Source organism: Myotis brandtii, unplaced genomic scaffold (genome assembly GCF_000412655.1).
Source record: "Myotis brandtii unplaced genomic scaffold, ASM41265v1 scaffold441, whole genome shotgun sequence".
Lineage (NCBI taxonomy): Eukaryota > Metazoa > Chordata > Mammalia > Chiroptera > Vespertilionidae > Myotis > Myotis brandtii.
The window spans coordinates 3,511,247-3,583,335 of record NW_005366873.1 but is presented as its reverse complement, the minus strand read 5'-3'; the positions used below and the strand labels follow the sequence as shown (position 1 = coordinate 3,583,335).

The window sequence follows — 72,089 nt, the reverse complement described above, 5'->3', positions numbered from 1 at the left end:
TCATGCAAAAAAACACAGTCTGTTCTTTGTATGTTTGTTTATCTAATATTTATTTATTAGAAATGCAACAGGCACTATGCTTAAAAAGCAGGACAAATATTCCACTTAATTTCTGCAACTATCCTGGGGGAATATTATCCTTAGTTTCCTGAAAGTTATATTATAATATATATAGACTAGAGGCCTGATGCACTAAAATTTGTGCAAGAGTAGGCCTTCCTTCCCCTGGCTGCTGGCACCAGCTTTGCTCTGGCACCCAGGACCTGCGCTTCCCTCCAGCAGCCAGCAGGCACCCAGGATCCAGGTGGCTTCCGTCTGGCCCCGCTTCATCAGGAAGGACATCCGGTCTAATTAGCATATTACCTTTTTATTATTATAGAAGATAGTGGGCTGCTGACAGATCTAAGCCTCCAACCAAGTCCACTTGAGTCCAAAGTAACAGCATGTTTTTAACTACTAGTTAAAATGTCAGTTTGTATAAGACACAAACTCAGATCATGAACACAATCATTACTTAATGTTTGGCAAGTAGTGATGATTATAGTGTTGGAATATAAAAAATATAATTGTTATGAGGTATGAATGTGTGTTTTCTGGAGGATTGCTGTTGATTCTTAGATAGTGGATTAAGGAGGGAAAATGAATCAAGAAAGGCTTTATCAATTTTTGATAGTAAATTTGATCTTTGGAAAATATTTTGAAGGAGAGTATACTAGTAAAGAGAAAGGGCATGGAAAAAGAAACCTGTCCTAAGAGTTCATGAAGGAGAAGGTCACATAGGCAGTGCCATCAAGAATATTTATCTTGCATCCAAATAGCTCACTGTGTTGCCAAAAATGTACAAGCCCACCATTTGAGAGCTATTTATTTTGGGCATGAATGGTTTTCGTCTTTATGCTATCAAGAACAGTGTCCTAGCAAGCATCGGAATTCTTGGGAGGGGCAATACACTAAGCAATTATTTCTCAGCTGTGAAATTAGTCAGGGTTCTGGCAGAAGAGATGGCATGGTGGCACAGTCAATTGTGAACTATTACAAATTTGTGAAAAAAATGAGGAGGAAGCAACAAGGGTTGGTTAAGAACCCTTGGGTTAGTAACAGGGATGTCTCCACCTCTCCTCCTCCCTATCCCAAGGGGGGACCACTTCTGGATCCCTGAAACATCCACAGCTGCAACTCAGTCTGCAGATATTGGAGAAGGGTTGGGTGCTCTTTGAAAGAGAAGCCCAGCACACCAGAGCAAGAGAAGAGAACACATATACATACACTAACCTCCCTTTCCTCATCTCCATTGGTGAAGCAGGTCAAAGAACTACCTGCCCAGGGCACAGAGCAGGATGGGGAAAGACAGAGGGAGGATTTGGAAAGGCAAGTGGAGAATGGCTAGCACAAAGACTTACAGTGGTAAGGTGGACCAGAAGCAATTCGTCACTAGTCACATTGAAAGCAATGAAACTTACAAATAATTTTATTTTGTAAGTTATAGCAGATAGATTCAACGTTATCTCTGCAATAGCTTTCTCTTGCTCACCTGCATTTAGAGTTTCTTTTATGTCTGTGAGAGAAAAGAGTAAAGTTACAGCTAGCTATGGGGCTGAGAATTATCCATAACCCTTCACATTCTCAGAAGAGTGTGTCTAATAAGTAAGATGCATCCATACTGCGTGTTGTGCGGAGAAAAGGTGGAGTATCATTGCTTTGGGTCAACTAGACAGCCTTAAGACAGGAAATAGTAATTAATCTGATCCCGTCCTGGCCACTGGTGATGAAGGAATGGAGGGAGGGTGATGTAGCAGGAAAGAGTATGTGATCAGAACACTGGGCAAGGGATAGGGGAAGGAGGAAGGGACCAAAATAAAAATGTAGCAATGTTAATAGTTTCCCTAGAGCTGACCGTCTTCCCTGACCCAGGAACTTGAAGACAGTAATAATGGCAGAGGATGCAGGAAAGAGTATGTGATCAGAACACTGGGCAAGGGGTAGGGGAAGGAGGAAGGGACCAAAATAAAAATGTAACAATGTTAATAGTTTCCCTAGAGCTGACCTTCTTCCCTGACCCAGGAACTTGAAGACAGTTATAATGGCAGAGGATACGCGCGCACGCGTGCGCGCACACACACACACACACACACACACACACAGGCATACACAGGTATACAGAGCTATACTCGATAGTATGCCTAATGAAACTTCAAAACTGAACTGAAGTGCACTGTGGTAAATTAAATAAAGCAAACATACCTTGGCAAGACTTAAGAAAAACTCTAGATTTTTCCCAGAAATAAGCAGTTTCATAAGAAGAGAAGTGAAAAACAAACAAACAAAACAAAACAAAAATACCATCTAAGGCCATCTCAGATACATGGAAAGTTCACTAAAGTTTTTGTAAGAAGCTGTTACCAAAATGCTAAAAGTCCTCTCTGAATTCCAATGATCTACTTTTCATTCCAAGTTGTTACTGACTGGTGCAGCATGTCCATTACCCATGTTGAGCAATGTCTTATACATACATAAAGAATTAGTATCCAGTATTTGAATTCAGCAAGCTGTTTCCAGTAAGTAATTTGAAACGCTGAGAAATGCCAAAAACGTAATTACTAACCCAAATAGTCTTTTGTATCTGCATAAATAAAAATGGAGACCAAACTCTGGTTAATAGAGATCATTTCTGATTGTTCTCATATTTTTAATGTTGTGACATGGACGGTAACAGTCGCTTTTTGTCATCATATTGTCACTGTTATTTGAAACACTCTGGGAGGAGAGACGGTGGTTGACTAGAAATGTATTAACAAAGTAGACAGTCTTTCTCTAAAAATATGTGACCCGAGGGCTGGCTGAAGGGGGTCAATTGGGGAAAAAGGGGGACATATGTAATACTTTCAACAATAATTATTAAAAAAATAAATAAAAATATGTCACCTAAAACTTGGGGAACACACTGGAAATTTTGAAAGACTCTTTCTCTGCCTTTTCTTGGATTTTCATTCTAATGGCAGTGCTTCTGTCCATAGAAAAGAGATTTAGAGTGTTCATTAGGACTCACAGAGGTGGGGAGGGACATGGATTCTTGCTATAGCTCCTGCTGCAACTGACAATGTGATCACAACCAATTCTAGTCAACACATTCTCTCCAATTGCCCCAGGGTGGGAGTAATTTTGTCCCCTTCAGACAACTTGCAAAGTTCTTGAAAGACCTAGGACAACTGAACTGTACTTTAAAATTCTAGGAACCACTGAAAGGGGTGGGTCAAAGGAGTCAGGTTCGACAAACACAGTGTGAGCTTCAAGTCATGGGCATGAGACTCAGCCATGGCCAATGCATTGTTTACTAGGAGCCATTGGTAAAGGTTTTCTCCTCCAAATACAAAGTGACGTACCACACACACTTGAGAATGATTACAATGAGAAGGACTGACAATACCAGAAAGTATGAGTGGCAACTGGGCCTCCTCCACATTGCTTTGGAAAATACTTTGTCAGTTTCATATGAAATATGAATATCTGTTCATCATGGATATTGACCTATACATTTTTTTTCTTATATCCTTGTCTGATTTTGGTATCAGGATAATGCTGGCCTTGTAAAATGAGTTTAGGAGTATTCCTTCCTTTTCACTTTTTAAAAATTATTTAAGAAGTATTGGCATTAGTTTTTCTTTAAATGTTTAAATGTCCTTATCCGTGAAACCATCTGGCCTTGGGCTTTTCTTTGTTCAGAAGTTTTTAATTACTGATTCAATCTCCTTATTCATTTTTATTCTGTTCAGATTTTTTATTTCTTTGTGATTCAGTCTTGATAGGTTATATGTTTTTAAGAATTTATCTTTTTCTTATAGGTTATCCAATTTGTTGGTGTATTACTATTCATAGTAGTAGTCACCTATGATCCACTGTATCTCTGTTGTAATGTTTCCTCTTTAATTTTGGATTTTATTAATTAGAGTCTTCTCTTTCATTTTCTTAGTTAGTCTAGCTAAGGATTTCTCAAGTTTATATTTTTAAAAACCCAGCTCTTAGTTTTATTGATTCTTTCTATTGTTTTTCTGGTCTCTATTTCATTTTTTTCTTCTCTGATCTTTGTTATTTCCTTCCATCTGCTAATTTGGGGGTTAGTTCGTTCTTCTTCTAATTCCTTTGGGTATAAACTTAGGTTGTTCATTTGAGATCTTTTTAATTACTCTGTTTATTGCTATAAATTTCCTTTTAGATGCTTTTTCAGCATCCCATTAGTTTTATTTATTTATTTTTAAGTATTTATTGTTGAAAGTATTACATATATCTCCCTTTTTCCAAGCACCTCATTAGTTTTAGTATGTTGTGTTTCCTTTTCCATTTGCTTCAAGATATTTCTTTTTATTTCCCTTTTGTTTCTTCTTTGACCCATTGGTTGATCAGCTGTGTGCTGCTTAATTTCCACATGTTCATGAATTTTCTAACTTTCCTCCTATTGATTTCCAGTTTCATAGACTATTGTGGTTAGAAAAGATACTTGGTATGATTCCAATCTTTTTAAATTTGTTTCGTGACTATGGTGATCTATCCTGGAAAGTATTTTATGTGCACTTGAGAAGAACATGTATTATTCTGCTGATGGATGAAATGTTCTGTATGTGTCTGTTAGGTCCATTTAGCATAAAGTATGGTTCAAGTCCAACATTTCCTTATTGGTTTTCTGTCTGAATGATCTATTCATTGTCAAAAGTGGAGTTTTGACATCCCCTATTACTTTATTTTTGCATATTTCCCCTTCAGATCTGTTAGTATTTGCTTGATATATTTAGGTGTTCTGCTGTTGGGTCCATTTCTATTTATGATTGTTACATATTCTTGATGAATTGATTCCTTTATTGTGATAGAATGATTTTCTTTCCTTCTTGTTACAGTTTTTAACTTAAAGCCTCTTTTGTTTGCTACAAGTATAGCTTCCATTGCTCTCTTTTGGTTTCCATGTGCATGAAATATCTTTTTAAAAATTTTTTTCTTTATGATTAAGGTATTACATATGTGTCCTTATCCCCCCATTGCCCCCCCCCCCCCGCCATGAAATATCTTTTTCCTATTCCTGTATTTGGAGGCTTCTGTGTTTTTAAAGTTTAAATGAGTATCTTGCAGGCAGCATATAGTTGTGTCATTTTTTCAATCCATTATCCACTCTGTCTTTTGATAGGAAAACTGAAAACATTTATATTTAGAGTAATCATTGTTAGGTAAGGACTTACTAATGCCATCTTATGAATTGTTTTCAAGCTGTTTTGTAGTTCCGTTATTCTTTCTTTATGTCTTGCTGCCTTTCTTTATGAATTAATGATTTATAAAAGTTGCATATTTTTATTCTCTTCTCTTTATCTTTTGTGAATCTACTATAGGTTTTTGCTTTGTGGTTACCATGCGACTTATATAAAACATCCTATAGATATAATAGTTTATTTTATGCTGATAGCAACTTAACTTTGATTGCATAAAAAAACTCTACCCTTTCACTTCCCTCTTTTATGTTTTTGATAATACAATTTACCTCTTTTTATAGTGTGTATGAAATATTTTGTTTTATAAGTCATTTTTAATCGGATATTCTGTAGGTCAAGAAGAAGATGACTATACATCAGAGACCAAATGCACAACCTAAAATATTTACTATCTGGTCACTTACAGAAAAATATTTGCCAACTCTTGTGCTATTCTATTCATGCAGCCCAAAGCATCCTTACTCAAACACAGTTTGATCAGTGCATAAAATTAATTTTTGGCACACCTCTACATGCACATTATGGAAATATTTGTCAGGCAGACAGTTGAACTTAATAGGTCCTCTGAATGAAGTATAATGCTTTCAAACATCTCTGGTAAGAGAAAGGAGTGGAGCAAAAGGGCAAGTTGGCACTAAAGAAGATTATGCAATTAATAGGACAGGTGAGAACATTGCTTCATGCATATCTAATCAATATTGGTCAGAGAGGAAATAGTCCAATCACGTCCAGCACTAAAGGGTAACCAAGAGGATTGTGAGATAACTGTGATTACTTTTAGAAACACTGTTGTGGCATTGTGATTACTGCTAGATATCCCAGTATTTTCATTGTTTCACACATGATGCCTAAATCTCACACAGACATATTGAGAACAGTCACTCTGGTCTCTCTCTCTCCTATCTCTGTTCTTCCACTCTATTCCTTTCTGAATATGATGCCAAATCATTACCTTTGTCAGCTAATCTTAACCCTTGATTATTTCTTCTTGTATAAAATCTAAAACTTGCCAAGATTCCATAGTTTATCATCATCTGTACCAATATTATCAAAATACTCTTCACCATGTGCCACAGAGTACACTGGAATTTATATTCATTATCTTATTTGTACATTATAAGGGGGTACTATTATCAGACCAGAGATCCTTAATGTTGACATTATTGACATTGTGTGGCTAGTTCTTCATTGTGAAGAGCTGTCTTGTGCATTACAGGATGGTTAGTGGCATCCTAGCCTCTGCTGACAGATGCCAGTAGCCCCCTCTCCTTTAGTTTTCACAATCTAAAATGTCTTCAGACATCGCCAAATGTCCCTCAAGATGATAGGCCTCCTTATCACACCCAGCTGAGCAGCGTAGCATTAGACACATTTTACTGATAAGGGAACTAAAGTTTGGAGAATTACTAGCCCAGAGTTCCTTTTTAGGTAAGGGACAAAGCCAATATTTCAATTTTGGTTTGCCTGTCTTCAAAACTCTGAATTAATATCCTCTATTGCCTATTCAGACAGAATTCCTGCTCTTCCCCACCTATATCACTTGCTCTAGCAGCTTATCTCCTCCCATCTGAAGGAGATACCTGTACACTGATCTCTCATTCACCTCTTACGCATTTCCTTACCTTACATCTTTACAAACCCATCCTTTATCTCTCTGCCAATTGTCACATATTATGCTGTCCCGGATTAATGCACAAACCAGTTTTATGCAACCCTGCTCGAGAATGGATGTTATCCTTAAATATATTAGGAGAGTAGAACCCCAGGGGAAAAAACTGGATTCCTTAGAGACCTCAGAGTCATTTGCTTCCATTTTATATTTAAAGAAAAAAGGCTATTCCACTTCTCACCCTCCTCCAAAGATGAATAATAAGTTAAACCAGTTACAGAAAATTGAAGAGTTAGGGCTACAGGGATTTGGAAATGACCTTCCTGAACCATCTCAGTTTACATTTGCAAAGGCTGAGGCCTCTGGAGGAGAGAGAGAAACTCAAGATTAGACAGCCAGGTGGTGGAAAGCTGCACCTCTGTATTTCCAGTCTAGGGCTCTTTCTACTTCAATCTTCTCTTTCCAGAAAAGAGCACAGTCAAAGCTGTAAAACTGGGCTTCAGAAGCGGTTAGAATTATTGTTGAATTATACTTAGAAGTATATTTAATTGTTCCATTTTTGAATAAATATTACAAATGAAATTCATTATTTTTAAAATTACTCTTCAAAATGACAAAGTTCATTAATCTCCCTGCCATTTCTTTTAGCATTTTCTATGTTTGAGCACTTATGTGCTGAACTTGTTCTCTGACTTAATTCCTACAATGTGAAGGAGGTGCAATGATTATTGTATCAGCTAGGAAGCAGGAACCACTTTTGGACTTTTCGGCATAAGAAATTTGATTGGGGAAATTGGTTAAACCACAGTGTCAGAGCTGAAGGAAAAAAGGGTGGGGGCAGTGAGACAACTGGGAGATTAGTAACAGCAGAAAGCTGTTGCCATATCTGGGGCTGGAGGCACAATAAGATGTAGTGTCATCAAAGTTCAAAAGTGGGGCAAGAGACACAACAGGAAGTGAAGGGAGAGGTGGGAAAAGTACTTCTCTAGCTTCCACCTTCTAGCCTTTCACCAGTGGGTCCCATTGACTGCTCCTACTGAGGAAACAGAGAGCAAAGGAGCCTGGGAAATATGACTCCCTCAAATACATATCAGAGCAGAGGAAGGACAGAGAATATGTAGATTTGAGGACAAACAGATATTGACCTACACAATTATCTTTGTTTTATCAACTTCTTTGACTTTGTGCTTTCCATTCAATAGGTCCCTCCTAGACAGAGGCAACTGGAAGGCAGATTGTGTAAAAGGAAGGATAAGGAAGTCGCTGTTTTAGGTTCCCTTCTCTTTATCTAGAAGAGAAGAAGAGCTTTGAGCCAAGGCAATAGAAACAAGCCAACACTTATCACCTAGTGACTTCACTTTGGTGGAATCCACCAGACAACAAGTTAAAAAGTATGAAACACATTAGGCATAAGGCTCACGTATTTCCCCAAAGGAAACACTGTCAAGTCATGTAAACAATAAAGGCATAAATAAAGGCATATTATAGACTGAGTTGTGCTCTCCAGAAATTCATAAATTGAAGACTTAACCTCAATGGGATGGTATTTGGAGATAGGACCTTTTAAGGAGGTGATTAAGGTTAAATGAGGACCTAAGGGTGGGGCCCTAATCTAATATGACTGGTGTCCTTAGGAGAAGATGAAGAGACACCAGGGATGTGCATACACAGAGAGAAGCCTATGTGAGGACACAGCAAAGAGGTGGCCATCTGCAAGCCAAGGAGGGAAGCCTCAGGGTAAACAAACTTGCCAACACCTTGATCTTAGACTTGCAGCCTCCAGAACTATGAGAAAATAAATTTCTGTTGTTTAAGCAACCTGATCTGTGGCATTTTGTTTTGCAGACCTAGAATACTAACACAAGGCACAGCACAGTATGTTCAGTAAGTCAGTGCTCATTGTCGCTTTCAAAGATAGTATCAGGAGGTAACTTCTGTGAGCCTCCTAGTCTCTGAAATTATTTATCAGACAACCAGGTCCTTTCCATAGTCAGAAGTGAGGCTTAAACATACGCTTTATAGGGAGAAAAATATAGCAATGACTCAAACTGATATAAGTGATTTTCTTGAGAGAAGTGGGGGTAATGACAATGAGGCAACTAGGTATGCAGAAAAGAAGGAATGTTGTATGGTGGCTCGAGGACATTAATGGCACTAAAGATAAACTTTTCCAAGTTTTCAAATTTACCATGTTTGCTGGCTGAAGTCATGGTTAAGAATTTTTTTTCTCTCTTTATAGCTGTGATTTTCAGAACAGTTTTAATACCATATATGGAAGCAGGTCAGCAGGCTATTTTCTGGATATGTTTCTTTCTCCAGACCATGTCGCATAGAAAATTATTAAAATAGCCTAATTTGGGAACATTTACTTTATCTTAAAAATCCTTGAACTAGCAGGACACAAGAAACTCCTGTCAGTATAATTATGAGTATATTCTTTTACTGAAGATGCTAAAAATGTAGTCCAAATAAGTCCGAATTGCTCAGATAGGCCATTCCAGTGGAGGGATCCTGAGAGCTGCTGTGTGATTGCTTTTGAACAAAACAATTTTAAGAAGTAAATTGACATTCTGCTATTGGCATTGCCATCGGGTCCTCCCGGGGTTTGAGCAGCAATTCGAGATCTGCTTGGGATTAGCTGTTTCATATTTTCTCTTGGAGACCTGTCCAAGTCCTAGGCTTGAGTGAACTCCAGAAACATGCTCTTCCCTGGAGAACTGGGGGAGGACAAGCATCAGGGGGCTATCTGGGGAGGAGAAGCAGAGCTTGCTAGTGAAGCTAATCTCAGGAAGAAACAGAGGAGCGAATTGTGACACCACTGAGTTGCCACTAGGGTGAAGAGAGATAGATGTACGAAACTACCAGGTTACTTCCGCCTCCAGAAACCACACTGGGGCAAGTTTCTGAGGCAGTTTGTTAGTATCTTCTGAAGCCTTGTTATTCTAAGAAGGGTCTCAGATGGGCAGAACTGACACATCTGGGAGCTCATCAGAAATGCAGGCCTCCAGACCCACCTAATCAGAATCTGCATTTCAACAAGATCACCAGATGACTTCTACCTTGAGGAATTATGAGAAGTGCATCTGAAAGGGATGGAAACATTTGCCATGGCTGGGGGTACACTCAAGGTCTTCATTTCCCTAGTGGTACTTGAAGAGATCACCACTTAAAAAAACATTTTGCTAGGGTAGCATTTTGCTAGGGACTGAATGTGTCTCCCTAGACTCCCAAATTCTTATATTGAAGCCATAACCCCTATGTGACTATATTTGCAGATAGGATCTTTAAAAAAGTAATGAAGGTTAAATGAGGTCATAAAGGTAGGGTCTTAATTTGATAGTATTGATGGCCTTTTATGATGAGAAAGCGAGGATCTTTCTATCTCTCTCTGCACATATACCAAGGAAAGGCCATGTGAAGACACAGTGAAAAGGTGTCTGTCTTCAAGCCAGGAAGAGAGTCCTCACCAGAACCCAACCTGCTGGTACCCTGACCTTGGGCTTTCAGCCACGTGAACTGTGAGAAAATAAATTTCTGATGTTAAGCCTTCACAGCCTGTGGTATTTTGCTAGGGTAGCCTGAGCAAATTAAGATACATTTATCCCAAGAGAACAGATTGTTGGACTCTAGATCCTTGATAAGAAAGGGAATGCTGCTGAATTCAAAGCTTGTCTGCAAACATTGGATTTGTTGATTTTCTGTCAATGATCAGTTGCACTAGTAACAGCTTCTGAGAAACCACCCATCTCAGTCAATCTGAGCATGTACTGCCCATGCTCTTTATTAAATGTAGTAACACACACACACACTGAGAGGAGGGAGGATGTATCAACACGCACATTGGGGATAAGGTCACAACATAAACACCGGCCCACTTAGGGTAACAAATCATCCAATTTGCCCAGGACTGAGGGGTTTCATGTGACTTGAGAATTGCAGTGCGACACCCAGACAATATCAGTGACAAACCAGGACAAGTTGATCACTCTACATGGGTTAAGTTTCACCTGTTGGAAAACATGTAATGAGGAAGTAGATCATTTATGGAAAGGTAAATAGAGCCCTGGTTTGGAGCTCTGGTCTATTCTTACCATTGTGTGCATGGGTAAGTCACTGCACTTCTCTATGCCTCAGTTCCGCTTTCTGTGATATGAGAGACTTGGTTCTGTCATTTGAATAGGTAAGGTCCAATTATATAAGTCCACAGGTAATCTAAGAAGAGGAACAAGGCTATTGGCTAAGCGTAAGGATATAACTATGTGTACGGTACTGCCTTCATGAAGCTTACTGTGTATTGCAAGTAAGAGATGATAAACAAGAGCCTAGGCAATGAGTGCTGGGAAGGAAATAAGCAAGTGTTGTAATATACAATAGTGAGGCATCTTCTAAGAAGAATGACGACATTGCTTTAGCTGAGACTGGAAGAACCAGACATGAAAAGAAGGAAAGGTAGAGGGAACAGCCTGCATGTGAAAGCCTGTGATTATAAAGAGATTATAAAGCTAAAGGAATAAAAAGGACTTTAGTATGAATGGAGCAGAGTGAGTCATAAGATAGTGAAAAGAAATGAGGCTGGAGAGCTAGGCAGGGGCTAGATCATGCCAGGTTTACAGGCCATATAGGGAGTTAACGTTTTATTTTAAGTGCTAAGAGAGGCTAGCAAAGGATTTAAAACCATGCCGGAGTTACAAGAGCAGGCTAGCCTTATTTACTAAATTATTTTTGTATATTTATAGACAGTTACATGCCATAACAATATAACAGCAGGTACATGATGCTCCTATTCCATAGGTTTGGTTTTAATTAACTGAGAAGAGCCTCCGGAGGTTTGATGCAAGTTCAGGATCTATACTTCCATCTCACCATTTTGAACTTTAGTGTCTACTTCAGCGTGACTTTCATGACAAATGACAAGATTAATCTGAGCCTCAAATTACTCAAACCTACTCCATAGGGAGTGAAATGTTACTTGGAACACAGCCTTACAATTAAGATCTAATTATTACTGATGCTTAGATGAATGTTCTTACTGGCTATATCTTCAAGAAAGTAAAACACAGATTGCTTTCCCCCGTTTTCCAGTGCCAAATAGCATTTTAATAAACAAGGAGATATTACCCCTAATGTTGGACCTTGACAGGAGTTTGAATTAATATAGGAAGGCTTACAAATTAGATCTGCATTGCTTTAAGTTTATCCCCCACCTATTGTAAAAGCATTTGAGACAGCTTCAAAAATTAAACACTGTACAAACTAGAGCGATAAAGGGAGGGAAAAGAGGGTGCAAATCTCTATCCCTCAGGAAGGTATACCTGTCTGATAGATGAACTCAAACACTGAATTCTGCCCTTGACTTTCCTGGAAACTGAGAAAAGAAGAGAAATGGTAATTTGCAATGATATTTACTATCTGATAACAAGAAAACATCAGATTCACTCTACAAAGACAAACTTTATCTTTGAATTCCACGGAAAAAAATTATCCTGGAGATGTGACGTTGGGTATCTATGGACAATACATTTGAGGAAAATTTTGAAGGAAAGAAGACAGTAATGCAGTTCAAAAATAAATGTTTCTTGGGCTAGCAATCTATGGAAGTTAAGAGTGGTATAAATTCACAAAGGCATTTTTGTAAGAAGCTGAGGTATTGTGTTCCAGGTACTTTGCTTTATGACAGGGCCTTTACTCAGAGAACCTAGAAGAAAGAAGACATTTCTTAACATGTCCATTTAGACCCTTTCTTGCAAATTACAGCTCCTTTAAGCAAGCCTTTGGTAGGTATTGAGTTGCAGTCATTTGGGAAAAGTGCAAATCTCAGAAAACACAGATAGTCAAGACTATCAGCCCCAATGTACTTTCTAAATGGCCAGTCATCAGAGAGGCTGAGTTGGCCTGCTGGGATGGGAGGGTTAAGATGTGAACTTGTTGTCTTGTCCAGAACACATCCTACTTCATCACAGCTTTCCTGGACAAAGATCATATCTTTTTCTTGGAAAAGAGCTCTGAATGTTCTTAAGAACTCCTATAAATTTTTGTGTGTGTGTGAGCCCCGATTTCAATTCTCTGGCCCTTGAACAAATGCAGTGTGGACAGATGGAAAGAGAAGCATGGCATCGTATGGGGGATATAATTTCCTGGGGATGTCTGTCTGACTTTACAATTCCTATCATAGTTACTTAAGTGAAATCTGTATAGTACATCTATTGTGTTGCCTTTTATACAGTTTTAGTCATTGTGTTCTAATTGTTTTTATGACTTTGCTAAGTTCAAGATATAGGTAATGCTAATTTCTTCTTTGCATTAGAATTGCTTACTATTGAACATTAAGATTCATTAAATATTAATTTATTCTTCATATTATAACCAGATACATGTGTGTATAACCATTTTATACCTTTATTCCATTGCTCATTTCTGACAAATAGATTAGATATTTGATGAATTAATGAATGGATTTTAACACAGCTGGAGAAGGGAATAATTTCTTTTGATGCTATGTTTTATAAAGGTCTGTGAGAATTTATTCCTTGGGGCCATTAAAAATAATATATATTTTTATTCTGCTATTTAATGTATGGTTTCTAATCCTTTTAGCCGGGTCATTCTTAGATAAATTAATGTAACATCAGTGACATTTTATGGAGCGACGAAGTCAACTACATTAAGGTACCTGGCCTTTATGAGAGGACTCATTCCTGGACAAACTCAATCTCCTTGGGCATGGATGATTTACATGTGGAATCCACTGGGCCCATTAGTAGCCTCCACCAGTGCGTCAAAGATGAACAGGCCATAGTCCCTGCCCTCTAAGAGCCCACAGTGGGGGAGGCTGAGCACAATCTCTATATTTACTAGGTACTTAATGCATATTTACTGAATAAATGAATGACTGAATGATGAGAAAGGTTTACATACATCTATAAAATAGGGCTGAATATAAATATGACTGCCTATAAAAGGCATCATATTCAATGAGGGAAGGAAAATAGGGTAGTGATTATTGTCTTTATCACCACTCTCAGACTTAAAGTTGGTACCAGACTCTGCCACACTGGCCAAAGTGGTGGGCAAATGAGCCAGGTTGGGCCAATTATAATTCTACCTTACTTTAGCCACTGGGATTAAAAACCTTGAGGATAAAGGACACCTTGTTCAAGCTAGGCCAATCAGGTAATCTGTTCTAAGAATTAGAAACTTGGAGACAAGATGCAGAAGGTGTAAGTCTATCATCTAGAAAATAGCCTCTTGATAGGTCTATGGGCTCCTTTTGTTTGGATCTCTGAGCTTATTTGTTACATAGCCTTCCCACCTCTTGTTTGTCCAGTCCCAAATTAATACTCAGGGAACTTTCTGTTTTTGTTTTTTATATTAATCCTCACCTGAGGATATTTTTTTCCCCATTGATCTTTTAGAGAGAGTAGAAGAGAGGGAAAGACAGAGAGAAAAATAAATTTGAGAGAAACACATCAATTGGTTGCCTTCTGCACGTGCCCTGACCAGGGCCTGGGCCAGGGAGAAGCTTGCAACCAAAGTATGTGCCCTTGACCAGAATCAAACCCAGGACTCTTTGGTCTGCAGGCTGACACTCTATCCACGGAGCCAAACCGGCTAGGGCTCTCATGGTACTTTCATGGTCATTGATGAACATGTATAGAATGGCAAAGTAATTTGAGTCACCTGACACACCCATTCCCAGCTGAACAAGGTCCTTGCACTTTTTGCTTTCATACCATAAACAGGTGTCCTTTCTGTGATCTATATAGTGAAAGCTATTTTGCATTGCTGTGCTTTTTGTTGGTGATTTCACTGTTTGAAATGGGCCATAAGCTTAGTGCTGAAGTGCTGTCCAGTTTTCCAAGACAAGAAGACTGTGATATGCCTGCCTTAAAGAGAAGATGCATGCCTTAGGTAAGCTTTACTCAGGCATGAATTATAGTGCTATTGGATATAAATTCAATGCTCATAAATCAATAATGTATATTAAATAAGGAACCTTTAACACCGTGAAAAAAGGTTGTGTACAGATGGGTGGATAAACGTGTCGTGACCAGAGGATCTCAGGATCCTAAACCTGTATTTCCCTTAGGAGAATGGCTCAGTATTTGCTAATTCAGTGTTCACAGGAACTTTACAGACTATAACTTGAGCGACCAAAGATAATAAACTTTACTTGAGTTAAGTCTATAAACAAAAGTCAATTATTGAAAATTTTAAAGCCAGAAATATGCATTCAAAATGGTGCAATGAGAGGATTACTTATGTGGCAAGTGTGCAGGGCTGTTTGAGCTGGGAGAGATGAATAGCAGGGAAATCAAAGAGAATGTTCTAGTTACCTTCTGGTAGAATGGAAGCTAAGAACTTTCTTAATGGCTATGTTACCAGAAAAGAAGGCATAGAGGTAATATGTTTTGAAGGAAGAAGATATAGGAAATGTGTGACTATGGGACAAAGCTGAAAAACAAATTAAAGGAAATATTGAAATGTTGAGTTTGGTGGGAAAATGTACGGTGGTACAGAAAAATCCGTCAGGCAAGAATTTGGTCAAGGGAGGAAGATGATGAATTCAGTTTTAAATGTCCTGAGTTTGAGTCTCTGTTGGTATGCCAATAAATAGTGTATACTTAGTCAACAGTATTTATATTGTTGATAAAATTGGAAGTAGGAGAAACGTGATGAGGTAGAGAAAGAATAGGGGAAAGCGAAGAATATCTTAGTAACCAGCCAGAAAAACTGGCACTCAGTTGTACCTTTCAAGCCCCAAATGGCTGAGTTTCTGATAGCCCGAATTCCAGGCACTGTATCCCCTAGTGTGCAAATGAAGGGTATGGCATGGTAAAATGCCTAGAGATCTGAGTTTCTAACCTTCAGCAATCAACTCTTGTGATTTCAACTCATTATGGAATTGAAGCCTTGTACCCTAAGCCCACCCAGGTGCCTGGCCGGCCGGAGTCAGGAGAGGTTCTAGTATCAGTGACAATCTGTGTCTAGAACCAGCTCTTGCCAGAAGTACTCAGACAGAAACTCTTCTCTACTTCATCCAGAGGCTCAGACCTTGTTTCTTGGAGCTGGAGCTCAGATGCAAGACGGAGCCTGGAGACTAGAGGTCCTACTGCTGCTGCTGTTGCTTCCTCAGAGTGGAGGTGGGATTGTGCCTCCTGCTCTCAGCCTGTGTCTATGCGGACAAGCTCTCTCCCAACTCCGAAGTCTGGCCATTAGAAAAAAGAAAGTCCCCCCTTCTTCCAGTCCTGTGGGTTGCCTAATTCCCTGACCCAAAGTAACTATCTTCTTAGTACAGTTGACCTCTCTTTCCATTTATTTAGTCTTATCCTCATGGACTCATCAATTGAAAAATCACAGGACAGCTTGGGATTGGTTGATTTTTTAACATCTTGATAATTTGATAAAATCCAGTCACATAGTTCAAGTCCTGTGACTCTCTATTGTACACCCATAATCTGTAGATTGTTTTGGATGATTTGGTACCCTGAGAACCCTGGAGAAAATGCTTTCTCTGCTTTCAACCTTGTCAGTGGCCATCTATTCTCAAGTTCTGTCCAGTGGTCATAGAGGTGAGCTCACACAAAAAGAAATGCCAGCATCAGTTGGTGGGATTGGGGGATCAATGTCTATACATTCCTGCAGTATTTCCTCACTCACCTGGCTAAGGTGAAAAGAGAACTCATGTTACCAGGGGTGAATGACTGAGGAAGAATGCAGGGTTAAGTCCCAAGGTCACATTCAAACTTCCTAGTTTCACAGTATCAAAAAAGAAATAAAAAAGACAGGTGCAGAAGAGTCTCTCAGAAGGATTATTTTTTCTTTCATTACTTGCTTTGCTTCCTCTGAAATGCCCTCAATGTCTTTCCAAAGTAAAGATAGAAGAGAAAAAAAATTCCCTCTCTCTCTTTCTGACATATTATAGCCGATTTTAGGATTCTCCTAAGACTCACTGAGGTGAATTTCCTTTGGTAGCATACGAAGAGCCTTTCAGAAAAGGCACTTACAGATATTACAATGAAATCAGACACCTTTGCAACTGATTTATCAAAACCCTTGAAGGACCATTTCAAATCAAGGCAGGTGGCAAAGGCAAAAAATGTTGAACAAAGGGTGTACATGTGTACATCTGGAGGCAGACCTCTATTGCATTTTCTTTTTTTAAAAAAAAGAAAAGAAAACCAGTGAGAGAGAAATAGGAAGCACACAAGGAACCATTTTGTTCCTTTTTAAAATGTCTCTTTACTGGTTCTGAGCATAAACCAATACAATTTCTAAAGAGCCCATTCAAAGCCAAGTGGAGGTAAACAAAGGCATAAAGGTACTCATTGCTTTCAGCATCTCATAAGGGTGCAGGCAGAATTCCCTTCTGAATTTAAGGTAATTATAGAAAGTATCTTTCCTGTTCCTTTAAGTAGGCTCAGTAAAAAATAACCTGTGAAATCATGGCTTTTGACAGTTAACCAAAACGAGCATCATCTTGGAATAAGTGCAGGCATCAATGAAAGCATAAACAACACACATTGTACTTTATATTAAAATCTTTTCTGGTAAACAGAAAGGAAGGGGGCTGTAGCTCAAGAGAACAAAGGTAGCCCAAGAGAACAAAGGTACCTGGATGCCTTCCACTAGGACATCCAGTCCTAGGGAAGAACTGAGCTGTGGCAGTCAATTCAATGAATGCAGTGAGTCAGCTCCTGGGAAAGAGAATCAAATGAGAACAGAGGGCTCAGAAAGGTGGAGATAGTTTTCTGGGGAAATGGGGCCACATGACAACTGAAGCCATGGTCTACTCATCACCCAATTCCATGGGAAATATCTCAAGGTAAAAATGGAAACTGGCCCAGCCGGTGGGTTGAGTATTGACCCATGAACCAAGAGGTCCCTGGTTGAATTTCCTGTTAGGACACATGCCCAGGTCGTAGGCTCAATCCCCAGGAGGGGGCATGCAGGAGGCAGCCGATTGATGTTTCTCTCTCATAGATGTTTCTATCTCTCTATCCCTCTCCCTTCCTCTCTCTCTCTCTCTCTCTCTCTCAGATCAATAAAACATTATTTTTAAATGGAGACTGAATCCTAGTGTGTTCAAGATGGTAGGGACACCCAGAGTTCATCTAGTTTAACCTCCCAGTTATATGGTCCAGAAAACCGAGGCTCTGAGATAGGTAATAGTAAAAGCTAAAATAAGGAACTTATTATGTTCCAGGTACTTTTCTCACCACTCTACATATGATAATATGTAATTTGATAACGTAATAACTCATTTAATCCTTACAACCTCATACAAGTTAGTGCTATAATTTATTAACTGTTTTTGAGACAAAATCAATTAAATAATGTCTTAGTTGCTCAGACTGCTATAACAAAATACCATAGTCTGGATGGCTTAAAAATAACATAAATTTATTTCTTATAATTCTGTGGGCTGGAATATCCAAGATCAAGGCACCTGCAGATTTGATGTCTGGTGAGAACCCACTTCCTGGTTCATAGAAGTTCATCTTCTTGCTTTGTCCTCATGTGGAAGCATGAGGGAGCACTTTGAGGTCTCTATTATGAGAGCTCTAATTCCATTCATGAGTTTTCCACCCTCATAACCTAATCACCCCCTGAAGGTTCCCTGCCCCACCCCCCATGCCAGTACTATCACATTGAGAGTTAGGATTTCAATGAATAAATTGTAAAGGACACAAACATTCAGTTCTTATCAAGTAACTTTACCTAATGTCCCATAAACAGTACGTGGCAGACCCCTTTGGTGATGATATTGAGCTTACCACCTAAATTTCTGAGATTTGTCTCTTTATCTGCCCATCAGAGATGACAATGCCTTCCTGTTGTGAACTTTGAAAATCACCTCTAATAGTGCTTGGAATATATTACACATTTTGTGTTAAGTGGGGTTGGGGTTGTTTGTGGAAGGAGGGAAGGGAAGGAGGCCCAAGCTCTATGTAGTCAGGGTTTTTGTTGTTGTTGTTCTGTGATTGATCTGGAATAAAAATTGGCATGTCAGTTGAGAGAAAAGCAGGGAAGTTGAGAAAGGTAAAATCTGCAGAGACATGAAAGAGAGCCTATATAAGTTAGGATTCTCCAGAGAAACAGACTATATATATATATATGATTTAATGAGAAATTGGCTCCTACAATTATGAAGGCTGACAAGTCCCAAGATCTGCAGATCTGCAGTTGGTGAGCTGGAGACCCAGGAGAGCCAATGGTGTAGGCTCAGCACAAGGCCAATAGGCTTGATACTCAAGAAGAGCTAACATTTTGGTTTGAGTGTAAAGGCAGGAAAAAACAGATGTCTCAACTTGAAGTACTTTAGGCAGGAGGAACATGTGAGGTTCAGCCTTTTTGTTCTATTTAGGTCTTCAACTGATTGGGTAGGGTTCAGCCACATTAGGAAGGGCAATCTACTTTACTTAGTCTACTAACTCCATTATTAACCTTGTCCAGAAACACCCTCACTGACACACCCAGAATAATATTTCACCAAAAAAATATCTGGATACCCTGTGGCCAAGTCAAGTTGACACAGAGCTGTCATTCAAATATTTATTCATTCAACAAAAGTTTACTGAGCATGTACTATGTGACAGGCACTGCTAAAATCATGGAGAATATGTAAGTAAACAAAACAGTTAAAAATGTTGGTGTTTAATTCTAAGGGGAAAAAAGAAGATAAATATATTAAATATGTAAATTATATAATATGTTAGAAGGCAATAAAAACAATAGGAAATATAGAGCAAGAGAAAATGATTGGAAATGTTGATGAGGGGAGGACAAAGGCTTACTATTTTAAATGGTATAGTCAGGGAAGGTTCCATGAAGAATGTAATATTTTATCAAACACTTGAGGAAAGTGAGGGGGTGATTGATATGGATATCTGGGGAAGAGTATTCCAGGTAGAAGGAATAGCAACATTCCCCAAGTAGGTTTCTATGAATAGTTAAGTATGTTTGCTGAAAAGTTAGGAAGGCAAATGTGCCTGGAGCAGAGAGTGTGAGGGGGAAAGTAATAGGAGATAAATTAGAGTCTATCATGGCTATTTGGTCCACAGAGCCAAAATATTCATAAGGAAGTGGTGACTTAGTCTGGGTGACATGACCTAGACCTGGAGTTTAATGGTGTACCAATGGCAGTTTTCACAAAGGCTTTCCCACTGTTAATGAGTTATTGTCAAGTAGCCAAAATATCATCCTACCTATGTCAAACACTTATTAAGCTTCCTCCATGTATCTGATTCTGTAATGGATGTGGTGAAGTATAAGACGTGTCTCAGATTCAATTAACTTGGATAATAAAACATTTAAAAACTTTATTAGTTAAAAATCATGCAAATCAATACCTGAATTAATTGCCAATTAGAACTGATACTTATAATTGCAAAGAAGAAGATATTGCTAACAAGTACAAAGCAATTTGAAGGCAACTGAGATCCCTCTGAGTGTTAGTGATCTAAAAGAGGAAAGCTTTGATGGCTATACAGTAATTAGATAGGCAGAGAGGAAGGAGAATGGCATTCTGGAAGTACACTAATGTGGCTGGGACTTGTGTTTATAAGGTAAGAATAAAAATATGGCTAGAATAATATGATGAAGTCAAATCAAATCATTAAAGGCATAAGTTATACCCCAGGATGTAAGAAATAGAGTCACTGAATGTTTTGGGACAAGATACTACAAAATTGTCATTGATCTTCATGAAACTACCATGGCAGTAGTGTGTTGATTGAGTTGTTAAATGGAGGTAAGAGGGCAGGTGAAGGGTTAAAGGGCAGAGAAGGAGAGATGACAGAAAAATCTAAAGGTACCAGCCTAGGATTTCACCTGCAGTCGAAGAATGTCAAGTACTGGGTGTTACTATAATCAGTCTCTCTGGATTCCTGAGAAAAGGCAGGTTCCCGGATAAGAAAATGTAAATGATGAACTTTCAGTGTCCTGATTTCTGTTCCTTTAGGCTCTCTTCAGTTCCTCCAACCAGTTTGTTCATCTAGAGTCCCAATTTGAATCTTCTTACAGCTCAGGGATCATTCTATTAGATTAAGGCCTCTCTTTCAAGGAGATTTAAAAAATATATATTTTTTATTGATTTCAGAGAGGAAGAGAGAGATAGAAACATCAATGATGAGAGAGAATCATTGATTGGCTGCCTCCTGCATGCCCCACACTGGGGATCAAGCCTGCAACCCAGGCATGCGCCCTGACTGGGAATCAAACCTTGACCTCCTGGTTCATAGGTTGACGCTTAACCACTGAGTCATGCTGGTCAGGCTCAGGGAGATTTTTAATTTCTATACTAGACTGAGGGGAAAATTCAACAAACCTTACCCAAAATAAATTAAATGGGAACAAAATTTCACGTCCTAGTGATGTACTGCTTCTTTTCCCCTCTTCAAATTCCTTCATTTTGGTTATCAAACATCTATAGCACTTTTTGTAGAAAAAAAAATTGGCTTGGATGGGGACTAGATTATCCCTAAACATATGCAGTTTGATATATCTAATGAAGCATTTCTCTCAATGAAGTTAAAGGGCTCAGATTAAACTCTCATCAAGGGTGGGGAGGAAAGAAGCTGTTACAAAAACAAGGCCATGAGAAACACTTTTGGATTGGCAGAGTAGGGAACTCCAAAAATTTGCTCCCCAGTAAAGCAGTAAGAACACTGACAAGGATGATTACCATCAATTTTTTTTTCAAAACTCTGGAAATTATTAAAATACTTGCAAAAAGCCAAGGAATGTTTATTCAAGAAAAATAAGTGGATCTTATTAAGAACAGTGAGCTTTGTGACATTTAAACTTACCCTATTCCCATCTCTCTCTTTCCAGTTCTATGTTAGTCTTGGAAACCAACAGCCTTGCAACCACAGAAAAGGGCAGATCAGGTTTGGAGCACCTCATAAAGTTCTACCTCACAGCACTGTCATTACTTGACCTGTCTGGCGGCTCCTCAGAATAATTCCATTTTCTGGACTAACCTTTATTTGACTTGACTCTGAGGTCACTCAATGAAGAAAGACTTATCCTGAGGGGGTGTGTCAAAAATAATCAGTGGCAACTATTTAACACTACAACTGCCTGACACAGCAATATCAGTTGGGGTAAACAAGAGGTGGGCCAAAAAACTTAAAAAGAGTAAGATGTCTTGAGGGGTGATTTGAAAAGCTTCAACATATTCCTGGGGATCCTGAAGTTAATGTCATAGGCAGGCTGTGTGGGTACCCAGGAAAGACCTGAGAAAATCCTAACTTCTCATTTCTGGCTGGTCTTGAGTCCCTGTGTAAGTGAAGGCTAAGGTACAGATGTAAACCGCCAGAGTATGAAAACACATCTCCACACACACACACACACACACACACACACACACACACACACCTTCTCAAAAAAGGATGGGAGGCATTTGGTTAAAGGCACTTAAGGAAATCTCTGTCAAATCATTATCTGGCCACTAAGCTAACCAAGCAGAGCCTTTCATGGCTATGCATGACAAAGAAAACAGACTTTAAAGAAATAGTCCATGGATGTTATTAAACATCAAAAACATCAGTAAGAACAACAATAACAACAATGGGAAAGGAGAAAATATAATTTCTAGAGTTGGCACATTATATTATTTAAAATGCCCAATTTTCAACAAAAAAATTGAGATATGCAAAGAAACATAAAAGTATTACCCAACACAGAAACAAAAGCAGTCAATAGAAACTATCCTTGAGAAAGACCAGATTTTAGACTTAATTGACAAAGACTTTAAATCATGTATTATAAATAGGTTCATAGAGCTAAAGAAAGACATATAAAGACTCAAAGGAAAGTTAAGAATGATGTCTGATCAAATAGAGAATGTCAATAATGTATTTGTTTTCTACTGATTTGGTAACAAATCACCACAAACTTAAGTGGCCTCAAACAAGACAAACTTTGTCTAATAGCTCTGGAAGTCAGAAGTCTAAAATTGGCCAATGGAGCTTTAAAGGTTCCTTCTAGACAGAGGCAGTTGGGGGAGAATCTGTTTCCTTGACTTTTCTAGCTTCTAAGGGCTGCACACATTCTTTGGTTCATGGTTCGGTATCATCCTTCTTTTCTTTCCATTCACATCTCCATTTCTGATTTTAACCCTCCTGCTTTCTCTTTATGAAGACTTGTGACTACATTGAGCCACTTGGATAATCAAGGATATTCTTGCTAGTTTAAGATCCTTAACTTAATCACACCTGTAAAGTCTCTTTTACCATATACCGTAACATATTCATAGGTTTCATGGAATATAATATCAACATCTTTTGGGGGAGAGGGCATTATTCTGCCTATCACAAGTAAAGAAATAAAATGACAAGAGAAAAATCAAATAGAAAGTCTGGAGTTGAAAAGTATAACAACTGAAATAAAAAATTGGCTAGAGAGACTCAACAGCAAATTTGAGTAGACATAATTAAAAATTGGCAAACGTGAAGATAGGTCCATTGAGATCATACAATCTAAAGAACAAAATGAAAATGATTAAAAAAACTTAACAGAGCCTCAGAGATCTGTAGGATAACATCAAGTGTACCAACTCATACATAATGGGAGTCAGAGGAGAGGAGAGTTAAAGGGGCAGAAGGGATATTTGATCAAAAATAAGTTCACAGCCTGTCGGCTCAGTGGTTGAGCATCGACCAATGCACATGCTTGGGTTGCAAGCTCAATCCCCAGTGTGGGGTGTACAGGAGGCAGCTTATCAATGCTTCTCTCTCATCATTGATGTTTCTATCTCTCTCTTCTTCTCCCTTCCTCTCTGAAATCAATAAAAACATAAAAAACAAAAAGATAAGTTCACATAGTTCCTCAATGGGATCCCAGCATTACAGAATCCTTTAGGGCTATACTGCAATGCAGTGGAGAGGTAACACAATAGAGTAGTAAAAAACTGAGCTCTGGGTTCAAATCTCAATTATATACTACAAAATGGAATTAATAAGTATCCTTGCCTTATAGGGATGTCCTGTAAGGATTAAATTAGATAACTCAAGTAGGAACTAAGCAGAGTATATATTACATGGTAATTTTCAATACTGACTTTCTAAAAATATATCTTCCAATTTATATTATTTGCTATGTTCTGGGCATCACGAAAAGTACTTTATACCCTGACTCTTTTCAGTTCTTATAACAATCCAATGAATTATGTATTATTATTCTTATTTTCAGATAAGAAATTCAAATTTCAAAGACATTGAACAATTTGCTCAAGGTCACACGTTAATAAGTGTCAGAGCCATGACTTGAACCCAAGACTGAGGCCACCATTGGTTCCCCAAATCACTAGACTCAACTGCTGCCCTGGTAGAACCACATTCTATGAAGTGTAGAAGTGTCAGATCTCTCTGAGTTCTTGTGAAACAAAAGTTAAAGACTGTCTGAAAAATTAAAGTCATCAGAAATTTGCAATATTGAGTTTTCTGGTTTTAGAGCAATTATAACAATGCATGAGGCATTTCATAGTTTAGACATACAAGCAACTAGAATTATGGGTATTAGAAGTTATGGGGAGGTGCTATAGACTGAATGATGTCCCCCAAATTCATATGTTGATGCTCTCACCCCTACTGTGACTATATTTGGAGATAGGACCTTTAGAAGGTAATTAAGGTTACATGAGGTTACATAGGTGGTGCCTTAATTCAATAGGGTTAGTGCCTTTATCAGAAGTAGAAAAGTCACCAGAGCTCTCTCTCTCTCTGTACCATGTGAGGACACAGTGAATAGGCGGCCATCTGCAAGGCAGGAAGAGAGCTCTCATCAGAACCTGACCACATATCTTGGCACCCTGATCTCAGACTTCAGCGTCCAGAACTGTAAGAAAATTAATTTCCACTGTTTAATCCACTCAGTCTATGATGATATTTTGTTATGGGAACTGAGCTAATACAAGAGGAAAAGGTGAGAAATGAGGAGGTTAAGGCATCAGATGCTTCTTATATGCACATACACTTTCACATAATTGGAGTTAGCATAGAAATGTTAGCAAAGAACTTGAGTCATCAAGCATCTGTATGTAATGTCTGTGTAAGTGTGACTCAACTCAAATGGAGTTTCTGGTTAAACAGAACTCCCAGGCTTTTTAGAAAATGAAGGGATTGAGTGCAGTGACTTAATCCTTCAGTCTGAGACTGCTGACAATCATGGCCTGCCAGCGTCAGAATTGTCTGGAGCAGAGATTTTGGGTGGGGCCACTGGGAAGACTGACTAGATTGGGAGAGAGGATTCCAATGGCAGAACCTGCCAGGCTTGGTATTTCTGAGTAATTTGTAGACAATGGGACATTTGGGGAAATTTGGATTTGGGTAGAAAATTATTAAATACATACAGAGCAGTGTGTGGGACACTCTATATAAACCTAAAGATTTGATGTAGGCCAAGTTTGGAGGGGATCTCTAAAGCCCAGGCTTAGCAGGTGAGCGTCTGGATTAGGAATGGATGATTTTAAGAGAAGGGCAAACCTGCAGCACGAACTTAATCCATAGGATGCATAAGAGGAACAATGCACAGATTTTAGCCACATTTATCAAGATGTGAGAAACGACAAACAATTTATAACACATGGAAGAATTTATGTCTTTCTGTGATTTACAATTTGCAAACAACAAAATTGCATCTCACTGCTTGCCTGGCTTTGATCTACGTGGCAATGACTAAGCAAATGTTTTGGCCACACTTTAAGGAGAGGAAATTCATCTTCATTCATTCATTCATTCATTCATTCATTCAATACTTGTTGAGTACCTACTTTGGGCCAGGAACTATGTTAGGTGCTGGTGATACAATGACAAGCAAGATAGACATGATTTCTCATAAAGCTTACAGTACAGTGATAATCTTTTAACCTCTTCCACTAAGTCATCCTGTGAACATATTTCCTTCTTGGTAACATCCACTGCTCTGCAAAACCACATCCCAAGAAGTTTCCTCACAAGCTCTGCGCAGACACCTTCATAACCAATGCAAACAGGAACTTCTTCCTTATGTCTACTCGGTAATGTGCAACGTTTATGGATGACAGCCTAGAACTCTAACCTACGCTTGCAGAATTGCAAGCATTTGGTGTTTCTGTGGTCATTCTCCTTAGGTTTCCGGAGAAGAAAAAGTAAACAGTACAGTTCCAGTGCTTTCTGAAGCCTTGAGGTCTCTAAAATCAGTTTTCCAAACTTTTGTTTTTAATTAAAATTTATGCTGAATTGAATGAGTTAACTTTTGGAAAGCTACTAACAGTGTGCCTGCTATGGAGCAGACAGTAATGACAGGTAACGTAGCATCATTTTACTGAAAATAGAGCTAGTTATCTTTCAGCTGAAAAATAGAGCTAGTTATGCCAGCATTCCCACCTCTTTGCTGATACAGAGAAAATCTCTCAGAATTATACAGGCAAAGAAAATTGGAGACACCATCTACATATGAACATTGACTCATGCGTTTGCTTATATATGTTCTCATACTTGAGTCAGGGTAGCTGGTGTACAGAGCAGAGCAGGAATAAACATGTTTGCATCTGATTAGCATACCTGAGGTCCTCCTGTGGCCTGGGAAAGCCAGAAAATTAGCCCATGAACGAACCCCCTACTCATGTCTGACCATTCAGGTACTCAGCAGTCTGAAACTACTTCCCTCTAGGAGCCAATTCTTAAACCAAAGCTTTCTCTTCCAGTTCTAGGCAAAAGAGCAAGGTTTATGGGCAAAATGGTGGCTGCTGACTGTCAACACTTGAGTCACCTCCTCGGCCAAAGTGGGTGGCCTTTGAACAGATTCCAGAAAAACAAACTGGGAGATGTTATGGAAAGAACACTAGACTTGAGATTGGGGTCCTAATCGTAGCTGTTCCTTATTAGCTACGTGACCTCAAACTGATACTTCAGCTTCCAGTTTCATCCTCTGTGTGCTGGGAATCTCTGCCTTCCCCCCTCCCAAGGCCACGGTCACGTTTTCTCATGAATAGTTTCTAACATGTAAAAGAAGAGAGAATAGAATAGTGAAAAACAATAAAATATGTCCTGATTCAACAATTTCCTAGATTTCGCCACACTAGCTTCCTATACCACCCTCTGGGTTTTTGTTTTGTTTTGGTTTGGTTTTGCTAAATAGTTTAAAGCAAAACTCAGATCTCATGTCATTTTACCCCTTTATTCTTTAATATGCATTTCTAAAAATATATGCATTATATAACTTCAATATGCATTTCTAAAAAATATATGCATTATGTAACTTCAATTCCGTTATCAACTCTAAGAAAATAACAATAGTTCTTTGAGTTCTCTTATGATCCATTGTATTTATACTTACTGACTACATAAAAAAGTCTGTTTTTACAGTTGATTTGTTCAAAACAGTATTCAAATAAGGCCTACCTATTGTATTTGGTTATGTCTCTTAGAATCTTTTAATCCAGAGCAGTGCCACCTCTATCATTTTATTCTATTGTATTCCTGAAGGATATGATTCAGATAATTTCGCATTCTCAATGATCCTGCTTGTTTCTTTTTTTAAAAAAATATTTTTATTGGTTTCAGAGAGGAAGGGAGGGGAAGAGAGAGAGAAAAAATCATCAGTGATGAGAGAGAATCATCGATTGGCTGCCTCCTGAAGGCCCCACACTGGGGACTGAGCCGCAACCCAGACATGTGCCCTGACTGGGAATCGAACCATGACCTCTCCTGGCTCATAGGTCAATTCTCAACCACTGAGCCATGCCGGCTGGGCAATTCTGCTTGTTTCTTCATGGGAGCATTTAATTTGTTTCTCTATACACCATATTTCTTGTAAACAAAAATGTAGCTCTAAGAGGTCAATTATATTCAGGTTTGACCTTTTATTTTCACAAACACCTCGTGGGTGGTGCAATATATTTCATCATGCCTCAGGTGGTAAGAATTTTGGGTTTTGTCACTAGGAGTAATGCTTAAACTGAGCAGTGGGTTGAGGGGGTAAAAGCCTGATGCTCATTTGCAAAATTCCTCATACATTTTTAAATGTTTTTATTATATGATAATCTTTAGCTAAGTCAATCATTTCATTAGAAATTGCAAAATGTTGGTTTCTTAATTCTGTCAAATCTTCAATCCTTCCACACTTATTAACTGGAGTTCTTTAAAAGAACCACTTCTCTTCATTACTTAGGGATAGTTGGTGACATTGAAATACTACGTAACCAGAAAAGGCAGAGGGAATGTTTAATTATTACCCCTTACTTGTCAATTTTCAGAACGAGGAGTTACTTCCAATGCTGACCAATTAAGCTTTTTGCATTTTGGGGGTGGGGGTGATGGGTGGGGGAAGGACTATGATTTTTTAAAAATATATTTTATTGATTTTTTACAGAGAGGAAGGGAGAGAGATAGAGAGTTAGAAACATCAATGAGAGAGAAGCATCGATCAGCTGCCTCCTGCACACCCTCTACTGGGGATGTGCCTGCAACCAAGGTACATGCCCTTGACTGGAATCGAACCTGGGACCCTTCAGTCCCCAGCCCAACACTCTATCCAGTGAGCCAAACCGGCTAGGGCTGATTTTTTAACTATCATGAAAACCTATAGATCTTTATAAATTCATTGAGGTTTTTATCCATTAAAATTTGCTTGGGCCTGATTTCCAGTTGGGGCACAAGCCCAGGTTGCTGGCTCAATCCCCAGTAGGGAGCATGCAGGAGGCAGCCCATCAATGATTCTCTCTCATCATTGATGTTTCTATTTCTCTCCATGAAATCAACAAAAACATTAAAAACTTTTTCGTTTGGTTCTCAAATTGCCCCATCTTTGGTTAGCAATAAACCCTTTAAGCTGGTCTCTGTGTCCTTTTGATGTGACTTCATTAGTCTTTGTTGCATCTTTGCTCCCAGGGTATGAAAACATGGCCCAGTGAGTACATTTCCTGCTTCGGATCTGGAATCAGCCATTGCTCCCTGGAGTCCAGATTCCTTTTCCTGGGACACAGTCAGTTTTCACAAGGTGGGATCATGAATATAAAAATGTAAACACTGAAGCACCTGGATCCTTATTAAATGTCCACTGCGAATATTCCTTAGGATGACGATGGAGTCTAGTTCACTGCTGCATCTCTAGGGCTTAGAACAGATCCTGAGATCCAATAACTTTCTGTTACATAAATGGAATTGCTCATTCTAAGATGACTTTCCTGTCTCTCTCATTCCTGAATCAGAATTACTTTTTATATATTTCATTGTAGTTTATATGTCTGCTAGAGGCCCAATGCACAAAATTTGTGCAAGAGTAGGCCTTCCTTCCTCCAGCTGCTGGCACCAGCTTCCCTCTGGCACCTGGGACCCAGGCTTCCCTCACAGCCCCAGCTTCATCTGGAAGGTCGTCCGGAAGGACGTCCAGTCTAATTAGCATATTACACTTTTATTATTATAGACTAGTTTGCATTACTGGGCACCCTGGCACATATAAGCACACATTACATGTTGTTGAATCGATAAACAAATGAACACATGATATTATGACACTTTTCGTTTTACAAATCCATCAGTGGTTCTCATTGCCCTTGATGACCTTTTAAACTCCTTAAAGTGGTATACAAGGCCCTGTGTCCTCTGGCCCTACCCATAAATCTTTTCAGCTCCATCTTCTCTGCTCTTTTTCATGCCCAACCCAGCTCCAGTCCCTCAGACTTTCAGTTCTTTGAAGGTACCTCATTCTATCCTGCCTTTGAACCTTCACGTAGACTCTTTCCTCTGTCAGACATGGTTCTCTTCCTTCACTTCTTCCTTATCCATTCTTTCCATTTAATTTCAACTCACGTTTGAATCCCCTTTTAAAATAATCTCTCCTAAAATGCCTTGCGTGGCTTCCCCCAGACTCCCTTACTATATGTTCCCACAGTATTTGTTACTTAATATTTAGTACATACTAGTACTAGGTCATGAGTTGTTTAATGTCTATGTTCTCTCCTAGGCTGCAAGCTCCATCAGGCCGTGTAGCGTAGCACTCTGCCCCAGTCCCTCAGTAAGTGCCCAATCAGTACTGGCAAAACCCATGGGTTTTAGTAACTGATAAGCTCCTGGAATATAGGAACCATTCTATTTCCACCATTATCTACAATCATTTGGATTATTCGAAGAGATTCAGGAAATGTTGGCTGAGTGGCTACATACTGTTTCTGACAAGGCATTCAGCGATCCTAACTATGCAGAGAAAAAATATTTTCTGGCACAGTCCACCACTCCTTTCCAAATTTTCTGAGTCTCAGATGTTGTTTTTCTGGAACACATCTGTATCTTCACCTTCTCAACATAATCTCTAAGCAACTCTAGTATCAAAGAGCCAGCAGCTAAAAGGGTAATCTATGAAGACTGCCACCTTTACGGCTGCTTGCACAGCCCTCTTATACATGTTAAGTACCAGTATTTTTGTCCATATGACTATGCTCTCTGGCAGTGAGAAAGGCGTGTACAAGTTGGGGAAGAACTGTGCTCCATTCAGGATAACTTAGCTTTTAGAAATCAATGCACTATTCCCTGAGTCCCTTTCAGCAGCTGCTTAGTAACAGAACAACTCCATATTCAATTGCAGCCACAGCCAGGAGAGGAAAAGCTAGTGACACCTACTGGATACAAGTTAGACTGCTTTGTTGACATACGAAAGAGCAAATATGATCCCCATGAATGGCATGCATTTTGAACAATATTGTCAACCTTATTGTGAACTTTCATTTCAGAAAGATCCATTCCATTCCATTAGGACAGTGTGCTCAAGGGTGGATCAATTGCAAAGTAGGGAATAAAGATGCTTAAAAAAACTAGCATAGCAGATATCTTAACATTTAGCCTATTGCTGTGGAGAATTTCATATCCAGAAAGTAGAGTTCATTGCCAGTGGGGATAAGGTGGGGCGAGGCAGAGTAGGGAAGATGCATTTCTTTGGTGCATCCATTGGTATCTGAGCAGCTACTCATTTGCAAACAGTTTCAGGCCAAGAAAGACTTTTCACAGTGGTTAAAACCTCGGACTTTGGAATCAAACAGATCTAGACTCAAACTCCAGCTTTATTACTTATTAGCTACATAACCATGGACAAGTTCCTTAATTTCAGTTATCCTTAGTTTCCTGTAGAGTGGAATAATAGATAGTACCTACCTTACAGGATTTTTGTGAGGTACAAGGTAAAAATATATGTAAAACACGTATTTCATCAACCCATTCCAAGTGGGCTTACTAAGGTAAATATTGAACATAAATACCTCTCTAAAAATATTAAAAAGCTATTTAGATATGATTTTACCAGTTAATTATGTAAAGATGCAAAAGACTCAGCTCAGATTCTCAAAGAGATTGCAGACTAGCTGGGGAAACCAATGCATAAATACCTAACTAGAATGCAACTTGATTGCTATTCCAATAGCTCTAGAAAACAGAGATGGGAACAATGCAGTGTGTTTGGGGTAGGGAGAAGCAAGAATGATAATTGGGCTGGCCTTGCGAGATGAAAACAATGACAATCAAGATGGACAATAGAGATGGAAGAGCAGGTTATGAGTATGGAGGCATGAACATGAAGAGTTTGTTCAGGAGACATGGAGTTGCCTGTTGCAAGTGAGGAAACTTTGGGTAGGATGAAGCTCAGTGCATTCAAGGACCTAAAAGAAGGCATAGTGGCTCAAGCCTAGTTGGCAAGAGCAAGAGGAAGACAGATGCTCTGTAAGAAGGGTCCTTGAATGTTCTATGATACAAGTAATGCACATTGACTGTTTTGTCTGCCCAGTGTCCATTTTTTTTATTTTTCTAAAAATTGACAACCTGGTTTTCCTAGGGGAATAATCCGTCCTGAACTTTCTGTCTATGTGATTTGGGTGGTGACTAACTTCATACTCACATTCATTTTCAAGGGTAGTCATGTGATGTAGGCCTGGAAAATGAGCATACTGCATCTGCCTCACCACGGTGATTGTTTCAGAGATTGGTGATGCCACCTAAGTTAATCCAATCAGAGTGAACTCCAGGGCCTACAAAGACTACACACTGCATTTGATAGCTATAAAGATGTGCAAGTCTGAGCTGCCAGGGGTCACCACATGTCCAGTAATGAAGACAACAGGAATTAAGGAAAGTGGAGATATGGACAGAGAAGGACTAAGCACTGGTTATGAAATTTGGACTCCTGGATCCAGCCATATCTGATGGACTTTTTCAACTCCTGGACTTTCCAATAGATGTATATTTTTTGTTAGGCCACATTGGTTGGCTTGCTATTATTCTTCAACCAACAGATTCCTGATGAACAAAATACCTACCTACCTATTACAATTAAGTCATAACATTTGGAAACTATTAATACATTTCTCAGAAAAATCAGGGATTTCTCTAGTTCACCAATCCATGTTTTCCAGATATGAACTTTGTAATCCTGCAGGGGGAGAAAACAGCAGACTCAACAGATAAGTATGAAAGTTATTATAACTTATTTGCAGCTGCATTGCCAGTATTTAAGTCAATAGTACATGTCATTTTTAGACAGTCAAGATCAGAAAACTATATGTGTTTTAAAGACCATTACAGGGCCTCTGCCTTTTTTTGGCCATATTTTCACAGCTCAAGTCCTACCGAATGTACAAGAAGGAGAAAAGAGAGATGAAAGAAGCCTTTGCGACTAACTGCTCTAATTCCAGCCCCAGCAAAGCATTACTTTTGGAAATCGGTGTGCTCTTTTATTGAGCCTGACAGCCAGCCAGCTATCACGAAAGAGCCATTGCTCTGGACAAGGCCATAGCACAGGGCTGCTGTGCTCTCTCTCTGAAGCCCCGTCTGGAACCACACGCTGCTCAGCAGGACATTCATCTGCATGGGATGCACAGAGGCTTCAGAGAAATCAACTGTTCATGAAAGATGCACTCAGGCACAAGAGCTCACATTTTCCCTATCATCATCATCATCATCATCATCATCATCATCATCATCATCATCATCACATAATCGCAAAGGTTCAAACATTACCTCAGTCACCCCATCTAAGAAGTGGACCACATTTTAAGGGGGTTAAGGGAGGAGGTCAACTCCAGAGGAGCTCATCATCAATCACAAATCCTGAGAATTGAAACATCCCCCCAAAAATAAAGACACCACACTCAACCACAGTGCCCCACACATCTCTAACACACACATTCATCTGTCCTTTTGAGTCTTTATTCTGATTGTACAGCAGATAACACACTATCTTTTCCTGGCCGAGCACAGGTTTAAGATGTTTTCTTTGTCTTACAGAATCTTATAACAAAAAAGTGGTTTTATTGGGGCATTATTTCTCTTAAATCAAATGTGAGAAAAACATCACAATGTTTTCTCTAAACGTGGATGGATGTTTCAGGACCCAGGACAACTCCATGCAGATACCATACATATTCTTGATTAACTGCCAAATCTAATATCATCCAGTGTTTAGGTCAAAGAGATGCTCATTTCCCTGCAAGCCTGCAGAAACTAAGGAAGATAAATCTAATAGTGTGTGGGTGTGTTTTTGAGTGCATGATCCCATGTTATTTGCTGTTATTGCATGCTATATATTTTTTCTTCATAGCTCTTCCACAACTCTAATTTAAGAATGTGTTTCACAGTGCTCTTATTTCCTGGTTGCCTCTAACAATTGACTAGAAGCTTCATGGGAAATGGGATAAAGTTTGACTTATTCATTCTTTGACCTCCCTGTGCCCATCACAGACCTGGGAGCATAGAAGGTACTTGTTAAATATTTGCTAAATAAATGACGAGAGAAAGAAATAGTGAGAAGAATAGAGGAGAATCCCCTTTCAAAAAATGTTGAGATTAGAAAGTTAAATGTATTACAAATTTTTGTATGTACATATATCAGGTGCATTTTATAAAACCAACCTCATCCTGAAGAAAGAAGACAAGTGAAGGCTATGGGCCCATAGAGAAGGGATCATGGTTACAGGGAAAGCAAATGTTGACTGAATTCTACCCATCCTGGGACAAGAATAGAGCTCAACTTGAAAGGAATATACTCCTCATCCAGAAAGATTGGTTAAAACATACATGAATAAAAGAAGCTTAAAGCACATGATTTTTTTCAGTAACCCCCTGAGCTGTCAGGAAGTTGGCACCCACATGGATGCAGCAGAATAATATAGGTCCTCTGGAAACTGACTCAGACTGTGATCTTTGCACCTCCTGCATGACAGTCAATTTGGGGATTTTATTAAAATGTAGAATCCTAGATCCTACATTAGGCCTATTGAACAAGAATTTATAGGCTGGATACTAGAGGGTATTTTTTATTTTTAGGAACTTCCTGGTTGATTCTTTCAGACCTTAAATTTTGGTAAACTTTGCCAACTCAAGAAGGGTAACCTGCCATAATATCATGACTTAACAAAAGTCGCCCCTTAAAATGCTATATTTGAATAAATTTGAATGAAGTATGATTTGAAAATTTGCCAATGATTTTGACAAAATATCAACTATTTTTCTCAACTTCTTTGGTGTTTTCAAATTAAGTGTTGGCTTCTTTTGCCATTTTCATTTTGTATAAAAATGGTTCCCATAACTGGGATAAACAGAGTTTGGAGTGAAAGAAGAAAAGAGTGAATGATGCAAGAGAGATGGATGGGGAATATACCTTCCATGGTTATTTTAAGAATATTTGTTCATACTAACAACAGTGGGCACTGATCATATTTAAGCAGAGACAAGAAAGAGTCCACTTTCTAGCATTTTTGAAAGCTCTTTCTGGGACATGAAATTGGAATGGGGGGGGGGAAGAAATGATAATACAGAGGAGAAATGATAATAGTTGGCAGCTTCCTGGAGAGCTGTAGGTGAGAGAAGATGGTGAGTTTGGGTTAGCTTATTGATAGTAGAAATGTAGTCATATACAACTTCAACAGATATGAGAGGTAGAAGTCACAAACTTTAGTGATTGATTGGATGTAGCAGAGGAAGAAGCAATAGGGATGACTTCCAGGCTTTTGACAATTGGATGGTGATGGTATTTACTTAAATAGGAAAGCCTGAAGAAAGATAACCAAGTTGGTGGGGAGATCACAAGCAATCTTTTATTTCAACCAAGCTTCCCAGGCTTACACCCTTCCTGAGAAAGCTCTGACTTGAACCACTAAACCCATTCAGCTCTGCCCCTCTTTTGCTTCATTACGAAATCTGGGTGAAGAGACTGGAACCCTTCTAATCCATGAAGAGAGTAATCATCAGATCTTAGTGACCAAGATGGGAATGAGCTGGCTCCTCAAAGAGCCCTTCAAATCAACTCACCATCTCCCTGCTGATTAAACTCAAAGAGAGTTTTCAAAAATAAGAGTTGATTCCTATAAGAAAAGGCTCCAAGGTTTTGGCCTGGTTTTCTTCATGTTAATTATTAATTTAAAGTAAGAGAGTCAAGCCCTAGCAGGTTTGGCTCAGTGGATAGAGCACCGGCCTGCAGACTGAAAGGTCCCAGGTTCGATTCTGGTCAAGGGCATGCACATTAGTTGCAGCACATCCACAGTGGGCGGTGTGCAGGAGGCAGCTGATCGATGTTTCCCTCTCATCGATGTTTCTAACTCTCTATCCTTCTCCCTTCCTCTCTGTAAAAAATCAATAAAATATATTTTTTAAAAAATAAAGTGAGAGAGTCAATATCAAGTATCTCTGTGCAAAGGATAAAGACAAGGAAATGGTTTGAGGGTGGGAAGGCCATAGGTCTTAAGATCAGAAAACTCATGTCTGGTCTGAATTCTGCCTCTTACTAGCTGTGTAACCTTTCTCATCTCTGGACTGTAGTCTGGACTACATCTCTGGAAATAGATATCTCTAAACTTATTGTTAGAATGAATAAAGGAGCAGGATTATTTGTTTGTTTGATAGCTACTTGTTTTAATATGAGTAGATCAGAATCATTGAGATAATGCATTGCATGATCAGATAATCCAGGATTCTCACACTGTATTTCACCACCTTGCACAAGTACTCTAACCTCCTGATCATCATTTGTTTTATAATGTAGGTATTGGCAGAGTGGGGTGGGGGGGGGATGCATGTCTTAAGGCTGTTTTAAGGATTAAATAAGATCCTACACATAGAGTTTAACTCACATCATAACTTTATAGAAATTGTCAGAATTGAGTTATAATTTTATACAAGTCCCCAAAGATGTAACAAAAGATAAACTCTTTTAAAGCCAGGAGCCCTGTTGTTTCATGTGCCACAGGTACTGCTTAAGAATACAGAGACTAGCCCAGCCTGTGCAGCTCAGTGGTTGAGCATCGATCTATGAACCAGGAGGTCAGGTTTAATTCCTCGTCAGGGCACATGCCCAGTTGCAGGGTCGATCCCCAGTGGGGAATGTGCAGAAGGCAGCCAATCAATGATTCTCTCTCATCATTGATGTTTTTATCTCTCTCTCCCTCTCCCTCCTCTCTGAAAACAATAAAAATCTATTTAAAAAAACACAGAGCATAGGATAAGCATACATGGGAGGTGTGTGTGTGTGTGTGGAGGGGGGTGGTGGTGGTCATCTTTATATCCCTTTCTTGTTTTTTACTGCTTAAGCAAGTTAACATATTGAAAACACAAGTAAATTTTTACAAATTTAAAAGAAATATCACATGGGAATGAAAGAAGAGATCTTTCCTGAGTAGGGCCCCTTTCAGATGTTGTTAGGAGGAAGAAGATGAAAATGTTCTGTTTTTTTTCCCACACTCCCCAGAACCTGCTCTCTATTCCATAAGTTGGTCAGGTTGTGGACTCTTAACAACTGCCTGGGAAGTCAGCCTTATTTCATACAGCAGGCATTAAACTCTCCCTGCTGACTCGGCATCATGAGAAACATTCAGTATAAACTGCTCCCCCCGCCCCGTCCCCAAACCCTGCTCATAGCACCGCAGAATTTGAATGTCTCAGTTAAAAAAACATTTAGTCTTAACAGTGTAGGAAAAATGCATTATTTCTACATCGGATAACTGAAGGGTGGTAGGCAATGATAAAATATATCCTTTAAAACATTTCTCTTTTAGAAGACAAATAGAAGAAATCCAAATTTTGACATCTGAAAAGGTTTCCATTTTTTTTTTCCAGCATCAAGTCTCAACTGGCTTCTTGAAGAAATATGACAGAAACAATTGCTTTGGAGGACAGTGAAATTATACTTAATATAGCAATGAGAGTACATCTCTCCTCTGCAGTGTTTTTTCTAATCAGTCTTAAGTAACAGTGAAGAGATATTTGTCAGAGCATAATTTACTCTTCACACGAAGAAGAAGAAAAAAGACTAGAATAATTTACTATGTTTGCATCGCCAACCCAAACATTAAACAGGAGGGAAACCAATTTTTTCATATCATATGAGTTGGTGATTTATAGGAAAAAGAGAATAACAAATTTATCTTCTTGTGGGACATAAAAATATCTAAGAGAAAAGTACAGAAAGAGCAACAAGCCCCAATAAAATACTTTTGACTTAAAAACCTTCCTTTTTTGGTACCTGGAAAAAGTAAGACACTCCCCTAATCCCAGTCAAACATAATGAACGTTGATTCTTGAAAGGGTTATAGCCTCAATTTGAGTTGGAATGTTCCCTCCTGCTGGAAGTGTTCTGTATCAGACCCTCTTTCCACTAAACACTTTTTAAATTTAATTACTTCTTTACACACAAAAGAAATTAAAGCTCAGTTCAAAAAATGCTGAGCTGATGTGGAATCTTGGCATGGAGCTAACATTTTGCTCAAAGTTTCTCCAGTTCATCTTGACTGAAAAAAAGATGTTAGCGTTCCCCCCACTAAGGCCCATATGAAATGAGGAGCTCATGACCTAAAATTCATTTGTTCTGGAACATTCTAATCTAATTTCAGCCATGAATGCCTTCCTCGGATGCTGTTTTTTGGCTAGTGTATCACTCATATACAGGAAATCCCCAGTTAAAAGATAGGTTGTATTCCAGAAGTCCATGTGTCAACCCTCTGGCTCTCGGCTTATCTTTCCTTATAGGTACAATATTTAAACAGTGGTTGGTTGATTCTAAGGCTCAGAGTGTTGTTCAGCTCCAATATAGGTTATGGGTGTGTGTTGTTGTTTTTTTGTAGATTTTGAAAGAAGAATGCTTCCTGAGATTTTTTTTAAGACCAAACCTTTTAAATAGTGCAGCTGCTTTGGGAAATAGTCTGGCAATTACTCAAATGATTAAACCTAGAGTGACCATATGATCCAGCAATTCCACTCTCAGAGATATGTCCAAGAGAAATGAAAACATATGTTTACACACAAAAATTGGTACACAAATGCTTACAACATCATCAGGTATAATATTCCGAAGTAGAAACACCCCAAATATCTAGTAAAGGATGAACAGATAAACAAAATCTATAATGTTCATAAAATAAAATAGTATTAAGAATAAAGAAGAATGAAGCATTCGTGATGCTACAACTTGGATGAACCTTCAAAATTTTACACTAAGTGCAAGAAGCCAGTCACAAAAGTCCACCCCACCCAAAACCTATTATAGGTCTGAACTTACGATAAATTTGGAATTTATAATAGTTAAGAAACACATTAACGCTGATGTGCTGCTAAACCCCAGATCTGCTTTACTTATTAATCTTATGCATCTCACTGTCCAGTTGAGTCAAGATTGAAGGATGAAGGCGTTTGATGCTAAGAATAGTTAGGTAACTAGAGAAGTCAGCCCCAGGGAACCTCCGGCACTTCACTTGATGGGAATTCTTACATTTTCCATTTAAATAAGAAATTGAAAACCAAGAAGTCTTAATCCTGAACTGAAGGAAATAGGACCAGATTGAGACAAGGATTCATTGATATCTAAGGAGATAGGAGGAGCCAAAATTAAAAAAAACACACACACTTGCTCTCTCCACAGACTTGAAGGGCAGAAGCAAAGAAAGGCAGGTCATAGTGTTCAATAGGTAGCTATTTTTTTTTTCCATTTCACACAACTGACAGTCTTAGAATGGGTGTGTTTATAAAATTTTCATGACCTAACAGCATTTTATATCTTGACTAACCCTATAACATCAAAAATGTTTTTGGAAAAGCAATATAGCCAATAGGGGAAATAAAGGTCTCTAAAACTATTAGGTGTCAAATGGCCTTTAACATTTATATCTAATAGCTTACATTAATTGAGTCAAAAACCCAACCTGCCAAGCCTTAAGTTAAACACTTAATATAAGTTATTTCACTATATTCCAATGGTAACTTATGGGCTAAGTGCTATAGTTATCTCTGCTTGACAGATGAGAAAATTGAGTGACTTGTCCAAGCTTACAAGTGGTAGAAGCCAGAGCTTAAACCAAGATCAATCTGCCTTTAAAGCACATTATCTTAAAATATCACCACTTTCTACTGCTTCTTTAAAATCTCTAGTAATGTACATGACCCTGCTTTAACTGTCAATTAATTTATATTAAATGTTAGAATTAATAAACAAATCTAGCAAGATCCTGGATATAAAATAATTTTAATTTCTATATACTAGCAAGAAATGAAAAATAAAATTAGATATTTATAATATCACCAGTAATAAGTAGAAATAAATTTAATGAATGATGTGAAATATGCCTATATTAATATTTTATATTGAAAGAATTAAAAAAATATCTAACCAAATGGAGCGATTTACTATGCCCATGGATGAGATTTACTATTTTTAGTATAAGTTTTTCCAAAAGTTATCTATATATTCAATGCTATCCCAATCAAACCCCAGATTGTTTTTTTTAATAAAAAATGATAAGCTGATTCTAGAATTTATGGGGAAATGAAATGTTCAAGAAAATCATAAAGAAAAGCAAAGCTGTAAAACTTATACTATCAGGAATCAACTTTACTATAAAGCTACAATAATTAATGCAATAAATAAGTACTGGCACAGACGTAGACAAATAGACCAACAGACTGGAAATTGAATCTAGAAACAGACTGATTTATGGCAAAGGCGAAATTTCAGTGTAAAGAGGAAAGAGAAATCTGACCTTTATCTTACATGATACTAAAAAATTAATCCTAGATAGACTGACAATCTAAACATGAGAGAATATAACATAATCTTGGGCTAGGCAAAGAATTTTTAATTTGGACATGACAGCACTAACCATAAAGGTTGATTGACAGAACTTCTGTTGATCAAAAGACATCAATAAAAGTGCAAAAAGGCAAATGACAGACTGAGAGAAAATATTTACAATGCGTTTTTCTGACAAAGGCAATACATCAAGAATTCCCATAAATCAATTAGGAAAATATAGCTAACCCAATGCAGGGAGGGAATAGTTAAAGATACATCTAGACCAGCGGTTCTCAACCTGTGGGTCGCGACCCCTTTGGCAGTCGAACGACCCTTTCACAGGGGTCGCCTAAGACCATCCTGCATATCAGATATTTACATTATGATTCATAACAGTAGCAACATTACAGTTATGAAGTAGCAACGAAAATAATTTTATGGTTGGGTCACAACATGAGGAACTGTATTTAAAGGGGCAGAAGGTTGAAAACCACTGATCTAGACCCTTCAGACAAGAGGATTAAGAATGACCAATGCACATATGAAAAAGTGCCTCTAAGTTATCACAGAAATGCAAATTAACATCACAATGCAACATCACTACATAACCAATAGAATAGCCAAAATGAAAAAGACAAGTGTTAGCACATACCTGGAGCTTGGGAGCATCAGCAAGTGAAATTTCTAGAAATTTCATATTTGTTCTAACACTTGCAGTAGCTATGAAGTTGAACCCATGACCCGTCAATACCATTTCATGGTATACACCAAAGACAGACCTGTACGTATGCCCACAACAAACATATTGCTATATGCAACAGCACAAATGAATTTCACAAACATTAGCATGAGGAAGAGATGCCAGACACAGACAACATCTACTATACAATTCTGCTTATGTAAACTTCTCAAACAGATTCTGTTTATATAAACTCATCTCTGATGTTAGAATTCAGGATACTGGGTGAAGGTCAGTGACTGGAAGGAACTTGGGTGCTGATAATGTCTTGTGTTTTATCTGGGTGCTGGTTGCCCAGATGTGCACACTTTAAAAAAATTCATTGAAGTATACACTTATGATTTGTGCCCCTTTCAGAATGCTTGCTATACTTCGATTAAAATATAATAAAGAAGTAATAAATGACCCTCTGCATAAATTTCTGTTTGCCTGGGAAAAATGAAGACTCCTGAGAGGCAGATAAGGCACACAGCATTCTATCTCCATCTACGGTCTTCTATCCTTCTAAGTACACAGATTAGTGAGTTCAGTGAATTCATTAACTACTTAGAATAAAATTGAAGGCAGTGTACGGTTTCCTTTTGGAAAAGCATCACTTCATTAGTTTCAATTCATTTGTCCCATGTCTATGAGAGCAGTGGTCATTTGCCATGTCTGGGATCAATACCAACAACTTGAGAAGACTGGTCTCCATGTTAGCAACACACACCTGCATAATTTTTCCTTCTTGTCAGCCCATCCCTTGAGGAGTTTCAGCCCTACTTTCATGGACTCTGCAGGCTACTACAGAATTCTCCTCATCAAGAAAAAAAATATTTAGAAATGATAAATAAAAATAAAACAACATTTGGAAAAATCTTAGAGATTGCCTCCTGTGTTTTCCCTCTGATTATCCATTTTCAAGATGGGGTAACAGATGAACAAAGAGGAAGATAATGTATCCAAGTCTATAAAGTTCATTAGTGACAGAACTCAAATTAAAATCCAATTCTTGTGATTGCCAGTCTGTGCTTTTCCCATGGCACTGGGCTTCTCCATTATTTTGTCATGGTCATTATTTAATGTCTGTGATTTGCTGTGCACATTCCCTATTAAGATGTTACTTGTCGCCTTGCAATACTACAGTTTTCTTTAAGACATAGGTTATGCCTTACCTGACTCAGGCCCCGACACACACGAGGCTGATTCAGTCAGCTACAATCAATTGCTCCACACTTTATCCAGATTACATTCTCTCAGACCATGTAAGGAAGAGATAATGGCAGCATGAAATAAAATAAGACGGTGCTTGGGAGGACAGTCTATGCCAGCATAGACAGTCATGGTCAGGTTAACAGCCCTTAAATTTCCCAGGTCTCCCTTAATCCCTGAGTGATTGTAATCTACTTGCCATGGAAGAAGAGCTTGATCAAAGGCACTTTTGCTGGCTCTACTTCAGTCGTTCGTCTCCTTGGAGCTGAAAATCAAAGGAGACAACTGATATTTTTTTTATTTTATTCAAACTCATATTCATTTTCCATCAAAATTCCATTTTTTCCCTTAAATGGGTACACGTTAATTTTGGGGCTCATTATTTATTATCATTTCATTTATTTAGAAATGGAAACTCCACGTAGTTTGATTAAGAGATTAAATAACCGGACTTGTGAGATCTAAAAATAATCTAGGTATGGGCTGCATTAGGTTTCAAAATATTTGGGGTTTTGATCAAATCTCTAAACACATTATTCCCACTCTCTGCTTCTTTTCAAATTTTAAACACATGTATATTTTAAGAAAAATTCATTACAGAGTTTTCAGAATCACTACTAAAGATATATGAGCTTTTAAAAGAGCCTTTTAAAAAGTAAAACAAATTATTCCTAAAATAAAATGAAAGGGTGAGGGAATTCCGGTCCTAAAAATGTTATCAACCCTTTAAAAGCTACAGATATCAATTCGGTTAAATACCTGCAACTTTTCCAAGAACATTTTTCAAGAAACTAATGTCAGTTGACTACTTAAAGAGCTGTGCATTTTGTCTGGTGCTTGATTTATTCTTGAGAACAGCTCTTTGATGAAGGAATTATTAGTTCCCGGGTGGTTAAATCACTTGCTCAATATTTAAAAGAAAGAAAATGACAGAGCTGGGATTCACACCAAGTCTGCTTAATTCTAAAGACGGAGCTTTCAAAAGAATTGTCATTTGAGTGTCTTCAAGCTGGCTTAAGAGATACAAAATAAATATGAAAGTATAAATTTGTATTACTTTATCTAGGCTTAGAAAAAATGAAAGAGAAAAATGAAAAAGAAATTAAGCACCATGAAATAAAGCCCCCAAAGACATTCTTATGTCATGGAAGTTTTTAGCCTTCAATATGCCTAGCCAGGGCCACCTAACAGTATCTACAAACACTCTCTAGTTGCTAACAATTAATTGGCAAAGTTAAATGAATGAACAGAAATTACCACAGCAATGAGCACTATCTTTTATTGTGGCACAACTGCATCTTTTCAGCACTTAATGGAGGACGGATGCCAGAGAAAGGAAGAAATGCTCATGAGTTGAAAATGACTTCTAAAATATTGAAGTAGATCAAAGTCAATCTGTTAGAAAAAGCTAAGTCCTGGTGAATCATATTATTTAATTTCAACAACTCAACATGCATTTAATATCATGGGCAGTTAGTGCATTAGAATCTGAAAAGTTATCATGAAAGACACCAACATACAAGCAGTTTTTGAGATGGTTAAAGCATCTGTGATTATTTCAGAGTCACAGTGATAGGTCAGAGACAGAAGTTACCATCATCATCTCTACTTTTGAGAGACAGAACAGTCTCCAACAAGAGCAAAGGTCCACCCAAGATGATGCCCGTCAGGAACTACAGCTACTCGTTAAATTTCCTCCCTCCCAACCCAAAGCTCCTTCTTGGCTGGGCACAGTATACATATGACAGAAGTGCAGACAGACATAATCATATAATAGATAATTTGTTGTGCTAGCCAATACTCATCGTTAGGTTTTAGAAACACATACTCCCAAGGATGTTGGTCTGAGGATCCAACCCATTGTTTCCCAGTTTTAACAAAATCAACAGATGGCAGCATCTCAGCATCATTCTTTCCCCAGGGGAGTAACCATGGGGAATGAAGAATGATGTAACCTTGAGAGAAGTTGAGTCTACTAATCAGAGAATTCTAGGGAAATCTATTAACTATTCACAGATTTCCTGTGAATGATTATATGCCAGGGGATTGTCAAGGGCGGGGGGGGGGGGGTTGTAATACTTTAAGCAATAAAAAAAATAAAAAAAATTTTTAAAAAAAGAAATTTATTGGGAGCAGGAAACAAGGTACCAGGTAAACCAGCAGAACAGATTTCTATTTTTATGCCTGTTTTTGAAGGTATTAGAAAGCAAGCAGTCAATTCCAGGGATTCTAAATTCTAGATATAGAAGGTTTATGGAATAACTAGAGAAATTCCTCCTTATTAAAGGAATTGGCACTGCCTAGGGCCAGCTGAGAATGTTTCACTATGTCTTCAGTCAGTCATACTTTACAAATAAAGTGACAGTAGATATAATTACCACCACCATTTATTGAGCAGCTATTACAAGCCAGGTGTCATAACAAAGAAAAATGGCAACAGTGACAAATATTTCTCAGATAGCTATGAAAGTAGCTTGTTCAATGTCAAACATTAAGAGTACAACAGGGATTTTAACTGAGATTAATTTGGCCAAAACTCACATGGATTTAAAACCACACCATCCTTCCTTCCACAAAATGCAGTCTTCACCATTTTTCTCTGATGTGTGTTTACAAGAAAAAAATGGATGATGCTGTCCACATGCTACCCCGTGAGCCTGGGTAAAGATGGTTTGAAAGGGGGTGGGGGTGTGGAGGGAGGTTTACTCTCCTCTACCTTGAACCATAAAACTCAGCAGTTGGACTTGGATACTTCAAAGACATGAAAAGATTTGGGAAATGGAAATAAGTCATTAATTAAAGCAGTTTACTGGACGGGATCCAAAAGAAATGAGCAACTGGGTACAAGCCTTTGCTTTTAAATGACCAGAACATAAATATGGCTGCAGTGATATTCCTGGACCAATTAATCAATTCCCCTATCCTCTTCTATTCAAATTTTGAGCAGACCTTACTTCAGCTAGAGTCATTGCCTTGCAAGGCCACAAATATCAGGGTGGCAAAGCCACTTCTCAAACAAAGCAAAGATTAAGGCTTTCCATCAGATATTCCTGAAGATTAATGAGAAGAAGCTGGGACATAATTTTATCCTTGACCAGCCACAAAATGCTAAGCCAAATAAATTACCAAGTAAAGTCAGACAATAGCTGGACTGTCAAGGGTATGATTCCTTCTCATCTCTTCCATTACCTCCAATTTGTTCTCTTTCTGGGTAGCAGCAAACTTGAAAGAATCAGAATGGCTTTAGCAGCAGAACTACATTGGGTTGAATGGGTTGAAATGACTGGGCTGGTCACATAGGCATGTGAAAGGAACAAAGCACCAACATCAAACCACAGCGTAATGGCCCTCCTGCCTCACTGCCATCTCCTAACTCCTTCTGTTAGGCTCTGGCTGTAAGTGGTGAACAGAGAAATGCAGTTTCAGCTAATGTTGTGGCCCATGAAAGAATGGATTTCCTTTTGTGGACTTTGGTGATTTTTCTGGAGGAGTTGCTAAAATATAAACACACACAAGTCTGGGGTTGGTGGCTCTAAAATACCCTTCTCACTGAGCAGCAGAGTAAAAGCACACAGCTTTAGGACCAGCCCTCAATCAGAGGTCCCTCCCTTCTCTGGTTTGGGCCAAATTTTGTTTTATTAAGATTAGCAAGGAAGCAGAAACATTTGTCTAAGACTAAGTATGGCCAACATGTTATTCTACTAGATCTTCTCTACAATCTGTACTCACTGGTTTCCACTCTCTCCTTATAAGATCTTCTTTTTTTTCTATTCAATGTCTCAACAGATATAGACCTTCCACCTGTTCTGGAGTGGCCACCAAGGGTTTTGCTTTTCATTCAGTGACCACTCCACAAGGGCAAGGTGCTTTAGCTCCTTTTCATCCTCATCCATTGGGTAAGATGGTTGCACGTGCTCAGATCCAGTCCTCCTTCATCTCCTCTGAGGCAGGTTCAGTGGGTGGCCCTTCTCTCTTCTTTCAAAGCAATTTGGAAAAGTAAGGGGCACAATTTTAGGCAGAGGTTTTTAAGGGAATGCAGTTGTCATTCCATGTTCCATTTGTCGTTATGTGTGAAATGTACATTTCTTAGAAAATGACACAGGTATCTCAATGCAACTAACTTAATAGCCCTGTCATTCATTAGGTAATGAATATTAAGTTGTTCCAAGTTTATAAATGGAATTTGGAGGACAGTCTCCCCAAACAAACACCCACACTGATGGAATTCTGGGTTCAAATCTGAGATCAGGTTTTCATTAATTGCAGTTATTGGACTTCATTAAGCCTAAGTGCACGTTGCTATGATATGAGACCACGGGACTGTAGCATTTTATCCTAGGAATTAGTTCCTGAAGATTTCTCACTATTCAAAATTTCCATAATTCAGGACTAATTTTCCCATAAGAAAATGGGATTCACATTATTTCAAAATTTGTGTATTACTTTATGCCTTTCTATTTGAAATCTGCATAAAATAAAACCTCATTGTAATGATAATAGTACTATAACTTTATGGCATCTTTTGAGAAATAACTGAGATAAGCCATGCATATAAACACTTAGTACCTGGCACAGGGCTCAGTAAATGATCATTGTGACTTTAATTATATTGTCACTATTCCTGCTGTTATTACTATTATTATTATTATTATTACCAGTACCCTGAACCTTGTGTACTCTAGTCTTCATCATTTCAAGGATGATTGTCAAATTCCATTTCAGAGCAATTCTATCATTTAAGAACATCGAATTCCTTAAAAAATTGTTCCCTTCAGAATTGCTTTGATGGAATTATGCTGGAGAAGGAGCATAATCGTACCAGAGGTGATTATGCAAAGGAGCCCCATGAACCGTGCCACTGTTCTTGCCGCTGTTTGCTCTGGAGGTTGGTCGTCACATCTTGCAAGAAAAATCCCCGGCTGCTCTGGTTTCCAGGAATGGTGGAGAGCAAAAGTATCATTTTAGAAATATAATCCCTGTGACAAATCTTCCCTTGGACTTCCAAAGAGCCACAGCTAAGTCTGTAGCTTATGTAGGACATTTATGTATCATCAGGCCTCTTTTCTCTCTCTCACCTTTGTTATCTTTTTTCGTTTGCCCCATCTTTAATTCATACTACTTTGCACGGGGAATGTACCCTTGTAAGCTCTTTGCAATCATTTCTGGATAAAAAGGAGTGTATGCATGCATGAGTGAATAAACTCCTTTAAAATAAAGGAGAGGAGGGGTACATAGGACAGCTTCCAAACACATGCTTGCTGATCATAAATCTTCATGTAAGGCTATAAAAATTGCTGAAGTGGAGCTTCATTATCTCCTACAATGAACATCTATCCCTTTTGCAGGCCCAGCATCAATCCATCTGTTTTCCTTTGGGAAGCACTTCCTTCCAATCATAGGTCCTGTGGTTTTGGTGAAATAGATACCATTTTTGGCTCCTGGGCACTTGACTCAGCATAGGAGTACTTTATCCAACTCCAACCTCAGTGATTGTTTTATGAATGGGTTCATAACCTTAACTGGGGGAATGTGGATTACTCCTGGGATTCCAGGTATAATTATTGGAAAGAGGTCCTCTTTACACTAGGATTGTTCAATGGGTAGGATACAAATTTGGCAAATCTAGGGATGTCACAGGGCAAGAACACCCGAGGACAGAGCTGAGAGAAGTGAGAATCCCTGAGCGTGGATGACATTCTTTATGTTCCTGAATCCATCTAAAAGTAAAGCTTTTCTGCTTCTGGACTTTTCTGTTATGTAACAATGAATCACCCTTTTCGTTTAAATCAATTTGAGTTACTTGCAACAGATAGAGTTCTGCCTATTATTCCACCTCAAATACTAATACTTCAGCTGGTTTTTCTCTTGCTGAATATAAAGAGAAATGTTACACAAAAAGAGAGCAGAAGTCAAAGTCGTCAAGCATCTCTATGGGTCTCCTTTGGAACATCCCCAACATTCCTCATCATATTTCAGCCTGGCCATTCCCTTGCAGTTAGTGGCTCAAAGTTGAGAAAGTTTACTTAATATTTGCATTCCCAAATTTAGGAAACGTAAATGGAAACTTAAAGATGGATAAAAGTTCTGTCTACAAATCAACATTCTGCAAATAGTTGGTACAGAGCTGTGATGGTTGCTTTCGAGTGTGAAATAAAACGAAGAAGCTTTTGAGCATATGTAACTCTTCCTCTAAGAACTCACCCTCCACACAGGTCTTACATACTTCCCAGTAACACCAATTGTGTGACAACTATAGTATACTCTTTCTACTTGTTAGAAAAGGTTGCTGTAAAAGAGCCTGCCCTGTCTTGCTAGCCGCAGCCTCGTACATCTTGTGTTCACTGCATCTCTTGATTGCATCACTCCCCTTGTGCTTGATTTAATCTCACGTTGTTTTGTAACATGCTGTACAGGCTTGTGGCCTAGGAACAATAGGCTAGATCATGTTTCCTACGTATGTATGTCGTAGGCTATACCAGCTAGGTTGGTGTCAATACACTCTATGATGTTTGCACAATGACAAAATCACCTAAGGACATTTCTCAGAATGCATCCCTATTGTTAATGGCACATCCCTATTACAATTTTAAATATAACAAAAATAATTATATTTATTGAAATGTTATTAAAAAAAACAAAACCACTGAGAGCTGTTCTAAAATATGTAATGCAGGAAATTCCCATAAATGGGAGCACTGTGAGGGATGTCACCCCTCTGTGACACAAACTCAGTGACAGCTGGTCTTGCAGCAGAGCTTCCCCCTGGCCATCTCATGAGTGGTGTTGTCCTCCACCCAGAAAGAAGGGGGCATGTTGGCCTCAGTGAAACATCAAAAACTCCAGCCTTCTCCTCAGGGTCTTTCATCTTCTTGGCTTCAAGGAAACTATTTTAAGTCAATGAATTCCAGGAAGCAGCAGGACAAACATTAACCTTTTTACTTTGCCCACAGCAGCCATTATAACCACGGGTGCTTCTCGGATTCCATGATGAAGACCTGATTTCACTGATTTCCAGTAGTTCTTGAGGGTGAATTTGCACAGTCGACTTCCTTTAAAACAGAACCCCGCATCTTCCTCTTCAAAAGATGTTGTCTTGCAGCAGCCGTAAGAAATAAATAGACGGTTCACAAGAGTCTGTGCCTGGAGAAAACACACTGGGTTTCTGCACAGTAAACCCTGCAGCCACAGCCGATGGGACCTCAGAGCACAAAGACCCAGCTGTGAGCGCCAGGGTTCCCGAGTGTAATTAAGACCACAGAGGTCCATATAAATAAACCGACATAATTATGTAAACTATATGATAATCGTGTGGATGATAGGAGGCTAGTTTACGTAGTTTCAGCCAACTAGAAATAATATTAATGATACAGCTTGCATGCAACTGAGCAAATACCATGTGTCTGGCACTGCATTAACATGTATTTGCAGGAAGCCACTGCCTGCCAATACTGTCAGTGCACCAAGGAATGCGGAAGGCCGATGGACTTTGGGCATTAGCAGGGCTGACTCTAAGCACCAATTATTGAGATAGTGGTGGCTCAAGGCAATTCCCTAATCCAGTGGTCGGCAAACTGCGGGCCCTTGAGTGTGGCTCTTCCACAAAATACCACGTGCGGGCATGCACGTACAGTGCGATTGAAACTTCATGGCCACACTCAAGGGGCCAAAGAGCCGCATGTGGCTCGCAAGCTGCAGTTTGCCTACCACTGCCCTAACCTGATAATCCTTTTACTGTTTACCAAACTTTACCTTTGATATGCCTGTATGCATTGCTAGAAGGCAAGATGTGTATCTAAAACTGAATAAAAAGCAGCCGGGACCCAGTCTTGGGGGTGCCTCTTCAAGAAAGAGGTCTCCACCTGGCTCCCCATGCCTTCTAAATTCATATTTCTTGTACAGCATTTTCATTTGTGTGTCAGCCCCTCCTTCAGATCCTGAACCCCACCTCGAAGGTTGCGGCATATATTCTTTGCTACACCCTTGGGAGTCCCTCTTATCTCTGTTTCACAGATGGACAAACTGAGGCTTAGTGAGGATAAAGAACCAGATCTCCCCCCCCCACCCACCTCCCAGCATCCTTCAACACCTTTTTGCACAGTGCTTTTCCTGTCCCTGGACTAACTCAGAAGATTTTTAGTACTTTGCCAGTGATATGCTGCCTACATCTTTCAAGCTTTGCAAAGTATTTTCACATTTGGGATGACTTGGAACGCATGTTCTAATTGAATCCACCCCCATTTGTTCTAGCCATCGACCTGAGGGCTGGGAGCAGCGAGGAGTGGCAGTGCTCTTCCGGTGCTGTCTTTGGGGGAGGAATGACTTTCTCTGGGCCAATCCTTGGACAGATGCACCAATCTAACTTTTCATTACTTAGAAACACAATCTGATGCGGATGAGCAAATAGCACATGTACGAGAATCATGTGTATCTTTCCCAAACCTGCGAGGTAGCTTTATCACCTGATTTTACAGACAGCAGCATATGTTGCACAGCCATACACTCAAGTCTCCTATTCTCGACACTCCATACAGGACTGCAAACACCCAGTGTGCAAGCAGCCACTTCCCCAGTTTGTGCGCTCATGTTAACCATCACTCACAGTATTTGTCTTAGATTAGATTAGGTTTCCCCAGAAATAGACCCTGTGGTGAAGATTTGAGTACAAGAAATTGATATGGGAGTTGATCCTATGGTAAGGGAATGAGGAGTGAAGACATGGTGCATTAATAATCAGTTTAGCTCCCTGGCAGGTGGGGCTCAGGCCTGCTCGGGATTGCTGGGGGTTGGGGGAGAGGCGGAGGACACACATAGAGCATGCCCCAGCACTGTCCTCCACCAGGGCATTTCCCACCAACCTCAGCCAGTCCTTGGCTGTCTCCAGGGGCATTAAGGGCCAGGCATTTTTTTTCTGCCTGCCTTGTCTGCCTGGCTCGCACTAACTAACAAGCTCTGGAGGCCATAGAAAGTCCCTAAGCAAGGGGTTTGCAGTTAGAAGCCTATGAGCACTGAGCCATGCAGTGCCAAGGGGATGTGGGTGGGGCATGGGCTGTGTGGGTCTATGTTCTTTCCGCTACATGTAGAAGCAGTTCTCTACCAGCTCCCCCCAGGCAGCCTCCACCACTCAGCGGAACTCGGTAAGCAAACCAAAGTCAGTTGACCATTTTGATTCTTACTTTACTGATTTATAAATGTAGACAACTTCTGCTCTGACTAGATAATAGGTAAATTGTCAATGTTGATATGTAATACAGTCTTATGTGTTGCCCATAGAGTTTTCTAAGAGACAGAGGGCAGTGTGGGTTATGGTTAACAGCACAGATTCTGATGTGAGACTACTGATTCCCCTCCCAGATGCTCAACTAAATTGCCACATGATCTCATGCAAATTACATAATTGCTCTGTCTCAGTTTTTTTTCAATACTTGGGAGCAAAATAGTATCACATAGGTTTTTCTGATAATTAAATGAGTGTCTGCCTACCTATCTATCAAACAATCAATCATAATAGATCTATCATCACTTAGCAAGTAATGTAAGTGTAATATGTTATCATTATCAATATATGACATATAACTTACAAAAAGTAGTAGCAGATTAAATTTTAAAAAGCAAATGTGGGGAGTCTTTAGTAATGTTACTTTCCATTATAAATGGCAACACTTAGTCACTGGGAGACTGTGCTTACGTAGCTAGACTTGACAATTCAGGCAGGAAAAAAGACTGAGAAATAATTTGTCATTTATATAAGGGAACATGGATCCAATTTTGGCAGCCAGAAAAAAAAATAGTGCTCTATTTTTCAATGTACATAAAAAAGAAAAACCTCCTGAAAGTATAACTGGGAATCTTGTCCCCTGGTTCCTTTAAACCTGAGAGCCGCAGGCGCCTCCCTTTTATTGATTTCATCTAGTAAGTGGATCCTGGGCTTCTTAACTGAGACAAAATTGAACCTCAGCTCTTCAGAGCCTGTGCTCTCTAGAAATCCCCTGGGTGGGGGGGTCTGAAATCACTGATCAGACGAGAAAATCCACCATTTCAATTACCCCTTTTCTCCTTTGGGAGGTAAACCAAGTCAATAGGGCATCTGACTTTTCAAGGATGTGTGCTTTCCTTAAACTGTAGACTCAGCTCAGTTGCAGGCTGGGCAAAGGGACTGATTGGGCAGCCTTGCAGAACAAAGCACTGATCCCCTTTCTTCCAAATCATGGGCTCTGACAAGCATGCCTGATACATCGCCAAGCATCACTAGACATTTGATTTCTTGTTTCAGTGTGAGAAAATCCCCAGGAATACATACTGGTAAAAAAAGAAAAAAGTCTGTATCTCTATATTAAAATCACTGAGGATGTCTTTTCCTGTCCACTTTCTCCCTTTCCTTTTCCTTCTAATCAAACAGAAAGGTCTTGAATGACTTATAGTTCCTCAATACCCAGGGAAGGCAGGCAATAGGACCTGAAACCCACAAGATGAAGTCACTTTATAGCTCTGTTTTCAAAGTGGACTATATTCTACTCATATATGTTTTAAATTAACTTCCCTTTGTAAGGGAGTTTCTGTGACCAAGGAGAAGCTATAAAACTTTAGGTTGCCTGCATCTCCTAATAAAAAAATAAAACTTTAAAGTCCCTTTTAGCTTTAAAATTCTATGGCGCTATAATTCTAGAGCTCTGACAAGAGAGAGAGGGGTTTGAAATGAGTTGGAAGTGGACTACAAGGAGAATGCCAATTGGAAAAATAAAGTCTAATTTTAAAAGGCAAGCAACATAAAGCTAAATCATGAATTTTTCTCTTTTTACAGGGAGATGCTCGGAAGTTAACAGAGATTCTTGAGGAACTAAGCAGCAATGTCAAAGCCAGTCCAATACCTTGGCTCTTGGTTCATGCCAAAGGTCAGTGGCAGCTTTGATGGACAGTTCCCATATAGCCTGATGGCTTCTGATCTCAAGCATCAGTGCCTCTAGGCCTGATGCCCTCTTCTGCCTATAGAAAACCAGAAGGGGGAGTTAGACCTCCAAAGAGCCACTCATTATGGATCAGGGACAGATTGTAGAGGATAAATATCTCAGGCTCCTCATACCCAGTGGGATAGCAATGAATAGACAATGTGAAAACTAGAGGCCTCAGTTGTACCTATAGAGAGGCCCTCATCCCCTATGTGGAAGAGTCAGCTCAGAGGAAACATTCTGAAGGGTGGGTGTATCTTTCAGGATATAGTACATTCATTAAATCAGGACTTTATATGGCACTGTCTCCAACAGGAAGAACGCATGGGTCCAGGAACCAAGAGATGGCAGCAGAAGTGGTCCCAAATATGTCACAAAAATGTACACTCCAGACTCTGCAGGATTGGAGGTCCTGGTCCTGTAGGGAGACTCACTCTACAAAGTGGACACAGCAAAGGTGTCATTGAACTACAAGGTCTGGCTTCCACTAGGCTATTTTAGACTCCCTGTGCCTAGGAACCAGGATGTGAAAAGAGGAGTGTGAGGGGTAATTGGTCATGTTCAGCAGGAGGAGGAAGGGCTGCTTTCACACATGGAGGCAGGGAGGATACATGAGAAAGCCAGGTGATCTACGTGGGCACTTGCTGGCACCGCCTGATAACCATGGGCAGATATGTGCACCATCCCTAGACTGAGAAGGGTATGACTCTCAACCTTTCAGGTGGTTCAGGGATTTTTTTAAAAAAAAGATACTATCAGTTTTGTTTTAGAAGAAGTAGCCCTTCTGCTGAAGGGATGGTTTCTAACCCTTTTTTTCTTCTGCCTTCCATCCTTTCCTCCTATTTTATTTTTGCATCTCATTTTGATGCTTATACAAGCTCATTTAAAATTTTATCATACACTTCAAAGGAAAGAAAGGCATTTAAAACACTGAGTTTCTTTTTCCAAGAATCTCAAAATGTTTAACAATCCGTTAGGCTCCATAGAGCCCTGGAGGAAACAAGGAAGAAGACAATCAGACAGAAGAAGGGAGGAATGACGTGGTATATTTTCATCCCAGAATTCAGTAGCTACGGCATCTTGTAGTTCTTATTTGACCTAGCTGCCAAAACTTCCCTACCATCATTGGTTTAAAAGCAGGCAAAGGGGGCCGGAGGAATGGAGACATCTGTAATAGTCTCAACAATAAAAATAAAGAAAAACTAAATAAAAGCATTTGGTTCAAATCTTTATTCCATCCAAAATTTCCATATTTCAATATTTGCATTCAATCCCCATACACACTAGCCAATTAGATCATTACTAGGGAATGACCTCCTTGATGGCAATGCCTATGGCAGAGAGACCAGTCCAGCCTAGAGTGAGTGCTCAGAAAACATTGGGTGGATGCTCTTATGTCATTTGAACAAACATTTACTTAGACAAGGTGCCATACTAGCCACATGATCCCTATTTTGAAGGAGTTCACAGTCTAATGAGATGCAAAACTATAAAGATGTGCTACAATGAGCTGGCAACAACCATCACTCTCTCTGCTCTCTTCAGTCTTCATGCCATGGGCAACACAGAACCTCATTTCCTGTTAGGATTCCTCCCCAGCCAATTTCCTCACTCCTTCACTCACACTGCTGTGCTCCCAGAGATGGCTATTTGGAGATATCAAGCTAGGTAATGGGGACACAGACAGATGGACAGATCTATTGGAGAAAAATAGTGTCTTTTCTTGTGTTTGGGACTTCAGCCTCTTTCAGTCATGAGAAAATATGCCAATTGGTATTTACTGAGCTCAGCATTTTGCCAGGCATTGCACGCATTCATTCCACATTTACTGTGTACCTACTATATGACAGGCTAGATGTCAATCACTGGGAAAGCAATGATGGGATAGATAACAGCCCCTGGATTTCTCTTATACACAGTAGCGAGAAGCCCGGTGCACAACATTCGTGCACTGGCGGGGGGCGGGGGAACAGGTCCCTCAGTCCAGCCTGTGCCCTCTCACAGTCCGGGACCCATTGGAGGATGTCTGCCTGCTGGCTTAGGCCCGCTCCCCATGCCGCTCAGCCAGAAGCTGGGCTCGCTGCTCCTTAGCGCTGCTGCAGAGGCAGGAGAGGCCACCACCGCTGCTCTGGCCAGCCATGAGCCCGGCTTCTGGCTGAGCAGTGTTCCCCCTGTGAGAGTGCACTGACCACCAAGGGGCAGCTCCTGCCTTGTCTGCCCCCTGGTGGTCAGTGCGCATCATAGCGACCAGTTGTTCCACCATTTGGTCGATTTGCATGTTAGGGTTTTATTATATAGGATAAATATTATTCAGTCAAAGCAGACAGGTGCCATCTCAAACCGTTAGGAATGTATAATCAGGTGATGAGGTATTATCAGAGCCTAGTGACAAAAGCCTAAAGGAAAGCCATAAAGTCTATATTCACCGACACTGGAGGGAGGAAAAGAAAGCATAATTTTACTCAGTGCCCTGTTCATAAGGTCATTGTAGTCACATTTAAATGAAATTACATTCCAGGTGTAAGAGCAATATGATACATAACAATCCTCAGTGAGACTAATAGAAAAATTTCTCAGTCACAAAAACTGATTAAATGCATTTCATTTCAGATGCACCAAATCAAAGCCTTTATATGCTGTGTTCTGCTCTGCCTTCCCGGGTCTTGCAAAGAACATTGCCTCTAAATCAGATCATCTTGCTCAAAACTTTAAGTTGGGGTTAGGCCAGAGCCCAAATCCAGAGCTACCAATCATTAGCAAGATGACCTTGGGCAAATTTCTTAATTTCTTTTAGCATCAGTTTTCTAGCTATTAAATAGGGATCATATTACCTATTTCCTGAGCTTGCTGTGCATAAGAAATGAAATATAATAATGTATGCAAAGTGCCCGAGTCATGGGAAGGTTCATTAATTTATATCTACTACGATTATAATGCTCATTACTATTACAGTTATTATTGACTAGAGGCCTGGTGCACGAAATTGGTGCACTCGAGGGGGGTCCCTCAGCCCAGGCTGCGCCCTCTTGAAGTCCAGGAGCCCTCAGAGGATGTCCAACTGACGGCTTAGGCCCACTCCCCACTGGCAGTTGGATATCCTTAGCACTGCCATGGAGGCGGGAGAGGCTCCCACCATCGCCGTTGCGCTCACCAGCCGTGAGCCCGGCTTTTGGCTGAGCGGCGCTCCCCCTGTAGGAGCGCACTGACCATCCTGGGGCAGCTCCTGCATTGAGTGTCTGCCCCCTGGTGGTCAGTGTGCGTCATAGCGACCGGTCATTATGCCGTTCGGTCGATTTGTATATTAGCCTTTTATTATATAGGATGTTGATATTCACTCAAGGCAAATATTCCAACTAATGTCACAACTTTCATGTCAGAATGTGTATACCATCTGCCCCAATTCTTGGAATGTCAGATCCTTGGGGGCAGGGGCAAGTTCTTTTGTGCCCAAGCTCTTTGACTAAAGCTCATTGTATACAGAAAATAAGCTTTGGAGTCACATTCCATAAAACTTTATTACCACTTATAGGTCTACTCAGGTTTTCTCTTTGTTCTTGACTTGATTGGTAATTAATTTCTTTTAGAAATTGTCTACTTCAGCCAGGCCAGCTTGGCTCAGTGGTTGAATGTAGACTTATGTACCAGGAAGTCATGGTTTGATTCCTGGTCAGGGCACTTGCCAGGGTTGAGGGATCGATCCCCAGTAGGGGGCATGCAGGAGGCAGTTGATCAATGATTCTTTCTCATCATTGATGTTTCTGTCTCTCTCTCTCTTCCTCTTCCTCTCTGAAATCAGTAAAAACATATTTTTTTAAAAAAGAAAAAATTGTCCACTTCACCTTACTTTTCAAAGTTATTGGTATAATTTTTCCAATATTGTTACTCTAAATTTTTTTCTGCAGTAGAATTACACTTCCTTTTCATTATGCATTTTGTTTCATTGATGAGTTTATTGTTCTCTTGGTAAGCCATATCATGGCCACACCACATGGTCAACAGACTGGTAGAGGGAGGAAGAGGTTCAGAGATGAATCCCATTCTCTCTCTGGCAATGAGCTATTCGCAAATCAACTATATCTCATGCCAACACGAGCTTCTCACCCAGGGTATTTATTGTCACCAGTCACAAGTCTGAGGGGGTACAAACAGCAGCCAACTCTCACAGACATCCAACAAGGAGTGTCTGCGTGAAGCCCAGTTCCTCCTGCTTAATCCCTCCCCCAGCATTACCATTTATTTCAAAAATTCAAAAGCTGGACAGTTTAATGTGCAAGTCAAAGGCCAAAGAAATATCCAGAGCTCTGCTCAGTGTCCTGATGAATGTGTTAAAAAGAAATGTGATTAGAGAAATGATAGTGTTAAGCAGGGAATTATGCAGCTTGCTCATGTTTTATGAATTAACTGCTCTTCTGAATGATAATAGTCTGAAACATTACCTTATGACTTTTTCTTTTTGGTGGTGGTAGTGATGGTGATGGGGTGACCCTGTGTGTGTGTGTGTGTGTGTGTGTGTGTGTGTGTGTGTGTGTGTGGTGCATGTGGATAATACTTTCCATACATTTTACCTTTTGTTATGAAAATTCAAGGAGAACTTGGCCTGTTTGCACAAATGAAATATTGAAGACCTCTGTTTGTATATGTGGAAAGAAAGACCCCTGAAGAGAATCAACCAGAAGGTCACTGACTCTGGGTTTGAAACATAGTGGATGATGTGGACCAGCAACAAACTACCCACACCATAGAAAAGCCCCTACTCTTATCAAGCTAAGACCGGATGAGTGAATTTATGTGCAAGTGAGAAATGACAGAGAGCTTCAAGGTAGATCACATGCTTATGACCAATATTGAAATATGATATTGGGAGATATGGAAGAAACTGTGACCACTACAGAAACAGATGAAGTAACACGTGAAGAGATATATAAATCAACAAAACGGAATATTCCAATTCTCTCTGTCTAGGGAGAAGGTGTTGTGCTAGTTGCCCCTACATTGAGAGTTGTCTGAAACAAAGAATGTATCCTGCATGGAAATTAGGAGACTGTATAATTGTGTCTTTAAATATAGAAGATATTCAAAATAGAAACCTGCATAAATTTTGATATTAAGAAATGACCATGGATTCTTCCACTCCTGAAATGAGTTGGTTTGCACATAGCTCACAAATTCTAAAGCTAAATGGCATTTTTATTTTTCTCCAACCCTTCCAATAAATGTGATCGCCAAGATGTAGACTTCTTTTTTAGGAGTTGATTTGCTCCATTGATTTTTTTCAGAAAGTTGCTGATTTTTTAAATGTAAATTAAATGTGTGGTTTTTTTTGTTTAAAAATAAAAAAGATTACCAACACAATTGGCAACATTAACCCTAATATTTTTAACCCCCATGTTTTGTATGACACAGAGGCATGACACATTTTATTTTGAGCCAGGATAAAGGCAGGAGTCTATGTGGAAGAAGACAAGGTTTAGTTACCCTGTTGACCTGCTTGGGTCAATCACAAAGGTTCTGAAATCTACCCTGCCTGGGGATTCCATATGCCTCTTATGCTTCCTTCGTAGTAATGCTTCTCAAATCTAATGCACCTTAGAGCTCACAATGCATTTTCTCATATATTATTTTAATGCTTTCTGTGTTACCCCAGGGGGAAAAACAGCATGGGCCTTATTTTCCCATTTGTAAAGATTAAAAAAAGAAGAAGAAGAGGCACAGAGATTTGTAAACCTTTCGGGGGTTTAATAGGGGATAACTCTATGGTCAGAGGTGGAGGGACGAATGTGGGTTGGGACCTAGCTCTGCTGGTTCGCTAGCGGATGACTTTGCTAAAGCAGCTAAAGCAACAATCTGAGTCACAGTTTATTTCTCAATAAACTGTGGATGATCATTCACAACTGGCCTGGTTGCGATAAGGAATAGATGTAACACATTCAGGTGCTTAGCTCCATGTCTGATGGAGTAGTGAGTTCAGCAAAGAGAAACTCTCATTATCGGCCAACTCCAACATGGCTTGCAGCATGCCTGGAGTCTGCCTCTGACATCCTTCTCCAGAGTTACCTAACAGAGTAACTACCATAAATGCATTAAGAATGATGCCAGAAAGGCAGTGTAAATTAATTAAACATACACAACCATGAAATATTCAGAACAACTCGATTCTAAAGGAATTTTCAAAGGGGTTAGGATGTGACGCTTGCTGAAATCCAGAGACCAATCCTTCATATGTTTCCCCCAAAATGTACTTGTGTTCTGAGCATAATTACTTGGTGATAGGAAACATAGCAGAGGTCATTGTCCAGGGGATTAGCAGTTTCCTCTTCCTAATCATCAGGGCAGTCTGTGCAAAAGCCAAAATGAGGCAAAGACTACCTCAGTCCATCCCCATTTTGCAGCCAAAGCTAGGGATATATATTGCCATGCCCCTTCTGTTGCCTTATGATCACTCTGATTCAGACAAGAAGGGATGAGCAGCAGTTCATGAAAGCAACTCTGGTCTCCATGACCTGAGCCAAAGGAAGGATTTGGAAAGATAGAGCCCCATACACTGGCAGTTTCCAACCAGACCTCGATCCAGCATCTCACAACATGAACAGATCTATAAATAATAAGCAAATAAAACGCTGAATGTTTATCTATATTCCCCCTGAGGATGTGCCCATTAGAAGTATCAGTGCACCTGTGTTCCAGGGAATCGCTCACAAATGAAGAGCTAGTAAAATTCCACATGCCCACAAGTGGCCAAATCATAACAGAAGGCCTTTTATCAGCTGGGTAGAATGCAGCACGCTAAGCAGGACACTGCTACCACTCTAGTTAGAGCCATGGGCATATTTCTCCAGAAGTGCTTTCTCAGTCTCTGGGTGAGCTTACGCCTTTGGGTAGCACCTCATTAATTCAGAAGGCACTAATTGGGAAGATGCAGCAGTGAGGATGGAGAAAGAGGGAAACGTACAACATAATAGCTGAGGTGTGGGGAGCTCACCAAGCACTTCATCACCCACCACGCAAACTGCTCACCTCTAGTCCCAGGACTCTGGTCTGCCTCTGGGAACATAAGACCATGGGAAGTTTAAAGACAAAGCAAAGTGACTGGATCTGCCTGCTGATTCATTCCATGAGCACTCATCCACAAGGGATGAATGAGGCAGAGGAGCTGGAGATATGCTTAATTAGAAACAGCAAAGGCATTCTTGCTCCTATTTTTGCCTGGGCAACCAGAGTTTCTGTTTGGACCATTGCATTCAATAATGGAGGCTCGCAGCTTTTTATCTGAAGCATTGATTTCCACTTGCTAAACCAAGAAAGCTGGTTTTCATCTTGCAGATATGTGATGCGATTACAAAATATACTTTCCATGCAAGAAACACAGTGAAGGGAACTGAGTAACCCCTCCTGATTTTATAATTTCAAGACTCTTTGAACAAGGTGTGCAGTCGAAGGTAAATGTCTGTTCCAACAGTGTGCATGACTCACCTACCCGGATGGGGCAGGTCCAGTTCATTTCCAGTGCTGTTTGTTCTGTGTTCAGACCCCACATCTAACACCAGCTGCATGATTTCAGGCAAGATCCATAGCTTCGAAAAGCCTCATTTTCACCATTTATAGTCACTCTTAGTGCTGTGGAGAGGATTAAATGAAGTAATGTACAGTAATGCATGCAAAGTGCTTAGAAGGATGCCGGGTGTTTTAGTAAGTTCTCAATAATTTGGGCTATCTTGAAAATCATCATTATAATCACTAGGAACCAGGAGACTGTGAAGGAAGATATATCCATCATTTCGAATTTGGATGAATTAATGGAGATGCCAGAGAAATTTACAAGGAAGACACAAGTAAATATAGAAATAGGCCCACTGAATAGGAAAATGTGTCAGAGGTTGGCAGCCCAGTTGGGTATATTTTCTGAAGGTTGCCTGGAACATTAGCGCCAACTATAGGCGGGTATGGAAGGTCTGCTAAGTGCCTGGCAGTGTGCTAGACAAGTTACACACTTACTGTAGTGGTCACATACTAGGCTTATTGGAAGTGCTGACTCAACAGGGAGCAAATAAGAAGAGAATATTTCCCCCTCATCATTGCCCTTTAAGCCTGCCCTTTAGAATTAAACCTCAGTAAAATCTCAAGCGAACTCCCCATCTTCTCTTGTTACTTTCACATTAAAATGAGTCTCGTTTGTGAGAGGCCGTTTTACCAGTCCAGTGTTTTCTAATATCAAACAATGACTCTCTCAACAGATTTAAAACCCTTGCCCTGAGTTCAAGGTGGACTCGAGCATGGACACATACAGTGGGAAAGTGGTGGTGTGCTCAGAGTCCTCGCTGTGTCCTTCTGTTTCTTCCACTCCTTCTTCCTGGTTGCTAACTATCTCCCCTGTCTCCAGGGTTGGAGCAGAAGGATGAGGGGGAGGGGCAGGGAAGGTTTCACGGGACTGTGCCATTTTAGTGTGGCTTTGGAGCCCACTGATTATGGCGGACGCTGGCTTGGAGAGTCCTCCGTGCTGGCACCACTTTGTGTTTTGTCTGTGGGCACTGACTGCCCCTTCCTCCTGGTCACAGACCACTCCTCCTTGGGCCTTGTTCTGACCACATGCTCCTGTCCACACAGGCTGCCTTGTTGGTGGGCTCCCTTCTACAATGACCTGAGCCAATTGCCACCTTTGGCACACATGCAGGTGGCCCACATGCTTGTCTTGACTGGCCCCTTGCAGGCCGCCTTACTTGCCATGCTCAGGGCCTATCCAGCTAGCTTGTCCCTTGAGAGAGTTAGGCACCCTGCATCACCCAAACGCCAAAGGACCCTCACAAGTCCTCACAGTGTAATTCACCTCAAGGATTTATTGAGTCTCTACCACTTGCCAAGCACTGTTCAAGGTACTCAGATTACAGCAATGAGCAAAACAACGGCCTGCCCGCCGGGAATTTACATTCTAGAGTAGTGAGACAGATAATGACTACAGAACTCGTAAATGACATAAGTTACATGATGATAGATGCTATGTAGAAACACGAAGCAGGGGAGGGAGATGGGATTGCTGAAAGGGAATCAGCATGTTAAATGGTCAGGGAAGATGGCAGCTTGGAGACTTGGAGGGGATCTGCATGTGGGACCAAGAATCTTTCTCCACATCCCACATGCATCTCTTAGTGGCATTGGGGCCCCGACCCCACAACTTCCAGGTGGGATGAAGGATGGACCTTCCTCTTGGAAGCACACCCTCTTCTACCAGCAGGGGGCTCGAGGTGTCAGAAGCACATCCTTCCAGTCCCCTCCTTGTCAAAGAATTCTGTTTCCCTTGTATATGCTCTTCTATACACTTAAAGAAGTTAATCAACTATGATTTTTAAAAACTCATTCCTTAGCAAATTCTATATGTATGATCTGGGCTTTATTTTTTAATATTCATGATCATTTCATATCCTCTGTTTTTCAGCTTCTGGACCTCAGACACAATTCCTTGACCACAGGGAAAGGATTACTCAGCTTCCTGGGAGATACACTGAAGAGACTGAGTCATTTAATCAAAGTCTCAGATAAGAGGCCATGGGAATGTAGACCTAGTTTTCCTGTACAAGGGTTTTTAATTAGATCATGCTTGAATCTTAAGAAGGTATCACTCAGACAAACAGGCAAATAAACCAAACAAACCAAATAAAGGAAGAATACCTATTAAACTATGTATTAGTTTTCCAATAACCCTGAACATCCAGGCTGCTCTGTATTGCACAAACTCGGCTCCCAATTTCTCTGCTTTGATGAGATCATTAAAAAACAAATCTTTGAGATGTTCTTGTAAAGGATGTGTTCCGGTGATGTCTCAGACTGAACAGGTAATTCAATCTCTAAAACCTCCATCTACTTGTTGGGAGTGATCTGCTTTATTAACAGAAAAATAAAATAGCTGTATCTTTTTAGCAACATCAACTTCTCACCAAATTTTAGATATTCTTCCTCTTATCACGTTGTCCAAATGATGGTACATGGTTTTGAAAGGATAATAATGCACAGTTGAAAATTAGTTTTAATTAGAATTTGGAGTGTTATCACTTTAACCACCTGTATTCAGCATCATTAAGAGAGCTTGTCTTAGGAGAGATGACTGGTAAATAATTATAATAATTTTCTCTATATATTACTCTCTAGATTTTTGTGTCTCTTAATACATTTTCTTGTTTATATTGGTATGTAGAACATCTAACACAGTGAGGGGAAAAATCACAAAACTCTACCAGACCTTCATAGTTTACAGAAACATTTTCAAAAACTTTATCTCATTTTACCCTCATTCAAACTATGTGGGGTTGACAAGGCAAAGTTCTCACACATCTACCAACATTTGCTAATAAGATAACTTTCCATGCCTTATTTTCCCCAACTGTTGAGGGGCAAAAGCTATGGTTTTTCCATGTGCCATGACCCTGCCAGCCTTAGCTGCCTGGGTCAAGGATGGACAACTGACCTAGGTAGTCTTTTACAAGCACCATGACAAGGCCTTGTATGAACAACTCCACCCACAAGGAAATGAGCTGAAGCTTATTCAACTTCATTCTAGTGAAGTTAGAATTGGAAACTAATACACTAAGCTCTGGGTAGCTAAGCCAAGTGGTCACCTGGACCGGAGAGTTGAGGCACCCATTATGGGATAGGTGCAATATGAATAAATAGAGGAAGGCAGTTTGTAAAGAAAGGAGAGAACAGGAAAGTAAGGAGAGCATGAGACAGAACAATCTCAGCAGTAATGGCTTTCTTCTCTTCATTTTCGCTCCTTTGTTTTATAACTTTGGATTTCCACAAGACAATTTTGCCTGATAATAAATCCTCTTTTCCTTCTGCTCGTTCTTATGGATTACTATTACTTGCAATCAGCAGAATTTGAATTGGAACAATTCATTGTACTAACAGCTTCTTCCTCACTGTACTTAGAATCCCAAAGTCTATACCATAGTTTGAAAGCATCTCTCACCCCAGACTCCCATGATGACTTCATTTTGTGCTACTCTCCAACCTTTTCGTTATACTCCAGCCAGTTTAATTTCTTTTAGTTCTTCAAAATATTAAGCTCTTTCCCATACCATGGAATCTGAATTCCATAAAAGGCAGGGACACTACTGCTTTGTACACTTTTGTATTTATAGAGCTTAGCACAGCACTCAGTACAGAGCAGATGATCAATAAATATTTGTTTAGTAGCTAATAAGTGACACTCAAGAGCTCAGATCCATACTTTCTCATGCTCTATTCATTATGCCACGTTGCTCAGTCAACCTACATCCAATTAATGTAAGCTTTTAATATCTAAATGATAAAATATATAGTTATCATAGAATCCATTAACCCATATGTGTTTACTGAGCCTGAAGAGGAAGCAAAAGAACTGTAATTGTTTTACTGGTGACACCAAGACATGCCACAGGGTTATGTAGAAAACATTCCTGGAATCACAAACAAGGATCAGAGAAGGACAGCACCAAATGTATTTAGCAAAATGTGGTTAATAAGTTTCCTCTTTTCTAGGGTCTTTGAAAATGTTAAACCCTAAAATGCACAAATTGGCCACTTTTTAGGTAGAAAATACTAAGCAGGTTAATAGAATAGTTATTCTTTGAATCAAAGGCCTAGCAGAATATTTTGGAAATGTTTCCTTGAACATTAATAACAGTCTAATCACTTAAAATTACACCATATACTTCCAAAGCTGAAGTCTAATTTTTTCCCTTTTAAGTGCAAGAAACACATCCTTGTCCAAAAAGAAGCTGCCATTGGCCAAAAAGAAAAAGATTCCAGGAGTAGTGAGGATTAATTTGCCTCCTGGTGTCTCAAAAACATAAATTGTACAACTAAGACAAACACTTGTTTTAATGCCTGTGGCTGTGCAGGTACAAATTGGATTAAAAATGTCCTTTTTTTTATTTCTGTTATTTTTGTTTTTGACAACTGAATATTTTGTTTTGATACATCTCATCAAATACAGAGCACTTATTAATACATGAATTAATTTTCCCATTTTAATTACAGTCATCTTTAATTGCTAGTTGCAGCTGCTGATCAGAATGAGTATCCTCACACAAAACTGATGGAATTTCAGTGAACAGACACATGTGACAATCTGTTTAAATAATACTAGTAATCGCTAATATTGGTTGAATACTTGCTCTAGGTCAGACACTATGGTAAACACTTTCTATGCATTTCACTTCGATTTAATTCTGCCAATCTAGAAAATATCCCACTTTTTTAAAAAGGCAGCCAATTTCTGGAGAAGCCAAGTCACTTGTCCAGTTCCTACAACTAACAAGGGGTGAACCTGAGACATAAATTTGGGCAGGAGACCTCTGATTTGGCACTCTCAATCACTTCATTTGCAATTTCTGGTCTTGTAGATGTTTTCCAAGTAAGTCCATTTGATTTTTAAATAATATTAATAATATCCTTAATATTGCTCCTTCTCACCTCCCCGCAACTTGATGCCTTAGAACAGTGGTCGGCAAACTGTGGCTCGTGAGCCACATGCAGCTCTTTGGCCCCTTGAGTGTGGCTCTTCCACAAAATACCACGTGCGGGCGCGCACGTACAGTGCGATTGGAACATCGTGGCCCATGCGCAGAAGTCGGTATTTTGTGGAAGAGCCACACTCAAGGGGCCAAAGAGCCGCATGAGGCTGCCACAGTTTGCCGACCACTGCCTTAGAAGATACGTCAAGGATTCCGGAGGGTTTTCATATCCCCTAGGAAGTGGTTCTTGCTTCCAAGCCTGGCCTACACAACTTGATTACCAGACTCACAAAGCAGGGACTATAGTGTGGCACTCTCTTCTATCTATGGGGATGTATAGATGTAGCTCTTCAAGGCCTTTGACCTGAATTTTTACTTGAACTTTAGGGAAGTATTTATTTATGCAACTAAGTCAATTTGAATAGGTTTACTAGTATGTTGGGAATTCGCCTTGATTTTGCTGAGGAAGAGCCCCTACTCTTACTTCTGCACACATAGCACTTAAAAATTGACCTCACATAGAGCAGTCTTCAGGTTACCATGAGATTCATGAGAAAGAAAACAAAACACTGATGGTGTATGCATAGCTCTAACTATATGCTAATGAATCAAGGCTAAAGTTTCCAACTCTCTCTAAAAATAATGATGGATGGATTATGTGGTATCAAAATAATGATACTTAAAGTTGTGGGAGAATTTTAGTCCTTCCATTTGACAAGTTTTTCATTCTCAGATGAAAAACAATACATCAAAGAAATTATTTGTACCATGCCCAGACAATTGTATTAATCTATTTGCTCCTATGGCCACAGAAAATGAAAAATGCTGAGCTTATGTGGTTAGGTATAAAAAAGAAATTTTCTGAAAACAGTCATTTCAAATTAAAATTCAATATTAGGTTTCCTTCCAAAATACCAGTAATGCTGGGTAACAATAATGGTGCGATAATGGCTTACATATTTCACAGTATCATACTATTTCTACAATGAAATAGGGATGTCATTACTGCTTTGAACTCAGGTTCTGATCCATAGCTGGATCTCAATGTTGCCGTCTAATGAATGTTTTAGCCATACAAACTTCAAAGAATAAAACTGATTGGGAGTTGACTAAACTGGGTGAATTGACTATTTGTTTAGATAGAATTAGCAAGGTGATAACTCAACTCAAGACAAAAAAAAATAGGTGTTTTTTGACAAGACATCAGCACCTAAATTGAGCCAATTAACTCATGTGGCAGTACTGCCTAAGGAAAAAAATCTGCGAAGGGAATTAAAAAATTCAGATAGGTAAACTTCACCAAGCAACTGCCAGATACTTGGTAGGGAGCAGGGTCAGGAAGATAAATGAGGCCTTGTATCTAACTTCAGGGAACTTTTGAGTTTTATAGGTTACTTAAAAAAAGGAGGGGGGTTCCTCCCTCAAATTTTTTAAAATACCAAAACATTTTGATGGAAATTCAAGACTTATTGCCGGTGGGTGTGTATAATGGCACTGCCACTTTGGTAAAGAGGTCAGCAGTTTCTGACAAAGCTAAACATCCTCTTACAATCCAGTAATCACACTCCGTGGTTTCACCCAAAGGAGCTGAAAACTTATGTCTACAAAGAAACCTGCACATTGGTGTTGATAGCAGCTTTATTCATAATTGCCAAAACACGTGGAAGCAATCAAGATGTCCTTCTATAGGTGACTAGGTAAACACCCACAATGGAATATTATTCAGCACTAAAAAGAAATGAGCTTCAAGCCACAAAAAAGACATGGAGGAAACTTAAGGGCATATTACTAAGTGAAAGAAGCCAATCTGAAATGGCTACATACTATATGATTTCAAATATATTACATTCTGGAAAAGGCAAAACTATAGAGATAGTAAAAGGATGAGGGGTTACCAAGTGGTTTAGGGGGAGAGAGAAATGAATTGGTGGAGCACAGGGAATTTATAGGGCAATGAAACTATTCTGTATGATATCATATTGATAGATACATGTCATTATTCATTTGTCAAAACACAGACAATATAAAGCACGAATACTTAACCCTAACCTAAACCATGGTCTTGGGGAAATTATAATATATCAATGTATGTTCATCAATTGTAATGAATGTACCACTCAGGTTTGGGATATTGATGGTGAGGAGGCTCTGAGTGAGTGTTGGAAGAAGGTATACAGGAACTCTCTTTACTTTCTGCTCAATTTTATTGTGGAAAAAACCTAAGTAAAAATATTATGATTAAAAAATAACTATTTCAGAACTGGGTCTTCAGAGCAATGGCTTGCCATGATATATTGAGATAAAATAAAAATCATGGAAATGAGTCATACCGAAGAAAAATAGGAACCCATTTAGGATTGTAGAATTGTAAATTTTTTTCTCTAGTTTATTGATTTCAAAGAGGTAGAGAGAGATAGAAACATCAACCATGAGAGAGAATCATTGATTGGCTGCCTCCTGCAGGCCCCACACTGGGAATCTAGCTTTCAACCCAGGCATGAGCCCTGACCGGGAATTAAACCGTGACCTCCTGGTTCATAGGTCGACGCTCAACCACTAAGCCATGCCAGCTGGGTAGAATTGTAGAATTTTGACTCAAAATCCTAACACAAGTGATTTTGTCTCACTTAAAAGCAGCTTTGCACATTCAGTACAATGTAACTGTGGGGAAGGCTGGGTTTGAGGTGGCAGGAAATAGAGCATGTGGAGAAGGAAAAGGAGGAGGAGGAGGAAGAGAATCATGAACATTCTATCCATGGGCTAATAAAAATAACTAAGCTTAAAGTCTCCATTATTTGTTATTCATTTACTTAGCAAATAATTGAATTTAGCAAAAACATGATTATTTTTATTCATTTATTTAGAGGGCTAGTTGCTAGGGTTACAGAAGCAGAAAGCCAATTCTTGCCCCACCCCCAAACTCATGTACCCTCTGATAAACATGATCATTGTTTTCTTGTAGGATATTAGAAGCTTCCCCACCTGTCTTACCCTGATGATCTATCCCCACCTCTCTTCCCTAATTTTTCACCCCTTCCCTGAGCATGCCTGTCTCCTTCATATAGGAAGCACTGACCAAATTTCTTCTATCCTCTGGGCTTGGTCTGCCATTTCTTCCTTGGGGTGTTTGCTGTCTGTCTTATGCTATTCCAATGCTCATCTTCTTTTAAATCTCAGCTCACATTTCTCCTACTCTTAAAAGGCTTTTATGACTACTCCAGCCAACACCTCCTTGGTATTTCCTTCCCTGGACTCATTCTTCACTGATACTTAGTGTCCTGGATTCTCACTTAATCATTTCACATGTGTATTCCTTATCTCCAAAGCCAGGCTGTGAGCAATGGAACATACCTTGTTTTATGCACAAGTCCCACAGATCGTCAGGATGCAGGACACATAAGGGGCACTCACATGTTTGTTTATTGATTTATGTAAAATTTTATTTCTGCTAATTAAAGTTTACCCCTTGAAAAAAAAAATGCTGCATTTCCAAATGAAACCCATGTAAGTATTTATCTCAGAAACTTGTAAGTGATGTTAATAACCTTTGCAATTCCTTCCTCCCTGATCAGATTTCAGTGACAGAAGAGGCAATCTCAGGATGTTGGAATTAAAAACATGAGCCATATTTGTGCTGGTGGCTGGCAGGTGAGATATTTTATATGTAACTAGTGTCCGATGTGTGATTTAAAACATTTTTTACATTGATTATTATTAACGGGAATTTATTGATAATTCTACATGGTTTAGCAAAATTAAACATCTCGAAAGTAACAAGAAATACCCTTGTTACCATCATTGGCTAATCAAGAAAAAATGTCTATATTTTAATAAAATGTTTAAAGTATTTCATACCTAGGGAAGAGAAAGACTTAAGAGCTATACTCCTATCAGTGAAGCAGCAGGTACATTTGTTAAGAGATGGAAAAAATACCCCTCCCCTTTATTAATTCTGGAGAAATCCTTATTCTCTTTTGCTTTACAAAATAATTATGTTTTTCCACACTTCAGCTTCTCAATTGTTAAGAAGTAGATGTTTACAGAGCCCTCCCCTAACTTATACCCAATGATAGTAACAAATATCCATGAAAACATCATACAAATATACAAATATTTGTTCTTAAGCAACTCCAGTGTCAAAGTATGCATTAGAAAAGATCTCAAATGTCAGTCTCCAACTTAAGAATGTGGTATGGAAGACAGAATATTGAGTATATGTGCATATTTCACCCATCACTCAAAATTCATAGAAATAACAGGGGAAAAAACATACACATTTAAAAGAATAAATACATTACTTCTGGTATGGAGAAGATAGTATAGGCTTGATTCTCCTTGCTCCTTCTCATATATGATACTAGGGGCCCAGTGCACAAATGTACGCACCTTGAAAGGGACTGTGGGCCACGAGGCTGCGGTGGGCACAGGGGTGGGTCTCAGCCCATCCTCCATCTCCTGCGCCCCAGCCTGGCCCTTTCCACATGGCCCCAGGTCCCCTCTCTGCCAACAGCCCCGCTCCCACCACTGCCGCTCGGACCTGCTGATGACACAGAGCTATTGGGGCTGGCGCCAGCAGTGGGTGTGAGTGGTGGCTGCTGCCCTGATCGCCCCTTAGGAGCGGGGGGAGGTGGAGAAGCCCTCAGGGGTGATCAGGGCTGGCAGCCGCCACTTGCACCCGCAGATGGCACCGAGTGATCAGGACTAGTGCCGGGCGCTGGCAGCAGGTGCAAGCGGCGGCTCTCGCACTGGCTGCAGGGCTGGTGCTGGCAGTGGGTGTGAGCAGTGGCTCTGGCATCAGCAGCAGGTATGAGCAGAGCTGGTACTGGCAGCAGGTGCGAGCACTGGGCAGGACCGTGGAGCGCAGGAGCAAAGAATTTTCAGTAACCACCAGATGCTCACCCTGATGAAAGCGACCAGCATCCCACCTTGGTCTGGTGCCCCTGCTCACCTGCTCCACCATCCTGCCGCAGTCGACGCCTGCCATGTTCCACCCCCTGGTGGTCAGTGCACATCATAGTGACTGGTTGTTTGGTTGTTCAGTTGTTCTGCCGTTTGGTCTATTTGTATATTAGGGTTTTATATATATAGATTTAATTTTGTGTGTCAACTTGACTGCTATTACTGGGACATCTCATCTCACCCTCTTCTGCCCTTACACTGGGATTTACACCATCAACTCCCCAGGCTCCCAGATATATATCTATATTTATTGCTATCTCTATAATATACCTATATTTATATCTATATCTATATCTATATCTATATCTATATCTATATATCTATCTGTATCTACACCTACACCTATACCTACACCTACACCTACACCTACACCTATACCTACACCTATTCTATCTCTCTTATTGATTCTGTTTCTTTGGAAAAAGAAATGCACCATTAAATACACCTATAAACCTACAAAAATGATGCAACAGATAATGCTAGCAAAACTCAAGAAGGTGGGGAAAGGTAGTTAGATTGCTTAGATGCCCAGAACTGGAGCAAGAACACATTGGTACAGAGTATCACAAATGCCCATCCAGTAGCAGAAGGTGATCCAGGCCTGGAATCTCTCAATTCCCAATCTAGCAGCAGAATATCTGGTACTAAAAGCTGAGAGGCAAGTTAAGATCTTCTAGGGAGTGGGTATAAACAGAGATGATAACCACAACAAGTCCCTGGGTACCACCATCTGGAAGTCTGGTAGCTAGCAAAGACTTTGTGTAGCCAGCAAAGTAGACTGAGGGGTGGCAGTGAAAACACAGATAAGGGTGGGAATCCTGAAATCTAGGAAAGAAGATGGTTAAAGAAGGTGGGAGGGGTCAGCCCTGGGAAATGCTGCTGAGAAGTCAAGTGAGATAAAACCTGAGACCTGACTATTGATTTTGTCAACATATGGAAAATAGTTGATGTTGATCTTGAGACATTTCCATGAAGTGGTAGCAATAAAAAATCACTTGGAGTGGGAGCAAAGGGAATGGGAAGTGAGGAATGAATGCTTGAAGGAATGAATGGTTGTTGATTTTCTCTGAGATTCCAACTTTAACATGACATTAAAAAAAGTAGTCAGTGATCTCAATTATAAATGGAAATGTGCATGATAAAAAAGCCAGTTTTAACTCTAAACCTCTAAACTCAAAGAGGAAACATTTGGAGTATCCAGGCCACTGTGTTCCTGAATATACTGAAAGTTAACAAAAATACAGTTAGGTTAATAAATAAAGGATCATAGCCTTTTCACCTGCGATATTTTTTCTGACTCATAGAGGCAAAGCCACATAAACATAGGTCATACACAGAAAGGCTGTTTTCTTTCATTTTAAAATCACTGTTCTCCCCACCCACACAATTTATATACAGTCTTTAACATGACATTGAGTTTAATTCATTCTGTGACAGAGCTCGTAACTCAAATTACTCATATGTCAAATCAAAAAGTGAATGAGTGAGACACGTGATGCTGGGCTGATGTTGTGGTGCTCACTGTGACGTTCACTGCACCAACTAGCGGTGGGGTATCTGAAGCTGGCTCGTAACCCGAATTTTAGCTCGCAACTCAAAGCAAAAAATCGGCCGAGAGACAGCTCATATCTCGAAAAACTCGTTAGTCGGGACACTCGTAAGTCAAGGCCCCACTGTATATAAAAGGATAAGTGACCGACCGTATGTCCATCCGACCATCTGACTGACCAACCAGCCGGTACATATGACGCGCACTGGCAATCTCTCTATATAAAAGCCCAGTGACCAGAATGGTGGAACGACCAGAAGGACCAGAATGATCGGCGGCTATGACATGCACTGTGACAGCCAACCAGCCTGATTTAGGCCCTGATCGCCGCCCCCCCCCCCCCCCCCCCT

General features: G+C 39.6%; 1 pseudogene; it reads left to right on the top strand.

Moving 5' to 3' along the window:
* The first annotated feature begins 50,477 nt into the window (after positions 1–50,477).
* Positions 50,478–57,753, top strand: LOC102258933 (annotated as a pseudogene).
* Positions 57,754–72,089: the final 14,336 nt, after the last annotated feature.